At 36.2% G+C, this 72,089-nt stretch overlaps 5 protein-coding genes and 2 long non-coding RNA genes across 9 annotated transcripts in view; 6 read left to right on the top strand and 1 right to left on the bottom strand.

The window, feature by feature from the left end:
• Positions 1-611, bottom strand: part of LOC109174473 (peptidyl-prolyl cis-trans isomerase CYP19-3-like) — a 1,257-nt gene extending 646 nt beyond the window's left edge. Inside the window, exon 1 of the mRNA XM_019323710.1 lies at positions 522-611. Coding sequence (XP_019179255.1) covers positions 522-611 — 90 coding nt within the window. The remainder of the gene's footprint in view (positions 1-521) is intronic.
• A 1,062-nt stretch (positions 612-1,673) lies between these two features.
• Positions 1,674-5,233, top strand: LOC109174354. Its single transcript, XM_019323596.1, has 5 exons — positions 1,674-2,644; positions 3,647-3,699; positions 3,895-4,061; positions 4,147-4,298; positions 4,607-5,233. Exons 1-5 carry the CDS (start codon positions 1,894-1,896, stop codon positions 4,864-4,866), a joined length of 1,383 nt encoding a protein of 460 aa, XP_019179141.1. The 5' UTR covers positions 1,674-1,893; the 3' UTR covers positions 4,867-5,233.
• Positions 5,234-15,793: 10,560 nt separating this feature from the next.
• Positions 15,794-21,981, top strand: LOC109174570 (protein EARLY FLOWERING 3). Of its 2 annotated transcripts, XM_019323791.1 has the most exons (5): positions 15,794-16,505; positions 18,063-18,877; positions 20,595-20,646; positions 20,745-21,306; positions 21,343-21,981. In XM_019323791.1, exons 1-5 carry the CDS (start codon positions 16,293-16,295, stop codon positions 21,759-21,761), a joined length of 2,061 nt encoding a protein of 686 aa, XP_019179336.1. In that variant the 5' UTR covers positions 15,794-16,292; the 3' UTR covers positions 21,762-21,981. The 2 variants fall into 2 exon arrangements, with proteins under 2 accessions (XP_019179336.1, XP_019179335.1); XM_019323790.1 differs by having other exon boundaries at positions 20,745-21,980.
• Positions 21,982-31,043: 9,062 nt separating this feature from the next.
• On the top strand, positions 31,044-31,462 carry LOC109174572. Its single transcript, XR_002053113.1, has 3 exons — positions 31,044-31,135; positions 31,240-31,309; positions 31,420-31,462. It is a non-coding gene; the product is annotated as an uncharacterized LOC109174572 (long non-coding RNA).
• Positions 31,463-34,484: 3,022 nt separating this feature from the next.
• On the top strand, positions 34,485-35,136 carry LOC109174573. Its single transcript, XR_002053114.1, has 3 exons — positions 34,485-34,872; positions 34,963-35,034; positions 35,112-35,136. It is a non-coding gene; the product is annotated as an uncharacterized LOC109174573 (long non-coding RNA).
• A 3,821-nt stretch (positions 35,137-38,957) lies between these two features.
• LOC109174569 (target of Myb protein 1-like) lies at positions 38,958-68,396 on the top strand. 2 transcript variants are annotated; one of them, XM_019323788.1, is made up of 10 exons: positions 38,958-39,113; positions 44,126-44,204; positions 45,876-45,974; positions 46,054-46,167; positions 48,815-48,972; positions 64,172-64,253; positions 64,544-64,629; positions 65,669-65,860; positions 66,177-67,105; positions 67,196-68,396. In XM_019323788.1, the coding sequence occupies exons 1-10, from the start codon at positions 39,016-39,018 to the stop codon at positions 68,059-68,061; spliced, it is 2,703 nt and encodes a 900-aa protein (XP_019179333.1). In that variant the 5' UTR covers positions 38,958-39,015; the 3' UTR covers positions 68,062-68,396. The 2 variants fall into 2 exon arrangements, with proteins under 2 accessions (XP_019179333.1, XP_019179334.1); XM_019323789.1 differs by lacking the exons at positions 38,958-39,113; positions 44,126-44,204 and adding an exon at positions 44,532-44,914.
• Positions 59,595-61,405, top strand: LOC109174571 (uncharacterized mitochondrial protein AtMg00820-like). The gene is made up of 2 exons (XM_019323792.1): positions 59,595-60,021; positions 60,410-61,405. Exons 1-2 carry the CDS (start codon positions 59,647-59,649, stop codon positions 60,437-60,439), a joined length of 405 nt encoding a protein of 134 aa, XP_019179337.1. The 5' UTR covers positions 59,595-59,646; the 3' UTR covers positions 60,440-61,405.
• Positions 68,397-72,089: the final 3,693 nt, after the last annotated feature.

Raw genomic sequence — 72,089 nt, 5'->3', positions numbered from 1 at the left:
CACAGAATAGAAAACAGAGAATTGAAAACAAAAAATAGAAAACAGAGAATTGAAAACAGAGAATAGAAAACAGAGAATAATTTTCTGTTAGTAAACGGGCCCGTAGTGTTTTAGTTTTCAGAAGTTACCAAACAATTTATTTGACTTTTTGAGAGTTAAAAAGTCAAAATGAGATCTGTCAATAATAAAAAAAAGTCCTAATAAATAAAAAGTGAGGAAATTTCAATTTTGGTCCTACGATTATAGGTATCTTGTTAATTTTAATCCCTGACTTTTAAAAGTGTCAATTTAGTACCTTAATTATGTAATTTTTGTCAATTTTGACCACTCCGGCCAAATTGTCGGCTAAATTTCGCCGAAAAATTTTAATAGTTAAAATAATGAGGGTATTTTAGTCATTTTACTTATTTATTCTTTCTTCTTCGACGGTTCATCTCTTATCCCCAGCTTCCGGTGATACCGACGAATGTCGATTTTGCGGTGCCGTAGGAACCGTAAAGCAGGTAACTCCGTTTCCAGACCTGGCCTAGCCTGTGATAATACTGCTTCGACTTGAGAAACCCTTCCAAATCAGACTTCACCCTGTTCTTCAGATCCGAATCCATCACCATCGTATCAATCGTCGCCGGATGCGTGAACGACACTGACATCCACCTTCCATTCCTCTCTGATTTCCTCCCCACATTCACATACAGTCTTAATCCTTCTTCGGCTCGCGCTTTTCAAACTCATCTCCAAACTTTTGCCATTTTGTTCAATTACAGAGCTCGTAGAGAAAACCTTCCGGATTTGGAGGTTGCGTTAGCCGTTGTTGACATCCCAATGAGCTTCTTCATGGTGCTGCAAATAAAGGTGTTTGGCTGGTGCAAAAGCTCACCGGAGAAGCAAATCAAGGTTGTCGTCGATCATAATTTGTTGTTTGGTTGTGTTTATTTTTGTTGTTTGGTTTCTTGAACTGTATGCCACCGTCGCTCCGTCACTGCTGTTATTGGCTTTGGAAAGAAGAGAGGACCAACTCATCCGAAACAGGGGGAGATGAAGGACGGCGGCGGCAGCGGCTTCAAGAACGGAGGAAGAAACGATCGCCAGAAGCTGGGTATAAGAGATGGACCGTCGGAGAAGAAAGAATAAACAAGTAATATGACTAAAATACCCTCATTATTTTAACTATTAAAATTTTTCGACGAAATTTAGTCAGAGTGACCAAAATTGACAAAAATTAAATAATTAATGTATTAAATTGACACTTTAAAAAATCAGGGACTAAAATTAACAAAATCTCTATAGTCTTAAGACTAAAATTGAAATTTCATCATAACAAGGCAATTTTAACCAATAGAAAGTTAAAGGAACACATGTTAACTTAAACGTGACCAGGACTATGTGGTCTAATGGTACCCGGATTAGATTTTCATTTGGAAGATTATGAGTTCGAGCCTCAGTGATACTACTATGTAATAGAGCCAGTAGCTTCCAAAAAACACTTAAACGTGATAAAATTAATATTCTTAAATCACATTAACTCATTTAATAAACTATTGATTGAATATATTTTGCGAGACTGTTATTTATTTGTTCATTAACTCATTTAATAAACTATTGATTGAATATATTTTGCGAGACTGTTATTTATTTGTTTCACCGATGCCTTCAGGTTTAGGTTTAGGTTTAGGATACAGATGATGGACGCTGCCCCAAAGTCCAAATAAATACGGAGTAGATTACATACATTATAGAAGGAGCCAAAATTTGAGTTCAAAAACTGTCCGTTAAAGATCACCAAACTTTGCCTCTTCCCCAACCTGCACGCTGCCATTACCTAGGGTTTTGAGGTGACCGTTCACTTTCTTGCAAATACAAGACTCACATACCACTTATTGCACAGAAACCACCATGAATTTACCAACTAATAGCTACGAACCCATGCTGAGAGAGTCAATCAATCACTTCTTGGCTTCTTACCGGAACGGTTGCTCCAATTTCTCGGCGTTTGAGTCCATTTTCTTCCGATTGGTCCAGACAATGCCCGACCCACCTCTCGAAATCACCTGGTTCTACTCTGCCGTGACTTTTCACAGTTCAAGAAAATCAACTCTCCTAAACCCTCTTACCAAAGCCCTTGTTGCTAAAGACTTGCTTCAGTTGCTAATTTCGTGCTCAAAGTCGAGTTATGGGACCAAAAAGATAGCATTGCTCGCACCAGTTTTGTATGCATTATATGATGCAGTTTGTGAATTCTCTAACGATGGGCTCAGTTTCATGGGCGAAGTTGAGACTATAGTGGAAAAAATGGTTAATTACATCTGTATATGTTGTGATGATCTTGAAATTTATAATGAATGTGGTGATTTGGTAATTTGTTTCGAGGATTTGGTAGGAGTTTGGACTCTTGATCGGGTTGATAAGTGTAGTAATGTTGAGAATATGGCGGCGCTTTTTCCATTTCTGAATAATGGGCTTTGCCGTTGGGTTAATAATCAAAGATTCTCGATCAGAAATTTAGCCGGGATAGTTATGTTTCAGGTGTTCTTTTTGAGTTTGAGCTTGAAGTTTCAAGTGGGGTTTTCGCAAGGGGAGTTGCAACGTGATACACTAAATTGGGCAGTTCAGACTATGAAAAGGTTTCAAAACTCCTACTTTCTAGGTATGTTTATTCTTTTGATCTGTTTTCTGGGTATGATTTTGCTTGCCATTACTTCAAACTCTGTTATTTGGACTCAAATTTTCTATTGATTTGTTTCTTGCTAAAGAAAAACAAAATAAAGGTAAAAAAAAAATTGAATATGGAGTTGGTTCTGTTGATGTTTCTGATGGTGAATATTAATTCCTCATGCAAAACATGTTAGTAAATTCACAAAAAAGAGTTTTAGTGAAATAACTGCATTATCAGCTAGAACTACAGTTACAAATATGATAGTCTTTAAAACTCTTCTTTCCAGCCAGTTGACCTGAACTTTACACTAATAATCAAGTGATCGATTGTTGGGAAGACTAACAAAAGAAGCAGCAATGTTTTTCAAATATAACTTAGTACTTTTGAATGGAAATGCCATTACGGGATTTTAAGCAATATGGTTGATCAAAAGGTCCCTGTACTGTTGTAGCCTAATCAGTATAAGTGCAGAAACATATTTTAGAGTGTATCTTAAGATTTTCACTTGTGATATTGTTGAATGTACTGATTCTCATTTCTCTATTAAGTTTAGATGAAACATGATGCACAATAATATCTTTTTATTATATTCTCTTGGTACATTTGATGGGGGATGAGGGTGGTGGGATTCAAACCCTAGTCTGCAACCTGAAAAAGGGATTAACTTACCACTAATCTATTCCCTGAAACCCATGATGCACAATACTCTTTGTTGAATTGAAATAATGAAATAGAGTTTCAAATTGAACATTTCGATTCCCATGGCATTTCTTGTTAATCTGTAATTAGAATTATAGATGCCATTCTTAGTTGTATGGTTTCACTTGAAAGGGCATTTTCTTTTAGCTTCTTCCCATCGGTGGGGGGTGTGGGGTGTGGGGATATGTTCAAAGAAAGAGAAGTATCCTAATAGATACGCACATCTATGCATGCTGCTAAGCGGCTACTAGTAATATACACCAATGATTAATGTGTTCCTGTTCTGCCTACCAGATTTGCTTCTCAGGGTGTTGTTGGAGCCCAGTTTGCCAGTGACAACTATTTTGGTCAGTAAATACATTTCATTGTTTTTTCATTCTTGAAAATTTCAGGTGTAAATTGAAATTATACAATTTTTAATTTTCCTAAGTACCTATAGTTACCTGTCGTTTTGTTTTTGCCCTTGTAGGCAAATGTTCCATAGTTAAAACAAAACTTCCTTGACATGGTAGAATGGTTCTTTTCTTTTGTTATTGCTGCAGAAATTGGACAATGCAGTCCTTCTACAGAAAGTAGTTTACGATGCAGTGATACTTGTTGATTATTCGTTTCTGAATTCTGGAAGATGGAATCAAATACTTAACAACCATTTAAAAGATTTAGCTCTAGTATGGACACTTGTTGCTGATGTTGCAATACATTTTGCTAGGTATGCAAAAAGTCCATGCTGAATTTGATATTTATGATCATAATGTGCTAAACATAAATTCTTAGGAGTACTTCTTTTGTTGAAGGGACATGAGAGATGAATCAAGGGCCGAATCTTATGTTACTGCTTTCTCTGAATCTCATCTACCGCCTCAATTAATTAAATGGGTTACTGACCAAGTATACACAGAACAGAACTCAAGTTTACCAAAATTTCCCATGCCAAAAGCTCTTATCAGTGAGTGTCACAGATTACAGATTTCTACTTTTGATTTACTAAGCTTTCATGTATTTTATACCTTTAGAGTTTAGACACACGTTCTTTATCCCATTTATCTTGATGACAAAACTCAGGTTTCTCAGACTGCATAGCTCATTCTTTTCTAGCAAATTGTCAATAGAATGAAGTTCCAGTATCACATGCTTAATTTTTGCCAAAGAACAATTTCTCTGACTTCATTATAATTTGTATAATTTTGTATTTCTTTTACAAAACTTCAGGACATTTTTAACTATATATATTTCTACTTTTCTCCAATTTTATAGAGTGGTTATTACTCATTGAGGATAAAGGGCATCTAGTCTTCAGTGAGAATGAATTGAAGAGACATGCCAGAGCAGCAATTTGCAAGCCAATGATGGTGCATGGGAATCCAGAATGCAAATCGGACTCTGAATACTCTACAGAGAACCTTTGTGGTAAGGAGCCAAGGCAAAGCCAAGCCAGTGGGGATGAAGAGATGGTTGACCCGTTGGACAATTCATTTCCGGGTGCAACCTTTTGCCTTGAAATTAAGGACAACTAATGGGGGCAGAAAACACAAAAGAGAGGTGAGCGATGTAAGAGAAAGGCGGCTCAAGCTTGTCAAGTATAATGTCTATGAAACCTCAAATGGTGAGAGACTATTGCCTTTCTCTGATGAAGATATGGAAGTTATGGGATGATAAGATGCATACCATTAACCATTTTGTTGTGTATCCGAAGCACCAAAGTAAGTGCAAATCATAGCATTAGAAGGTTAATGTAGTTCTCTCTTAATTGGAGTATAGGTGCATATTTGTAAGCACTCAAAAATCAGGATGTAGAATGTATGTTTTAGAATAACTTGTACTTCAGTTCATGTAATAATAATAACACTACCTTTATCATTTTATCCCACTACTTTTATCAAATTCTATTTTAAGTAGTCTCACTAACTTTATTATTATCTACTATACTATACTAGTAATAATAGCCCAAGACAGTTAGGCCTATAATGGGTATAAAAAATGACGGTCAAATTTTTTAATCAAATGAATGGCTTAGATTGATCAGATTTTAATTTTTACTTTTATGTTAAATATTACCTTTTCTATTAGTTAACCATTAACTTACTCATTGATTTCAATAAAAAAGGTCTTAGGTTCGAACTTCATCCCAATCAAAGTTGGCATAATTAATACTTTATTTTACTTTATTAAATTAAAATAATAATTTAGTGGCTACAACAAAAAAAAAAAATACATATGTATTTCTTTAATTTAGAATTATGTGTTTACAATGTCTTCATTCAAAATATTATATATATATATATATATATATATATATATATATATATATATATATATATATATATATATATATATATATATATATATTCATTATCAATAAATTAAATAAGAGAAATAATTTCATGAGTTTATATTGTCTTTATTTTTCTCTAATATAAAAATTCTTTACATTTAATTGATTATATTCGCTACATTGTCCCTACAATGTCTTTACTAAAAAAAGAATTATTCATTATCAATAAATTAATTAAGATAAATAATTTTATTAGTTATATTGTCTTTATTTTTCTCTAATGTAAAAATTCTTTACATACAAATTCATCAATTGATTATATTCACTACATTGTCTATTTTTTTTTTGTGCACTATTTTAATTAAATATCAAAGTTATAATACAAAATAATGCTATATATTGATTTACCAAGTATTTTATTAATACCATGAAAAAATTTAAAAAACATAATTAATAAAGTCAGTCATATTAACTACTTGAGGGATTTGTTGACAAAGAGAGTATTCAAATCACACAACAAATTGAAGTGAGAACTGCCTCGCAATGTCCTTGTTTGACAATCAGCAGTTAGCGGTTTATATTAGCGGATTTGACCAGCAAATTATATCAATGGTTGGTAAAAAGATTTTTGAAAAAATTAACTGTTTAGATTAACATGTAAAATGACCTAAGGGTATACATATATTTAATAATAATAATAATAATAATAATAATAATAATAATAATAATAATAATAATAATAATAATTGCTTTAAAAATAAATAAATAAATAAATAAATAAATAAATAAATATATATATATATATATATATATATATATATATATATATATATATATATATATATAATTAAGCCAATCATATTAACTACTTGGGAATTTATTGACAAAAAGAGTATTCAAATCACACAACAAATTGAAGTGAGAAACTACCTCACAATGTCCTTGTTTGGCAATCAGTAGTAAACTCTTCGATATTAGTATATATTTAATATTTTATGCCCTAATTTTTATTTTCTCGCCCTTATGTCCCGTATTTGGTTTCAACCATACCTATACAATTATTTTATTGACAATTCTAATCAATCTTGACTATATTATCTTGCATTTGTAAACTTAGAATTACCTATTTAAATACGCAAATTCAACATTCAATTATCTATGCATGAACAATTTCAATATAATCTTGCCTTGATATACTTTAAAGTACTTATTTAAAAAAAAAAAAACATTGGGCATTATTCCAATCGCGCAATGCGCGTAAAAAACTAGTACTTAAATAAGATCCAGTGAGACCTTGGGGTTGATAGGATCCGACAGACATGTATCTCTTCAGATTAAAATTGTTTTATCATCTTCAACTCTCATCCCCTGGGTTTCAAACAAGCTGTAGCTCCAGATGAACGAAGAATTATTGCTACCTTTACTTGCTTTAAGGAACAATACTTTAGGATAGTATCTTGCCTTGTATACTCTTGCAACAAGGGAAGATGGATTCTGCATTAATCTCCAAACTTGTTTGCTCAACATAGTGATGTTAAACTCTTTCAACCTCCTGAAACGCATCCCACCATATTTTTTTTGGTATACTCAAGTTCTGCCAACTCCTCCACCTTATTCATTTTTCTCCTCTAATATTCCCACCCCACCAAAAAGTATTCATGGTAACCTCCACTTTCCACACCAACACACCCAGCAGCTTGAAAATGCTCATTGGAAAGGTAGGGATAACTTTTAGCACATTTTTTAAAAAGATATCTCCCTTCTGGACATAAATTTATGGGACCAGCTTTGTATTCTGCCTACTACTTTAGATTTAATAAAACCACTGATGCCCGTCTATTCCTCCCTACAAGTGAAGGCAACCCTAAGTATATCCCTGATTAGGGTCAGCCCTAGCCATGTTTGCCCAGAATCACTACATAGGCCCCCCAAATTGGAGGCCCTGTGTAGTGATCCTAGGCAAACATGGCCAGGGCGCTGATGCAATGCATGGTCAATTTGAGTCCAATTTGTGATGTTGCTAATTGCTTAAATCAGGACTAAAATTAGGCACAAAAAAAAGTGTATATATACTTCCTGTCTCCTCCTCCTCCAACAAATGTATTTGATACAAAGTCAGATTCCTACTCCTATTAGAATAATTTTTCGTATTACATTTTTTTAAAAATTTATTCCAATTATGCAATTCCCATTCTTCCCAAGCGGAAATTATGTATATAGTACCGCCAATACGCAAATTCATTATGCAGCATGCGGTATGCCTACACACTAAAATATCTTGGTAGTTACTCTCACCAAGTTTCAAAGTATAAATACTTTAGAGAGAAGGTAGTTATAGAGAGATAAATATAATTAATCAAAAGAACCTCTCTCTACAAGTTCTCACAAGAAATACTCTGGAAATTTTCTCAAGATATTCATCTACAATCTAGATTTCATTGATCTTGAAGTGAAGAAGCTCAAGTGATTTTATCACTTAAGGACCGTATTCCATATTATGTGTGGTGCAACGGTGAGATAATTAGTAAGTCAGATAAAAGCATTGAAGATCTTCGAGCTCCACATCAATCCAACTATAGTGACTTTCAGATAGGGTATTTACAGTATGGGTACATCACATACTAGTGAAATTGTTCTCTTACCGTCTATTTGATCATACGTTTACAATGGATTGGATTGACAGTTAGTAGTCCCCTAGACGTAGATGTGATCATTTGCATTGAACTGAGTAAACAAATTCCTGTGTATTGTTCTTCATTTACTTATCATTTGATTTTGTTATGGAATATATATTCGATATATAGAATCTCTATATCTTAGGCAGTCTTAGAGATTTAGGTAGGTAGAACATATGGAAACTTGTTTCCTTTTCGTAGTTTCTAGCTCCTATTTATAGAGATTTGTATTCTCTTTTCTATATGACAATTTAGGACAATATACGATAGCACATTAGAAACTCTCTCTCTTTACTTTCGTAACAGATTCGATTTCATTACATATTGATAATCTGAATTATTAACTGAATAACTAGTAAATGAACCAATAGCGTAATCTGAACACACAGTTTAGTTAATCTCTATATATATTAAAGCAAAATGATTGGCACAAAAATTTTCCCCCAAAAAATTTAGTGGCATTTTTGTAAAATCAAACTCATAATAATAATAATAATAATAATAATAATAATAATAATAATAATAATAATAATAATAATAATAATAATAATAATAATCTCTGTAATTAGCATGTGTATATATATAATATAAATAAATGTGTGTAACGTGGGAAAAATAATATATATTCCTTTATTATTTTGGAATCAAAATTTATTATGATTGGAAGTTACCAATCTCTTCCTATGCCTTATTAATGACTATTAAATTATTTCATAAAGATTAGTTTACTACCTATATAATTATGTAGATGAGAATTAAAAAAATTTGTCTTCCTTCTCTTTCCTCCATTGCCATGGACTTTTATACAATATAAAATTATATATTTTCGTCTTCTTCTTCGAGGTTGGAACTCTCATTTCAACAAGTGTTTTGTAAGTGTTATTCCTTTATTTTATTTTATTTAGTATGGGTAGAATACAAGTAGGGACCTTAACATTTTACGGGTGCTTATGTGTATCTTGTGTTGTTTTATTGTTGATGATGATGATGGTTGATAGAAGAGGAGGATTTGAACAATTGAGATTTAGAGAAATTTGGGAAAATAAGATTTTACGGTAAGTGGTTGTTTTCTTTTTACTTTACCCAAAATATTTTTCAAAGTGATGGATATGTTGGTTGATAATTATTTGATTGAATGTTTTGGCATATGAAATGACTCAATTGATTACTTAAAAATATTTTTATATTTAAAAAAAAAAATATTTATGAATTATACGGTTAATATGCATGTTTTGCTTAAAAAAATTATTATTGATTTCATTTAGATTGAAGAAATAAGTGTACAATTATATATAAATTGTATATATTTGTTTACAATATATATATATATATATATATATATATATATATATATATATATATATATATAATTATATATATATATATATATATATATATATATATATATATATATATATATATATATATATATATAGTTGTTTATTTACGTACATTGTGTATATCTCTATAAAAATTATTATTATTATTATTATTATTATTATTATTATTATTATTATTATTATTATATCTCAAGCCCATTGAAGGGCAGAATACACCGCCCTTCTACCATTAACGCATCCCGTGCAATGTGAAGAGAGAGTTCTCCCTGTTGATGGCACATGTGTCTTCTGCCCCGAGGTTGATGAAGATGCTTATCATATTGTAATAAGGAAATGCTGGAAGACTATGAAAGTCTGGGAGCGCCTGATTCCTATCTATAAACGCGTGCAATGGGAATGTGGTGACTTCGTGGGGTGGATCCTAGGCAACATTGCAATGAAGTCGGACTGAAGTGCGTTCTTTGCGACAATAACATATCTCGAGAAATTTGTTTCAATTGGGCAAAGGGCATGCAATGATTCAATTTTGTGTATTTTTTTACATTAAAGATTTACATTACTTTTTTATATTGTATTTTTGTAAATATGAAATTAATTACTATATACAAAAATAGTCTATTAAAAGGCAGAATATTTATTTATATAATAATTATTTTCATATGAACGTATGTAACTGTCAATTCCAGAATTACATATAGGTATAATATGATAATATTATATATATATATATATATATATATATATATATATATATATATATATATATATATATATATCGTACATCATATATAGTTATCTGGATCAGATTTATGAATGATATATATAATTGGGTAGAATAATTTAATTATATATATTAATTTAAAAATAACTTATTAAAAGGTTTGAAATGATATAATAAATTATTTTAAAATTATTTGGCAGATTGAAATGTCGCAAAGTTTCCCTACATTTAGTAATTTGTATTTGTAATTATGAAATTAATTACCATATATAAAAATAGTCTATTAAAGGGCATGATATTTATTTATTTATATAATAATAATAATATAATACTACTATAACGAATTAGCCTTACAAAACGAATTATTCACATACAGAAACTGACAAACGCGGAATCATGCATCCTATTAGCCTTAACGAATTATTATTACTATAATTAGTATGCACGTGTAATTCATGGTATTTAGTATGTAGGAATTATTATTCATTTGTTACTATGCACGAAAATCATACAATAGCTATTAGTATTGGTATTTAGTATTTCATAATTAAATTAAATCATCCTTAATTTGCACCCTTGATTACATAATTTGGAACGCAAACTATTCATTTATAATTCATTTGCACAAATTCATAGTTATAAATACCTCATTGGTCATGCTTCTCATTCATTTGTAATCCTCTTCCTATACTTTTCAATTTTCATACGCTAAACTTTTCAACTTTTCAATATGGCTCCCACCTTCAATCTACTTAACCAAATCACTGCTACCTCCACGAATTGTGCGATACAAGTTCGCCTAATCCGAATGTACGAGTCAACATTCAACAATAACACCTACAATTCTCAAACTTTGAAGTGTGTGTTTCATGTTTCTAAGGTATATTCGTCACTTTTAGTATAGATATATATAGATTATCTTTTAGTCTATATATATCTCTAATTTCAAATTTAGTTCGTTAAACTTAATTCATTTATCGAACAAAAATTACAGTAGCTTGCATATTATATATATATATATATATATATATATATATATATATATATATATATATATATATATATATATATATTCAACATAATTTTAGTATATAGAATATTAATACTTTCCATATTTTATTTCCATTAATCATTTACCATTGATAATTACAATGCTAAAAAACACACAATATTCATGATGATTTAATTGGTTTCGCTTGCATGGGTAGCTCAACTGGTCATAGAGGTGAAACTTTGGAAGAATGACCAGGGATCGAGTCTCACCAGTAGCAGTGTAAGAGCAATCTCTCAAAGTGAGGGGGGCTCCTTGTGCGCGGTGAGCACCGGTCTAGCCTTTATGGTTCATGTTCAGTTGAGTCACCATGATTTACATCCTCCCAAATGCTTTGTCGGGTCGGTGTGGGGGGGCCTTAGGGTTGGGGTTAACCTTTGGAAGAATGATTTAATTGGTTTCTATCTATTTTTAGTGTAACATTTATTTTTAAGCCAATCAAAATCTAGGCATATTTGTTTTCCCATAAAATGTTTATGTTTATGGAAATAATTATGGTTAGCCATTAATGACTCCTTTCTTAATGAGCCTTAACTTAAGATTGAAGTTACAAACAAAAGGGTGGCAGAAGACACTAAGAACATTCCATCACAAAACATAAAGGGTAAGCATTGCGATTACAGACCATGAGAAAGATTACATCTTCATGCACCATTCGGTCAGAGAGGAAACATTATCATCAAAACAAAGGTATTTCATTTTCATTTCAAAAACATAAATATAGTAGAACATATTTTTTAGTTATCATGTAGTCAATGATCTATGTCTTTTTATTAAACTGTTAGCACTAAAAACCACTAATCTTTTGGTGAAAATGGTGGTTCGCCTATGTTTTCTCTTTTGTATTAACCCAATATATAGTCGCCTGAAATGTTAGGAAACTGTAATAAGATTTAGAAAAATTACATCAACACCAACATGCACAACCATAAACAATATGTTCGGGGATAACCAGGCTGCTATGTCTACGTACATTCAACTAAAAAGTACTTAGAAAATTATAATAGATCTATACATCAACAACCAACATGGTATATACCACGAAATTTTCAATAATTTATAATTTTGTCACTCTTATTTTTCTACAGAGTATATTGTATGTTAAAGTAATTTCTTTATTGTTTCTATTTTCCATTTTATATTTCCGTTCCAACTTTTTATATATTACATCATCTCTTAAATTTTTCACACAATTACGCAATAAGATGAACAATATTCATCCCATGCATCGCATGAGTATCATACTAGTTGCAATTAAATCAATATATTTGAGGAACACTTGAACTCTCATTAGTCTTGAACTTGAATTTGTTGCTCCAAAAGTTATTCTAGACTCTAAGAAGTTTTACAAATATAAAACCTATGAACTAATACTTTGTTTGAAAAACTTTAACAACCAAGAGGAGATATTTTCTTTCATTTTGTATTTTGAAGAATATTTCATTAACATGCGATGTCTTTGAACTGTAATGTTATTTGTGTAGGCGATGACATATTTCACACAAGAACCTTCAAATCTTTGTTTAGTTCTTAAGGGTGTGCTCATTTTGGCCATGAAATACTATTCTTGATTTTGCAAGAGTTTCTAAAGAATTGAGCTCAATCAATTCTCCTTTGAAGCGGCCCACTTCTCTCTCACATAGAGTATCCCGCATACTCTCATGTCAATCGACACTTTGAATCATTAAAGCATTTAAGCATGCTAGTCTCATGCGGGAGTCACTGTTTAGGGAGGAGTGCTTAGGAGTTCAAGACCCCCATAGTGACAACACGTTTTGTTTCATAATTTAATTGTCCTATTGAACCTAGGTGCCAGTTAGGTTGATTATCCACTATAAAACTTTTATTACAAGGGTTTTAGTCTCATTCATCGTGTCAACTTTCCGTATGAACTCTTTGCTTAACCCTTTGGTTAGCAGTCGCTATGTTATTTTTTGATCTCACGTAATCAATATAGATAACAAGAGTTATGAGAAGTGGCTAGATTTACCATTGTACATGTTACTCGATACCCTACCGATTGTGGCTTGACAATTGCAATGCATACAAATTGGAGGTACAAGTTTGTCCCAACTAGAAATATCCTTGAGAAAATGGCATAGCTATTCATCATCTTCACAACACTTGTCCAAGATTATTAACTCTTATTCCATCATGGAGCTATTATAGTTTGTTTAGAGAATTTTCAAGAAAAGGTTTCGCCGGCTAATGTGAACACGTAGCAACTCGTGGCCTTGGAGTCCTTAATATCCGATATGCAATTAGTGCCGATATACCTTTTTAGTACAACTGGATATCTTTTGTAGTGTAGTCCAAGATCACAAGTATACCTTAGGTATCTCATAATCTTTATAATCGTCTTCTAGTGCACCGGGGTTACTATTATATCTACTAAGTTTGCTAACTACAAATGCAATACCTGGCTTAGTACAATTAATTAAATATATCAAACTTTCAATAATCTGAGTGTATTCTACTTGAGAAATTCGTTTTCTGAAATTTTGCCTTCAGTTGATAAATTATGTGCCTGTAATTAAATTGAATGCACATAATATGTTAATTACAGACACATAATATGTTAACTGCATATTATGTGCTTAAATTTAACATATTATGTGCCTATAATTAATATATTATGTGCCTGTAGTTAGTATATTATGTATACTCAATTTATCTACAAACACATAATTTCTTAACTGTAGATACATAATTTTCAAAAAAAAAATATTTATTTTGAAATAGGGACCACAATAAAATGTGAACTTGGTCAGTGGTATAATTTTCTCTAGAGCGCGTTTAGTACATAGGAAATTGAGGAAATTTCGAACTTTTCTGGGAATTTAAAAGGTGGAAAATTATTCCCACGTTTGGTGCAATCTTTGACTTAGAAAAATTTAGGTCAATGAGAATCACATTCCATGATATCAAGGAGTAGATCCCCCCTTAGGGTTGGCGTTCAGCCTTTTGGAAGAATGAAAGTAGATCCCACCTAAAGGCCAACTACCATGTAGTGTGATAGCATTCCGGTTACCATTCCAAATAGATGGTTATATGTTCGAACCTCGGTGGTGGGGGCTTAGATTCCTTGGGCTGAAAAGGTTTGAGAAAGTATAGAATAGAACAAAAAAAAATATTTATTTTGAAATAGGGACCACAATAAAATGTGAACTTGGTCAGTGGTATAATTTTCTCTAGAGCGCGTTTAGTACATAGCTAGGAAATTTCGAACTTTTTTGGGAATTTAAAAGGTGGAAAATTATTCTCACGTTTGGTGCAATCTTTGACTTAGAAAAATTTAGGTCAATGAAAATCACATTCCATGATATCAAGGAAAGTAGATCCCACCTAAAGGCCAAAGTACCATGTAGTGTGATAGCATTCCGTTACCATTCCTAATAGATGGTTATATGTTTGAACCTCAGTGGTGGGGGTTTAGATTCCTTGGGCTAAAAAGGTTTGAAAAAGTATAGAATAGAAGAGATGTGATGTGTGATGTGATTCTTTTTTTTCTAGCTTACTAAGAATTGCCAACTTAATTCAATTATATATTTATCATTATATAAGAAATTTGACACTCTCATCATTACACATTCTTTAGCAAAATATCCATATACATAATTAAAGTTTTCCCTATGTAATCTGATTTGTAATTACTGCATATATTATATTTGTATATGCATTAGATATATATCCCCTCTATATATATATATATATATATATATATATATATATATATAATTCTTTTTAGGTGTGTGTATTAATTCATGATTATTTGTAATTTGATTTGTTATGAATTGTAATTTACGATTTGATTCATTATACATTGTATTGTATATAACATATTGTTTGCTAATTTAAGTTTTATGTTTATATATAATAATAATATATCAGCGATTTTAAAAATTTTTTTGAAAAAATTTAAATAAACTAAATATATTAATTAATTTTTGAGATAATCTAATTGTTATATTTTCTTGGTAACACCAAACATGCTAATTAATTTTCACAATAAAATTATTTCCATTAAATATATTTTTTAAAAACATTTTTGTAAATTTAATTGATGTGAATGTCCTAAACACCCCTAAAAGTGATTTTCTTCCCCCCTCTCTCAAATGTGTCAAAAAGGTCATTGGCCTTACCATTATCCACTAATTTGATTAGCCAGGTAATCCACTAAAAACAAAATCTTATCTGTGTGTTGTAATTGAATAGTTAAAACAAAAAATCACCTAATCAGCAGCTTACTTCTGTTTTTGTGATTTAAAAAAGTGCAAAATATAGTCTAATTAAATACAGGACAGCATACCTTTTTGTAAATATAATATAATTTTAATTAATAAAAGCTAAAATAATAAACTATCTTCCTTTAGGAGTTTCTAGGTTCTCTTCTCCCCTCTGGTTCTATCCACATTTGGGTCCACAAACTAAGCACTTTTGCCGTATCCCTTTTCACATAGCTTCTTCTCTTTCGATCCTCTCCTTTTTTGCCCTTCAAGAATCGATAAACTTTTCCTCTTTCTTTTACAATCTCTCGAATCTGTTCTCGTTTCATTGTTTTGGTCTTTGTTTCCTCGGATATTCTTAGAAAAGAAAAGAACAGGAAAAAAAGTTGACTCTTAGGCTGTTGGAATCGATTTCGGGTTACTGGGTTTGAAGAGTCTCTTGCGTTTCTGAAATTGGGGGTTTGCCCGGATTTTGTGCAGAAGAATCGATTTATGTCGTTTCAGCCTGTGAATCCCAATTTCTAAGCTCAACTGAATCTGATTTACGCTGTTCTGCGAGTTGTGGATTTTTTATGTGCGGGTTGATTTTAAAGTGGGGATTTTAGCAAGTGGTTTGGCTCTCGATGTTTTGAGACTGGTTGAATCTAGAGAGAAGATGAAGAGAGGGAAAGGTGAGGAGAAAATAATGGGGCCAATGTTTCCAAGGCTTCATGTTAATGATACTGAAAAGGGAGGACCAAGAGCTCCTCCAAGGAACAAGATGGCTCTCTATGAGCAGCTCAGCATCCCCTCTCAGCGATTTGATCATGGAGTTTTGCCCCCTAACCCCAACAACGCTTCCAATTTGATCCCTCCCTCACCAAGCCAGGTAAACTGAGAGCTCTTGTCCCTCTTTTTGGTTTCATTTTCACGATATGTGCTATCTGATCCTTGGTATTTCCGGGAGAGAATGAATTTTGTTTGAAATTTAGTTCTTACTTTTTACTATTGTCTGTTCCATTGCTCTTGTGAGCTTAGTGAGTTGGTGAAATAGATTGTGAAGCTTTTGAGGTAAGATTTTATTTAATAGTGATACCACTTTTCAGAACTCATTAGACAATTTGGTCGTTCTGCTATTTTGAAACAGCAAAAACGTTAGCCTCAACTGATTCAGAGACCATGGATCCTTTTAATTTGTTTAGTTAGATCTAGGGAGAATGGTAATTCTATCAGCTCTGGGTCCTCTACAGAGAGAAAACTCTCTCACCTCTCTTTAGAGGCCAAAGAATTTTGGGAAAAATTTCCCTCCAGGTGTGTCTATGCCCCAGGGTGGCATTTTGCCCTCCCATCCCTTTCTTCTTTGTCCTTGTTCTTCTATTTGGAGGGGAGGATCCTTGGTCTCTTTGGGGTTTGTGACCTGGAAGAGTGTTGGGCAGTGATGGGGATGATGTTTTGGGCGTGGAGAGGGGCAGAGTTCTAGATCTGGAGGTGGTTGTGTTTGCAGTAAGAGGTGTGTTTGTAGAGGGTTTTCGGTGGTGGTGTTGGATATGGAGATTTCTTCTGATTTGGGTGTGTGGGAGGCATGGGTTGTTAAGGTTGTGGCTCAAGTTGGTGGCTTTTGAGTGTTGGAAGTATGGAGTGGTGGCTGAGGCGATAGTGTTTGGTGTTATTCTTGGTGGTGATGGAGATTTTCCGGCAACTCAGCTGTAGAAGTTGGGAGTTTTGTTGAAGTCTCGAAGATGGCGGTGCAGGATACTGAGGATAACCAAGCTAGGGTTTCTGATGTTATTTGGGCTGAAATTCTATATTCTTGGTTGTATTTCTTTGGTTGTAGAGGGTTTTTGGTTTATTTATTGTTTTGGGGTATCTTGTAATATTTTGACTAAATAATAACACTACATCATTTTGATAAAAAAAGAGTTAGATGTAAGGGTAGCCAACACCCTTGTGGTCGAGTTGACTTCCACGTCCTTGAACTAAGCTCTTAGGCTCAAGTCCCATCACATACACTCATACTTGCATGAGTGAGTGTTGTTCTTGGGCTTTCTATGCAGTGTTACTTGGTGAGCATTAGTCAACTATCTGGGTTGGGCTTGGTAGTAGTCTTGAGATAGGTGGATTCTTGAATAAGTGATTACTTGTAAGCTTGTTGTTGTAAACTATATAAATATATATTGTTATAACTTATTGTTTGGAGGGGTTTTGTACTAGTTAATTTGTAGCATTTCTATTTTCTAACAGTTCAACTACATGAAACATCAGATGGTTAAGAAAATGGAACCAATTAAGTTGCAATCTTACTCCTATGGGATACTTGTGTTTTTCTAGGTGGTATGTCTCTAGTTGGAACTTGGAATTATTTGTGTGCACAACTGACTATTTATATGAATTTATTTACTTGTCATGTGGATTTTTGTCCCCTCTGATGTAGAACCCCTTCCTGTAGGGTAATGGACATGAAAGACGTATGTTTCTTCCAATGCATCTGCCACCATCAACATATTCAGCTGAGAAGTTACATGCTCACAGTTCTGATTCAAATACTCCTCTGACCCAGTTTGAGTCCAGAAAGAAAACAGATGAAGATGATTTTAGAGTTCCTGTCTTTGTTAACTCCAATATAAGTCAAAGTATTGGGAAGTTCTATAAGAACTCAGAGAGGGAAAAAGTCTCTCCCTCAAGTCCAGCTTTTCTTGGGCGCTCTACTAAAGATGCAAAGCACACAAGGGGAGGAAATTTGAGACATCAGGAGAGCTCAAGACAGCTTCCTGCAACCAGAGAGCAGTCTGTTAAAGCTTCCTTGAGTTCTCGATCCACAGATAAGAAAGAACATTGTATAAAGCATACTGATACGGATTTTCCCTTGCATTCTGAACAGAGAGATGGCCCTGCAAATAATTCTGACCTGTCACATAAGAGTGGCATAAACCTACAACCAGAAAGCATAATTGATTCTAAAGTTGGTGACGCTAATGATGATGCTGTTGTGAGTGGGCCTATTAAGGGTGTGGAAATTGGAGATTCTTCTGTCCCAATCAATTGTTTTCAAACAGAAGGGCAGATTATTAATGTTGGTAATGATGTGGAGTCTCAGGAAAACCAGACATGTAGATCACCACAAACACAAAAAGTTGATAGAGGAGACAACTCATCTGAGACTTCCATGGTGGAATGTATATCTGGAATGGACATATCGCCCGATGATGTAGTTGGAATAATTGGCCAAAAACATTTTTGGAAAGCCAGAAGAGCTATTGTCAAGTAAGTTCATTCTTGGATTTTTGAGTCTCACTCTTTAGGCTTCATATGTTCTATTCTAATTCCCTGTGTTTCTATAGGATCAATATGTATTTTCTTTCATTTACTTGTGAGCTTAATATTATACAGTGCACATTTATGTTCTTGATTCCATTTTTTAATAATCATGATATAATTAGAAAATGATATTTTATACTTTTGTTTATCGCATGGTTTTTTTTTTGTTTTGTTTTGTTTTTGTTTTTGTTTTTTTCCTGCTTTGGACCTTTGGTACATGTGAGAGGGGTTGCAGGTTGGGGATTGAACCCGAGAGTCATAAGTCAATGCCGCTAGACCACAATGTCTTTGGCATGGTCTTTTGTATATATATTAGTTATGCTCACAGTTGTTATTATTATTATTATTATTATTATTATTATTATTATTATTATTATTATATAAGTGGTTTTCCTTTTTCAGCCAATTTAAGGTACTGAGAGTACTTGGAATTTAATATTTCCCCTCTAAACTATATTTATCCAATACTAAGTTAATAATATGTATGTTAGTATGTTTTGATGGTATTTCAGTGCTTTCTCTGGTTTTATGCTTTTTACTCGCATCATAGACAAGCTCAGACAATTCCAATGATCGTAAGTGCATTTTAAACTTTGCTATTTGAATGCTGATGAATAAGGTGTAATTTGGCATTAAAAACCTTCCACAGTTTCAGCTGATTTTGTGATTGTCTTTATTTGCTTATGCTTCTTGATGCATTTGTCTAAGTTGTTCATTTATAAACATTGTTTTCTCCCTCTAATTTAGGAGTTTCCTCATTAGACAAGTATCGTGTAATCCCTTGATAATTGACCATTGCTACAGAATTTTTCAATATCTGTTGAGCAAATCACTTTTATTCCTTAAGGCACCTTTCCTTTATTTTTTTGTCCCCCTTTTGCTGAAAATATCATCTTTGGAACATTAGCTGGAAAATAAACATTATTTTGTTCTAGAGTTGGAATATTTAGGCTGATGAGGATTCCAGAAGATCGTCACACTTTAGGATACTCTCTTCCTGTTCCTATGATTTATGACCAAACAAATTCTTGAAGGAAGCATATGGTGTTAATTCTAGGAATTGGGTATGGATTAATGTAGGGTAGATCTCTTGGTGCAGAGTCTGATGGTTCCCACAAAGTGGGCAATTATTGTTTGTCAGCAGCCCTTGAAGGCTTTCATTGGTGTATCACCTTCATATATGGCACTGTGGGGACCATGTCAGACTAAATGTTTTGGGTGCAAGGTGAGATGACTGGTACTAGATTGTTATGAATTCATTGTCAGTTTTGCCTAATGAACTAGGCATTTTTTTTTGTTCTATTGTTTTCTGGGTCTAAACTACAAAAGGCTTAGAACTTGTTGCTAGTTGTGTGGTCAGCATGACAACGCTGTAACCTTTTTGGATGATACTGGTGCTATCCAAAACTTACTTTCAAACATTTTGACAGAATTCCAAATGGTGTTGAGATGGTTTTAGACAATTCTTTAATTCATCTTTGTAGAAACAAGTAGTCATTGTAGATTATCCAAGCTGTCTTCTTTCAAATAAGATAATCTGAGCATTGGTGTTATATTTGTCTCCTTTATTACACAGTTTACTGCTTGAGGTTGGAAGCTAATTTCCATTTCCATATATACGACTGTTCCCCCCATATTTTGATTTTGATTCTCACTATTACAGTCAACAAAGAGTGTTTGCAGTTCAAGTGTTCGAGTTGCATAGATTAATAAAGGTAAATACCTTGTTCGAAACACTCTGGGCATTTGAATGGGATACATGATTTAATGCTTTGTCTTGTGTTGACAATATAGTTTATTAATTTTTTTACAGGTTCAGAAGCTCATTGCTGAGTCGCCAAATTTTCTACTTGAGGATACTGCTTATTTAGGCAAACCTTTGAAAGTATCTTCTGCAAAAAGATTGCTGCCCCCATTTGAGTATATTAAGGCACCTCAAAATGTTCCAAAGCACAAAAATGATTCTGAAAAGCCTCACCTAAGAATGGAATGCTCTGCTGAAAATACTGTGGGGAAAGCATCTCTTTCTTCTGTTCAAAATGCTACTCAAGCTCCTAGCTGTAAACCCTCACCAGGGAATCCACCATTACCGGTGGTAAGTAATGACTCTAACATGGGTCCTTGGTGTTTCCATCAGCCCTCAGGTCACCAATGGTTGATTCCCGTGATGACCCCCTCTGAAGGACTTGTATATAAACCGTACCCTGGACCTGGATTCATGAGTCCAGGCTGTGGACCACCACCAGTGTCCACTCCAGTGATGGGGAACTTTTTCGCTCCTCCTGCATATGGACTCCCAACTTCTCAATATCACTATCAAGGAATGGGTGATCCGTTTGCCCCTCCTATCGGTCATGGCTATTTCCCTCCATATGGTATGCCGGTAATGAACTCTGCTGTCTCAACATCAGCTGTTGAACAGATGAACTCATTTACTCGAACGGGTTCTCAAGCTCAGGTATCAGGTGGGGGGGTGAACTTAAATGTTCAACATCAGAACTCATGCAACATGCCAAGCCAGAAGAATGGGGATGCTGATGTTTCCGACGCTCACAGATTGCATGCTTGTAAAGATAATGAGATACAAGCTAGCTGTGCTAGTAGTCCAAGTGTAAGAGCACCGGGCGTGACAGTAAGTGGTCCCATGGAAGGAAGAAGTGTGCTTCCTCTATTTCCCACATCCCCAGTTGTCAACATCGTCGATGCCAGTCAGCCTCCTGATACTGGTCACCCTGCTAGGGTAATACGAGTTGTACCTCATAATGCTAGATCTGCATCTGAATCAGCTGCTCGGATCTTTCAATCTATACAAAAGGAGAGGAAGCAATGACTCTAGTGTAACACATAAATAGGTAAGCAGCTGGTGGTGGCGGCTTGGAGGAGTGTACGTACTTGACCATTTGCCCATCCAGCAAATTGGTCAGTTGTCTTAAACATTTTGGCTGCTATGTAGTAGTAACTGAATTTTGTGTAGCAGACAGTCCTAATGTAATGCATGCATAGATTTCACACTCAACTTTATTTAATTCATTGTAAGCCAATATTCTCTAGCAGGCGCGTTATACCCTTATCCTGGGTCGTCTACTCTTTACACCAATTGTCAACTTGTCATCCTCATGCTTATTGTGCCAAAGGTGAAAAATGATGAGCTAGGCTGCCACTTGATTGTTGATACCAACGTCAATCAACCAACCTCTTTTCTTTGGATCCAATTAGAAAGGGCCAACGATGGACCATTTGCTCCCTAATCACAAGAAGCACAAAAACTGGGTGTTTGGTAAATGGCTATTAGTTGATTGGGTTAGTAGGTTCGACTAGTTGATAGCATGATGCATAGAAGCACAAAAAGACAAAAGGGGTGTTTGGTAAATGACTGTTATCCGATTGTGTTAGTACGTTTGACTAGTTGATAACATTAGCTGATTGTAGAAAAATGTTTGGCAAATTAGTCGGCTGATCGAAAAAAGTTACTTTGAACTGTAAGTTATTACAAAAAGTTAATCAATCAAACACTCATATTGATTGTTTAACTAAATCTAACAACTAATAATTGTCAAATAAGGTAACATTAGTTGATAGGCTAATTATTTTACCAAACAAGGCCAAAGACACAATCATAGAGAGAAAGGCATCAAGCAAAAGAAGGGAACCATCAAGAAGATATGCCACCTGCAATATGTGGCCGGGATTCAACTTATGCTCTATAATACACCCATCTAGGCAACGTATAAGGACACTAGCCAAACCATTAAACACGGAACTTAAGGAAACAAATCTAAAAAGAAATTCACCATTATAATTACGAATGACAGTTGCAAACTCACAATTATTGAGTTCAACAGTTGCAAACTCACCATCATTGCACAAATCGTTTCGATACAAACGTTGGCACTAAGTGACAGATGAAATCCCCCCTAGCTATAGGCAGAAGTTCATACTGACCCAACAACTTACAATGTAGTAGTGTATCCACAACTCCCATAGAGTAATTAAGCATGGACAAGCGATTATTTAGAAATAAATTTGGTGATATGATTCTTTAAATTTTTTTAGAAACCCATCTTTAAAGAGTTGAGGGGTTAGAAAATTAATTTTTGTTGGTACATTAGAGGGGCTATGAGTTAGATTTATTATGGAGTATTTTTCTTTTACGTGAAATCATGTGCTGTGTATATCTCATATATTACTAGAAGATGATAGGTGCTAGAGTGTAGTGAGTGGGGTGGAATAACAACACTTGTCTCTGTGGTTCGAACTCAAACAGGATCTGGTAAGTCCGAGTGTGGGGGTGACACTTCCGCGATACGGTACAATTTTGTAAATGTACCGTTATGGTTGTCTATAAATCAGGGTTGCAAAAATCCCGCCTAGGCACCGAGTAATCGGTGCCTAGGCGCTAGGCGCCCCTACGCCGTGGCGACTTCCCCCTAGGCTCCCGCCTAGGAGACCGGCCGCCTAGGCACCCGCCTAGCGCCTAACTCGGCCGATTACGCCGAGTTAACTCGTCAATTTCTCGTCATATTTGCATGCATGCATGTATGTATGTATGTATGTATGTATGCACCTACACACGTGCACTGTTTTTCATTTTTCAGTTAGCCGCCTAGGCCGTTTAGGTGCTAGGCGCTACTCTACCGCCCGACTAGCGCCTAACGCCTATTGCAACCATGCTACAAATATGATGCTTGTAATCCTAGATGTTTTATATATTATCACAATTAATAAAATATCTTCTTCATATCTTCTTCATTCCCATGGATATAACCACGTACGTAAACTCTTATTCGTTTTCATTTCTATTCTTCATCATATCTCTTGATCCCCATTTTCTAAAAAAATTGGTAGCAGAGCATCGTTGGGAAGACTATGTTGATTGCGAAATTTGAAGTTTCGAAGTTCAATGGTACATAGATTTTTGGGCTATGGTAGTTGAGGGTTAAGGATATGTTGGCGTAGATAGTAAGCTCACCTAAATGACTTGAAAGGAGACAAAGTTGGCTAGTGTAAACGAGGAGGATTGGGAAATCTGAAGGAACACAGAAAGAATCGGTTATTCCATGAAGTCGTGTATCACATTATGTCCTTAAAACTCCTAAGAAATTTTGGGATAAATTGGAAGTTCAACTCATGTCGAAATATGTGATGAACTATATTTGAAGTAGAAACTCTATGGAATGAAGATGCAACAGGGTTTTGACGGTGCATCACATTAATATCTTTAGTCAAATAGTCTCATATATATCTGGCTTGGCTTGACGTCGACATTGGCGATGAAGATAAGGTGATAATTTTGATGTGTTTGTTACCTCCTTCTTTTGAAGATTTGGTGATAACTCTTACATATGGGAAAAACACTGTCAAATATAATGCGATTTTTGCAGTTATGTTAGCTCATAACCAACACAAACAAAATATAGGGGAAGGCTCTCATGGTGACAATCTATATGTTAAGGGGAATCAGGATCATGGAAGGAAGCAGAGGAAGGAGAATTTTGGAAAATGTGATTCTAGGTCAAAGAGATTGGACATATGAAAATGGATTGTCCCAAATTAAAGAAGCAATAAGAAACGCAGTACATGGTAATAGTTTAAATTGTAGTGAAGGTGATATTCGTGTGGTTAATTTCATCCAGTCAGTTGTCGAATACATGTATTTTTTATTTTGGTTGTTTTTTTTTTTTTTTTTAAATTTATTTATTTAATTTTTTTATATTTTTATATTTTTTTATTTTTATCACATATCACTTAACAGAGAGCGAGAGATTTACCACATACAAGTCATGAAATTTTGGTTCAGTTTTTTGGGTGATGATAGATGTCATAATATTGTTGTCACTTGTGAAAGCAAAATTAAGATGTATGATGGTGGTGGTACGACTTTATGTTATGTTAGACATATACTGGGTTGACAAAGAATCTAATTTCTCTTGGCACTTTGCATGAAAATGATTTTATTAATAAAGTTGAAGATGATAGGGAACCATTAAAATTTGTAAAGGTGTGCTGACTGTAATGAAAGATAGGACGACATCATGGAATATTTATAAACTATTACGGAGTACAATTGTATGTGGAGTTCATTCTATTCGGTCTTATCGTGATAGCACAAAGTTTTGGCATTTGCATCTTGGGCATCTTAGTGAGGTGGAAGGGAGCACAACGGTGGTGGTTGAAGGCAATTTATATCGTGCACCAGGGCGCACAATGCAATGTGCACCCTGGAGCAAAACGACGTCGTTTTGTTTTGCCCAAAATAACAGTTTTTTTTTTTTTTTTTTTTTTTTTTTTTTTTTTTTTTTTTTTTTTTTGCCATAAGGTTTCCATTTCTGCCGTTAACGTCTAAAAAAAAATTACTTGGTCATTATTAGTTTTCCTCTGTGATGTTCATCTTGGCTGTTTCTCTATCGAGCGCATCATTGGCATCGTCGCGATTTGACTTCTATTTCGCATCTATTGTTTTCCCAGACATAGATGAGGTGATTGCGCAGCAGGAGGGGGCAGTGGTAGACGAATGCAATGATTCGGTTGAATTGGAAGCTATAGAGGATGCTGCTCCAAGTTTTTTATTTTTGATTTTTTGATTGGTTTATATTTTCGTTGTTGATGCATATAATTGACTTCGTATGTGATAGTTGTTTCATATGATTGAATTCATATTGGAGGTGCATATTTTCAATTTAGTTTGATTGTGTTTGTATTGGAGGTGTGCATTTTCTGATGAGCTTCTGGCAATATATGTGTTTTTCAATCTAGGGTTGTTCTTATGTGTATTCTGATATAAGATTATGTACATTAAGACTTTTAGTTGGTATATACCTCAGCATACATAACAGATTTTCCTTATGCTTAGGATTATGTGTTTTCTAGGTAGAGATTATGTGTATTCTAGTATAAGATTCTGTACATTATGCATTTACATCTCATGTACATTATTCTGTGCCTGAGTGGTTAATCTAGGGTTACATATTACTTAGACTTAAGTTTATGTGTATTATATTGACAGTTTATGTGTATTCTGATATAAGATTATGAACATTAAGATGTTCAGTTGCTATATAACTCAGCATACATAACGGATGTTTCTTATGCATAGGATTATGTGTATTCCGAGTAGATATTATTTGTATTCTGGTATAGAATTATGTACATTCATCATAGGGGTACTTAAACTTTATGTGATTTGCAACTGACTAGAATTTGGTAGGGATGTCAGTGAGTTCGGTTGACGAAACATATGATATGTATAATGACTATGCTTTTAGATTAGGTTTTAGTGTGAGGAAGGGTAATCAAAGATATAGTAGTGCTACAAAACATTGAAGACGAAGACGTTTCACTGTTCGAAGGCTGGATTTAAACGAAATTTAGGAAAGGGTTGTTATTCTAAAGTTGATGGTCGAACAGGGTGCTCTGCACTTGTTCAATTTGATGTAGATGGGAATGGGACGTGGAGTGCTTCAAAACATGAGAATGTGCATAATCATGATTTGGTTTCACCGAGCAAGAGTTACCTTCTACGGTCACATAGAATGGTGTCTAGGAATCATCTTTCTTATCTAAAGGATATGAAGGAGAGTGGTGTTTCTGTGGCAGATGGTATAAGGTTTATTAAAACACAATCGGGGGGATCACCACTCGTTGGTTTTACAAGTAGGGATGCATACAACTCTTTATGTACTGATGGATTGAACAAATTGGATAGGATTGACTCAAACACATTTATTGAAATATTTAGACGAAGGCAGTCAAGTGAAAAAGATTTTTACTTTGATTTTGAAGTTGATTGTGTAGTTTTTTCTGGAGGGATGGACAAATGAGACAAGATTATGAATTGTTTGGAGATTTGTTAGTTCATGATAGAACATATCGTACTAACAAATATGATATGATTTGTGGTTTGTTTGTTGGCATGAATCACCATTACTTGAATGTCATGTTTGGATGCGAGTTTTTGATAAATGAGAAGATTGAGTCGTTTGTATGGTTGTTTAACTCATTTTTGAGATCTATGGATTACAAAAGACCACAAAGTATAATGACTGACCAATGCGCTGCTATGACTGCTGCTATTGTTCAAGTTTTTCCAAGTTCACGACATCGGCTATGTATATGGCACATTGGTGAGAATTCAAAGAAGCATATTAAAGGATTAAGAAATCAAAAAAGGTTTTTTAGATATATTAAATTTCTTGCTGAAATGTACTGATACAGAGGCAGAGTTTGAGTTTTACTGGACAAGGTATGGATACTGATCTATGCTTCATTAATTTTTATGTGTATTATGTTGATAGTTTATGTGTATTCTGATATAAGATTATGTACATTAAGATTTTTAGTTGGTATATACCTCAGCATACATAACAGATGTTCCTTATGCTTTAGGATTATGTGTTTTCTGGGTTGAGATTGTGTTTTCTAGTAGAATCTTATAACATAATACACATAAAGATAATTCTAAGAGAATAAAATCTATGTTTTGCTGAGGTATGGTATTGGATTTTATAATGTACATAATTTTATAGTAGGATACACATAAACTCTTATCATAATACACATAAACATAATTCTATGAAATATATTCCATGTTTTGCTGTGGTATGTAATTGAAAGTATTAACATACAGATTTTTATAATGGAGTACACATAAACTCTCAACATAATACACATAAACACAAGTTTATCATTAATACTCAAAATTCATTAAAAGAATACTCATACCTCTATACCGTCAAGAAGGTGGTTGGTCCAACAAATTGTGAATCTCTTTTATCCTTCCAACCTTGAGCAGTGTCAAGGAGATAGTTGATTGTGTAACCACACCAGTTGAGATCCTTGATTTTATTCACATCAAGTAGTGAATAGAGGATCTTATAGTTAACGCGCGTGTTCTGGAATGCCTCAATCGGTGTGGTTACCACAAAGATTACAAAGTCTCTCTTAAACATGTCTCCATGATCACCCCTTTCCACCATCTTGCTCAGCATTTCACTAGTTGTTGGTGTTCCCTTTGTTATTTCCCACCGAGCTCTCCATTAAGCAACTGTTTTATTGAACTCAGGAGTTGCATTTGCATTAGTAGCCTCAACAACAAGAATATTCCCTCTAGGTATACCAAGTGTAGATTGTACATCTTTTTCCTCTATAAAGAGCTCATCATCTTCAATATGGATTGAGCATCGACCAATATCCAAACTTTCTAGGAGGTACTTGATCAACTTAGCGTCACATGATGAGATCTTTATGTCGAGTAGATATCCAAACCCAATCTCCTTAACACCTTCATGCTGTTCTGGGCTTAAACTGTTGACGAGAGTGTAGATTTGCTTTGGTGTTTCCCTCAAGCCCAAGTACTTTAAATTCTTTGGCACATCATCCTGTGGTTCTTTCCTTTTCCTTGATCGTTTTGGTGCTGTTTTAGGCTGGTTAGGTTGTGCGTTATGTGTTGATTTGACCCTTTTTGCATGCTTTGGTACATTGTCCTCTGGTTCTTTCCCTTTCCTTGATCGTTTTGGTGTTGCTTTAGGTTGGTCAGGCTGGGCGTTATGTGTTGATTTTGGCCCCTTTTTTCAGCCCTTTAGATGCGATCATTCCTTGCTTTGCTTCTGTTTTCATTTTTCTCTGGCTCGTGATCTACATGGCGGAAGACTGAAGTAGATGCTGCATTTCTTTTTCTTGCATATATTTGTTGAAATTCCCTTAGGACTTGTTTGGTTCGCGGAAAATATTTTAAGGGAAGTGGAATTGAAATTCCATGGAAAAACAATTACTAGGAAGATGAATTTCATTGTTTGGTTGGTGGAAAAAGAATTACTGGGAATACTAATTTTATTGTTTGGTTAGATTTGGAATTGTAAGGAATAACGAGTATAAAGACCTATATGCCCCTACAAATTAATAAGAGTAATATAATTAAAAAAGAAAACAAGGGTAAAATTGGTAATCCATCTCACTTTTTCGTCCCATTTCCCATGGAAAACAAAATCCTTGGTCCAACCAATGATTTTGTTTTCCTCAAATTTGAGGTTTCCAATGGAAAATGAATTCCATGAACCAAACACCAGAAAACAACATTTTCCTCCACTTTAAGGAAATTTCCATGAACCAAACATCCCCTTAGTGTAGGATCACTTTCTGTGGAGCTTGACATTTCTGCAATAAAAGTATACAATTGAGCACTCAGATACTGTATGTAAATTAATAATGTACATAATTTTATAGTAGAATACACATAAACTATAAATATAATACACATAAATATAGGTCTAAGTAACATGTAACCTTAGATTAACCAATCAGGTACTGAATGAATGTACAGAGTTAAAATGCATAATGTACAGAATCTTACAATAGATTACACATAATATCTACACAGAATACACATAATCCTAAGCATACTAAAAATATTAACGTACATATTATGATATCAGAATATATTTAAACTATCAACATAATACTCATACCAGGACTATGTGGTCTAATCTATACTCAGAATACACATGCATAATTCTAAACATAAGGAGCATCTGTTATGTTTGATGAGGTGTATAGCAACTGAAATTCCTAATGTACATAATCTTATACTAGAATACAAATAATGTCTACCTAGAAAACACATAATCCTAAACATAAGGAACATCTGTTATGTTTGATGAGGTGTATAGTAGAATACACATAATATCTACTCAGAATGCACATAATTTGTATAAAAGAATTCACACAAACTCATAACATTGTATACATAATTTAGTAATATCATTTAGGTGCAGAGTTCATGTTAGTACTGTTATGTAATCCTAGCTTAACGGAAAATGCTTGTTAATGATGAATTTTCATCTAAATGTGCATAGATTTCATGATATATATGTTGAAATTATGTGTTATGTTACAAATTTCACAATATTTTGATCTTCAAACAAAAAAATGTTTGAACATTCATGAAAATGTGTTGTGTAGTGCGATGAACGATGAAAAGATTGGAGTTATTACTTTTTTTCTGGTTTGCTTTTGAACTTTTTCGCTCTTTTGGCGCGCGGGAGATTTTGGCTGTGCTTTTTGCTCTTTTGGATGATTGAAATGGTGTGTCTTGGGGAAGAAGAATAGCCCGTCGCTGCTTTATATTTTAATAAAAAAAATTGTAACGGGGATTGGACGGACGGAGCGGCGTCTGTCACATCCAATCTCCGTTATTAATAATGGAAACGACGACGTTTCGTTCCAGGGCGCACATAGTGCACGGTATAACGATTGGTGGTTGAAGCCATGGCCATTGTGAAAGGTCTCCAGGGCGCTTGGAACAAAGGGATTTGTGAGCTTGAAATCCAGACCGATGCGACTGAAGTTGTGAGGTAGATTTCCGACCATACCTCATTTAGGGGACCGACTCGTGAAATCATGCAAGAAGTTAGAGGCTAGCAAGCAAGGTTCAGGAAGCTGGAGTTCAGAACTATCCTCCATGAATAGAATGTTGCGGCAGATCTCCTTGCTTCCATTGGGGTTTATCAAGAGATTAACTGAAAGGAACATGCTGATCCTCCTCCGGGCTGGAACAAACTATCATCGAGGATAGGATGGGTGTTCCTTGCCTCCGCAGGGTGGCTAGTACATATACGAGCGGGAATTGTTGCTGATTCAAATGCTTATGACCAGAGCAAACGGATGCGGACTAGCGGTGATTATACACATACTGGGTACTCTAGCCCCTCTCCTTTTCACCCCCCTCTTGCACCAGCTTGGGGGCCACCTGCGTAAGAGTACTCCTTTCTCACAAAAAATTGCAGAATTATCTCCTGCAACTTAATTGAACTGCACTAAATTTAAGTCACATGGATGACTTGTTGTCAAACTTGTAATATGGACCTGATTAGTGATATAGCTCAGGTACATGACTCCACCACCTCAACCATATGATCCATATACTGGTTACCATGTTCCTCCTGTGCCAATGCCTGTTCCTGCTCCTATGCCTGCAGCACCAAACAACTATGTGCCTGTCCAGGTAATGTGTCATGCAATGGCTTTGTTTTTATGTTTTTGTTTCTGGAAGTTGTTGACGAATGAGCCATTTTTCTGGAGCTGTGTTTAATTGCTAATAATGATTGATTTACTCTTGTAGAATACAAAAGATAATCCTCTTTGCAATACCCTTTTCATTGGTAATCTTGGAGAGAACATAAATGAGGAAGAGTTGAGAGGCCTGTTCACTGCGTAGGGATTTTGCATCTTCATCTAATTGGTCTACATTATGTACAAATTTGTGCACAGCTGTTATTGAATGGATTTGTTTGTTTCACCCAAAAATTGTCTGACAGGCAACCTGGTTATAAGCAGATGAAGGTATTGAGACAGGAAAGGCATACTGTATGTTTCATTGAGTTTGAAGTAAGTTTATGACGGCTACACAAATGAAGTTTCTTTCAGATGCTTGCTCTATTAATCTGTATGCAGCTTCTGTTATCTATGTTGTTATTTGAAGTCACATCATTTTGCAGGATGTGCAGAGTGCCACCAATGTGCACCATACCTTGCAAGTGCTGTTATACCTAGTTCTGGTGCTGTTGGCATGCGGATTCAATATCCTTTCTCCATTTGAGACATCTTAGAACTTGAGTTTTAAGTGCTTTTTTTCAGACATTCACTATATTTCTTACCCATGGCTTTTGTTGGCAATTATCTCTGTTAATTTGATCTCTTTGTTATATTTGGTATCATGTCCACTCTTTAATTAAGCAAAATTCACACTGAGAATCAGGGCAGCTTTTTAGTTTCCTTTTTTCCTATCTAGATCTCTCTTCTTGCACTTGGTTTTTGGTCAAGAACTATCACACTTAAGGGGGTAAATTTGAAAGGCACACACTCTTAGTATATATACCTCTTCTTTTCCATTTTATTTTATTTTAAATTTTTTTGAAGGGTCAACCTGTAACTAAATTTTTAATATGTTTGTTTGATACATTTCAAAATTTTGATTATCCAAACAGGTAATATTTTTCATTTACTTTTGTGATATGTAGATTTTATTTTCAATCCCAAATTTTAGTCAAATTGACTGCCAAAAAAAAAGTGTCTTTGACACTTGAAAAGGGGAATGGATTCATTATAGGTATGCATCTCAAAATGCATGTTATATATAAGGCCTGTCACCAGTGGTTTAAGGATAAGGAGAAAAGTATAAGGCTATTTTGTAATGCCCTTCATGTAGCATTATGTCAATTATACATGTTCTTTACAAATGTTTTTTACATGGACGCCCGTGGTTTTCCTTAACATCAAGTTACGTATTCAAAGAATCCATTTGGAAAAAGGAAGGATTTCAATCACATTTCCCCTGCTGCAAATGGAACTCCACCACCTATGACCTACCAGTAGCTGGAAGGGGATGTATTCTGTTCTCTATGCTCTGACAAATACAAATCCTTACATGATAGGATGCATCATGGACAGCTGTTGCATGCATCCATGTAATCATCAAGTCATTAGCATTAACATCTCTTCTCATGTGAATGAATGCAAACTGTTGCATCATGAACATATTCTTGGACCATCCTATAGTTTACCCAGGGCATGCATTTGAAGCAGTGGCATGGCAAGAAAAGCTAACTTCATTGGTTCATGTTTTTGCAACATATTATATTAAGGATGCATGTAATTTTTAGTGTAGAAATTATGTGATTTGACTTTGCACTATGCCATATTTACCTAAGATGTCATGAATGCTTCCTTTGTTAGATGTATTGATGTCTTTCATACCATTTTTAGTTTATTTAGGCAACTAGCAAACATGCCATTCCACAAAGCTTGATCCTACAGCAATGTCATTAACATATCATGGTACTAATTGACTAGAAACCTATATCATGATCTTGTTTACCACTAGAGTTTTCATGCTATTTCTATCATGATTAATGAGAAAATTATCATTTACATCATGATCATGATTAGCTATTATCTAGATACCTACATTATGGTCATGATTACCAATGGAGATCATACATTTCTACCATCATAGGTTCATTATAGTTTGGTCCATTAACCCCCCATCAATTCAATCTTATAGGACACCCGTGTCCAGGTCTTCAAAGAATCTTCGAAAATCCAGTCCATGTTCATTTTTGCAGGGACTTTTTAAAAACTAATGCAACCTCCATCCGAGTCAGGGACGCAAAGTCTTCTATCAGGTATATTAAATTTCTCTAGATGATGGAATTTTGGTGGAATGTAGCATTTTGACTTGGAGCTCTTTAAAGCTTGTCTTTGGGAGTTTTTATTTTTTATTTTTTTGACTGAAGATTGCTCTGATCTCCTTTGGGGGCATAACTAAGATATACTCATATACTATGTTATATAGTTAATGCTTATTTTCCCCTTCAGTCATGTCTGACTAAGCAACTAATGCTTTCTGGTGGTGGAGTTATAGTAACTGATGTACAACTTTTTTTTTATACTAGTTAGTTATTCCTGGATATGGATACATACTGTTAGTGAAGAAACTGGGATATTATTTTTTTCCACAAGGAGGTAAACCAACTTAGGTTGCTGGCTCAAACAAAAAAGGCCAATAGGCCACTCCCGTTGGGATTCGAATTGTAACCTTGTGGTTACCTAGTCAACTGCTTAACCAACTTTGGCTGGAGTTGCCCACAGTATCCGTAATACGACGTCGTGGGCGCTTTACATATATAACGAAAATTTCCTTTTATAATTTTCGAGAAAATTCTCAAAATAGTCATTTGATTATGCCCATTTCTCGAATTGATCCTATAACTTTTAATTGAATTTAAATTGATACTCAAACTATTAGATTTTAAGTTAAATCGATTCCAAATGTGATGCTGTTAACTGTACCATGTATCCATCTCCATTTATTATTCAACAAACAAATGATGGCTTAACTGCTCATCTTTTATTGTACATGGAAGTCTCAAAATCCTGCCAAGAGTGTTACAATGGAGGAGGGCAATGCACAGAAGACAGCAAGAACGAATTTCACTATGCACAAGGTAACCACCTTAAAACTTTGCAGTCTTGATTATATTAATTAGCTAATAATATTCACATAGAAGATGCTTTTGATTAACTGCAAATCTGCAATGGCTATGGCTACCTCCTCACCGTTGATAAGAGATTAAAAACATGGCAGCTAGGCTGCATATAATCTTGTTTCACTTTTCTAGACATTAATCAAAATTTTGTTTTTTTTTAACACTACGATAAGAAGGAATTTTTCTTTAAAATTATATGTTCGCTTATTTACTCTTTACTATAACCACAGGGATCACCACCACATGGAACACCCGCACAGGAAATACAAGCAATCACAAGCTAATTCCAATCATAGGTTAGTTTTTTCATATATATATATATATATATATATATATATATATATATATATATATATATATATATATGTATGTATGTATGTATGTATGTATGTATGTATGTATGTATGTATGTATGTATGTATGTATGTATGTATGTATGTATGTATGTATGTATGTATGTATGTCTAAGGTTACCACATCTACCAGCAGCTAGCATTATCCTACTTTTCCTTTTAACGATTTCAGGATTGCATCGGGTCTAGTCCTTGGAGGGAACGCAAGGTTCCATTCGAGAGCAGATACAGTTGTTGACATAATTATTGACACTGCAGATGGGGCATCAAACACCATATACAACACGACTCAGGCAATGAAAGAAATGAGTGCAGATTTAGGAGCCACGGATTGAGGTCCTGAGGCCACGCGTTTCCTGACCTCCACATCCAAGAGCCTCGACAGTCGGGCTGCTGATATCGAGAGGCAGGCGAGGAAAAATAGGAGGGCAATAGAGAAGGGCTTAAGGATTGTGTACATAATAAGTACTGTTATCATTTCAGTTAATTTGGTTGCAGCCATCTGTCTGTCAGTGCTCGGAATTCTCAAGTTCAGAAGAACGCTTCGCTGGTAAGTGTACGATCACATCATGTTAACGTTGAAAGGCAGACAGTTGATATTCGAATGTGAACTTGAATCGTTTTAATGATCTGTTGGCAGGTTGATTATTCTTTGTTGGATACTTATTGTACTGTGCTGGTTGTTCTTTGGGATTTACTTCTTCATAGACAAGTATGTCCAATCTTAATCTCCAAAATGTATTGGTTTTAACATGAAAAACAGCTTATAATGTCTTGTGTTACCTGCAGGTTTGCATCAAACACATGCACAGCTAGACTACTGACTGACACCTAGACTACTGACTGACAAGGACCTCAAGAGGATTAAGCAGGAGATGGTGAGTGGACTTAGTTCCTAATTACTTTCTATTTTTGACTTTGTTAATTGACAAATGTGGTAGATGAGTACATGTAAGAAAAATTTCATGGGCTATGGTTTCTAGATACATAATTTATATGAACTAGTTGAGCTCTGAATAAACAGCTAAAAAAATCTGCACCTTTTATCTTTGATAAAATCAAATTATGAGTCAGGTGTTAAGCATTTGTCTCTAATTTTATTGTGTGCCAGTTGTTACATTATTATGGCATCAACAAGCTTTTAATGGATTCAACAAAGTGTAATGTACAGTTTCTTGCTGCTGAGAATCTGATTGGTTCGCGCAATTACTCTTCTAATGCTGAAGCTTTGAGCTTAGCTTTAATTTGTAATATGTTTGTAACCAGACTGTTATTACTATCTTATGAAAGTTGATTTCTTTATGCAACTATTACTATCTTATGAATACATTTTTTTACTACAATTACAGTACTCAGTAGTATAAATAAATACCTATTACTAATGGTTGTGTGAGAATTGCATGGTGCAAAATAAAATTATTTTTAAAATTATATTTTTTTTTATTTTTTAAAAAAGTATCCGCGACTATTCTTTTACAAAGAATGGTCGCAGAAAGTTGATTTAAGAAAATAAAAAAAACACGCGACTATTCCTATCCAAGAATGGTCGCGTATTACATTTGAATAAAAAAAATAAAAAAACAATACGCGACCATTCTTGGTCAAGAATGGTCGCGTATTACTGACAATGCGCAACCATTTAGAAATGGTCGCGTAAAGTCCATGGCTTTCTGCGAGCCTCTCATAGGCGACCATTGTACAATAGTTGCCTATTGTCTTTTACAATGGTTGCCTATCTGCAATTCTGTACTAGTGCTCACCCTTGATCTATAAAAAAAAATATGTAGGTGTTAAGTGCTAGAAGTTGGATTATTGTAAGTTTTGTGTGCTAGCTTGGAAATTCTTGATTATTGAGGAAACAAACAATTAATAGTTAGTTTCTCAATTGTAAGTCTTGTTATTCAGTCGTACACGCGCTATAACTTTATTGCATAAATCTTTAATTACTCTTTGACAATATTAGCAAACCTATTATAATTATGTCACTTTTTAAAATAAAATAATTTAAGTTTTACTGGCTCATCGATATCTCATTAATAAGACTTAATTTATTTTAATATGAAAATTTTTAGGACATGATTTTTATTTTTTCAATTACAAGTATCTACAACAAAACTCATGTTTACTATTACTTTTATTAAAAGTTGAAAATATTCATTTTGATTACGTTGAAAATAATCATTTTTATTTTATACAGTATTAATTAACTTTCATATTTAAAAATTATATGAAATATTTACTTATTTTAATTTTTATGTTGGATATTAATTTAATCGTGCAACGCGCGTATTATAACTAATGCTTGATCTAAAAGTTATTATTATTATTTTGTATAATCAAAGCTTCTCCGCTTACAAACTATATCCTAGACACCATGTACACTATTGTGTATTAGGGGTTTTGATTGAAAATAAAACTTTTTGACACTTGTACTGTGAACAAAAATAAGATGATTTTACATATTGAATTACACTAGGAAAAAATCTATTGGCACTTACGTTATTACACACAAATACAAAGAAGAAATGCAATTTCTAATTGCGTGTGGCCTATTTATAATACCACATGTAATTGGTAATTGGAACTTGCGTTTTTTATTTGATCAACACAAAAAACACAAATCATAATAAATTTTTTTTAGGGTTGTCCAAGATTTAAAATCATCTTATATTTGTAAATCGACAAGTGTGAAAAAGTTTTCGATCCATTTAAGTAAAAATCCTTATTGTGTATTAACTCTTAATTAATTAAATTAGTCATGTTGTCCCACCTATTTGTATTTCTGGTTTGTTAAGTCATTAATGAAGTTGTTATTTACTTAAAAAAAAAATTAATTAAATTAGTCATAAGTCACACTTTTACTGAGTTAATTCCAGCAATAGTCCTCCGACTATTGTGATTTTCCAAATTTAGTCTTTGACTTTTAATTTGAACGAAATAAACTCTTGACTATCAAAATTGTTCCACCATTAGTCCTTCCGTTAACCAACAGTTAAATAACCGTTAGTGAATGGTTAAAAAGGGCATTTCCTCACCCATCCAAACCCCTATAGCGCTGACTAGCAGTTGACGGCAAAAAAAAAAAAAAAATCAAATCTGGAATTCTTCTCTTTCGTCGATGAGACCCCATGTCGAAGATGAACCATTTGCTCTGGAAACTTCACATTAGCGATGGCGTAGCCGATAACCATCATCACCTGCACCACCGCCCACCACCGATTGTTCCGCCGCCATTTCGGGAATCGGACTCCGGCTTCGTCCTCCTCCGAAACAACGCCTTCTTCGTCTGCGACATTAATGCAGTGTCGGATTCGGCCCCGGATTTCAATTACTTTGAAGAGGAATTTCAGGTCCAATTGGCGTTGGCGATCAGCTTTTCGACCTGGATTCCCGTGAAGATCCGGAAAAGGCTCAGATTGCACAACAGATTAGCTTGGGATATTCACCTTCCAAGACCCTCGTCGAATTTCTGTCACAATTTTCATTCCATTTTCGCTTCATAGTTCATAACTTAACTATTTCGTTGAGGAATTTGTCTGAATTTTTGCATTCAGTGTAAAGAGTTTGAACAATTGTCTGATTATTGGCTCATAAGAGACTAACAGTGTAGAGTGACTATACTGCTTCTTCAATTATTTCAAATTACTAATTGAATTAGTAAATTTAATGCTTGAAGTTTTGCTAGGAGTTTGGTTTTTCTAATTTTGTATAATATATATATATATATTCATTTTGTTTGATCACTGATCAGTAATCCCTAAATGAAATTCCCCGATCTACCTTTGCTTCATGTGTCTTGAATCTTGATAGCTATAAGGGCTATTAGCATTTCCTTGTATATATCAAATAGATCCCCCCACCTCTCAGCCATTGGAAAATGTGAATTAACAAGTCTGAATGCATAGTATGGTGTGGATGCTTTATCTGAGGTTTGATTTTTCTTGCTCTTAACTGCTAGTCAGCGCTATGGGGGGTTTGTGTGGGTGAGCGTGAGGGAGGGCAATGGCGAGGGAGTGAGAGGGGGCAGATAAGTCGCGAAGGCGAGTTCTGAGTCTTATTTATGAATTGTATACATATGCTCAGGCCACATCAGGAAGAAGAGTTTTAGCATAGGAAATGACGCTTTTAGCCCTTCACTAACACCTATTCTAACGGTTGGTTAACAGAAGGATCAATGGTGAAACAAATATAATAGTCAAGGGTTTATTTCGTCTAAATTAAAAGACGAGGACCAAATTTGAAAAAAATTTGAAAAATCACAATAGTCGGAGGACTATTGCTGAAATTACAGTAGTTATGGTTATTTGATAGAAATGGAACGTAGTATTTTCCTAGAAGACAAATCACAAATAGGAGCATGCAAGTATTTGCATGGGCACAACGACGCGAACAAAATAATTCTAGCAATAATGTAATTATTTCATATTTCATAATCATCATAAAAAATAAAAAAATAAAAACAAAAAAAACTCGCAGCGATCACACATTCACACAGAAGAGAGAAAAAAGGGCGGGGAGGGAAAGACGGATTGAGGTCGATTCGATCTTTTCGGCTCCAGGAACAAATAGCGATTTGCTGTTTGTTTTTCTGTTGCAGTTTGGCTTTGTTTGTGTAATTTCTGTGATCTCACCGGCGGAGTTGAGCAGTGGTGAGAGCTATCACAGTGAGGCTGCGGGCGGCGGCAGTCCTGCAATGGTGAACCCCTTGGTGGACAGAGCGACTAGTGAGATGCTCATCGGCCCTGATTGGGCCGTGAACATTGGAATCTGCGACATTTGTAACAACTCCGGGTATGCACCCTTGCCCAGCTCTCCGACTCGAATTTCTGTGCTGTGTTCTCGCTTTCTATAATTTTTTAATTTCTTTTTTGCATTAATTTATTAGCTTCTGCAATAGTCAATCTGGAGGTTTAACAACGTTGATTTCGCCTTTAAACAATAAACATCAAACGTGAAATGCTATGTGGGAGAGAGTACTGCACTCTGTTTTTACCTCATTTCGATTGATTTTCTCGTTTATTTCAACTGATTGGTCAAGTTTTTTTGACATCACAATGACCATTCACTTCATCCAAATACAAATAAAATTCAATCAAAACGGACATAATGTTCATTTGAATGGACATCAACTTCAACTGAGCATGAAGATAAATTTTGAAAAATAAATCTGAACTAGAAGCTTACCTGAAAGAAATATGCAGTATAGGAGAAAAGAACATAGAGTTTAATAGAATTAACAATTAACAATAATGCATATTCTACCATGCTAGGTATTCTGGGGAGTACCTTATAGTTTGCCCTTACATGTAATTGAATAGTTTGTGTAATTGGAATTTTCGGACTAGTGGGATTTTGTTGAATGATTTTGAAAGAGAGCTGACCATTTGCTTTTTGAGTTGAATGTGATTTGTGGGTTGTAGGTTGGTATAAGTTAGTTACTTATTCAATGTACAACAATAGGAAGAGAAGCTTGGGTTAGAGAAGGAATTTCATAAAAAGATTGTCTTTATGATTAGTTTCTCTAAGCTATTATATCATTTTATTGGGTACATCACTGAATGTGTAAAGCAGGAAATCAGTCCTAATCTTGGATTACATTTTTTTAGGTATTACTATTCCGCTTTTCTGATATGATACTATGCAAATATGGAACATATAAATCTTGAGGAATTTTAGGAGTAATTATAGATTGTGAAAAAGTGTATCCAAAAGAAGAGTAGAAGACTGTGTAGTTGTGTATTACTGTGTTTGATGTACAAAAGATAAAGAGCCTATATATACAAGCTAAGGGAAGAACTAAGCCACTAATTTCAAAATTCAAACCCTAAGGTTGAGAGTAATTCTCTCAACCGTAACCCAACTTCTCTAACATAGATGTTAGGACTTATTGCTAAATATTCTATACTAGTTTAAGGCCCTCCTCTTTCCTATAAAGTGAGGTTGCTGTCTTTGAAAATCACTGCTGAATAAAAGTTATTTTGAATTCCTTTGCATCTTAAGCTCTTTGGTTTTTATGGTATTAGAGTAGGGCGTTCTCCAACCCCTGTAAACATGTTGGTCCTCAACTACCTTTTTTCTTCAGAATATCAGAAGTTGTTTCATATCTTGAAGTAGCTAGGATCAAGGTTATCTAGGCGTCTGGGCGGGCTAGGGCTCCCGCCTAGTTCCCTCGCCTCGCCTAAAATTGGCGAGGCGAGCCTGGGCGTCGCCGGGCGACGCCTAGTCGTCAAGGCGACGCCCTGGGACGCCTATGCCTGGTTCGGCCCGGTTTCTGCCCGGGTCGACCCGGGTTTATGTTAAAAAAAAAAAAATTTAATTGCTGAATTAAAACCCTACTAGACTTAGTCTTTATCACAAGACTCGTCTGAACTTCAAGTCCTCTTCAAAGCAACGGCTCTTTCGCTCTTCAGTCTTCACCACAAGTCCACAACTCCTACCTACTGCGACTCCGACCTGCTGCGACTCCGACCGGCTGCGACCTCCGGCCGACTGCAACCTCCGACCGGCGACCCTCCGACCAGCGACTCCGACCGGTAAGTTTGCTGCTTTGTTATTTATTTATTTTTTTTTCTTCTTCTTAGTGCAGTCGTGTGTGACTGTGAGTGTGTAAAACTAGTCTGTTATTTCTGTATATATTAGTATATTACATTATAATTTATATATATAAATATATAATATATTAAGCTTGGCAGTGTGGCAGTGTGCCACACTGACCATTGAATTTATTTATTTTGTTTTTCTACACACTTGGCAGTGTGTATGTTGTGTATATAATTATATATTCAGTATATATATTCAGTATTCACAGTGTGGTTATTTCATATTTTCATACTTAATACTTGGCACTTGGCAGTGTGGCAATGTGCCACACTGACCATTTTTTTTTTTTACTACATACTTGGCAGTTGGCAGTGTGCTATTGATGTGTTTCATATAGGTTGTTTATTTTTTATTTGTCAGGTTATGGAGGACGAAAATACTTATGATCCATCAAAGGATCCTAAAAGAAAAGCCAAGTCTAAAGACCCCGGTTGGAAGTATGGATTTTGGCCAGATTTAAGAAAAAAGAGTTGATCGAATGTACGTTGTGTGGAAGACAAATTAGCCAAGGCATTAAAAGATTGAAACAACACTTGGCTAAGGGGTATGGAGATGTTGTTGCATGCCCGAATACAACAACAGAGACTATGAAAGAAATGCGGGAGTATATCTTAAAAAATTCAAGGAACAAACAACTAAATTTGGATGACGATGATGGGGATAATGGTTCACAAGAAGTGTCAATGGAACCAACACAACCAAGACAACCATCATCTCACGACTCAATTACTCATCCAAGTTCGGGGACTAGTTCTAAAAAGAGGCAGTCGGCTTAATATCTTTGGTAGGAGGAAATTTTAACTCCATCTTATTAGATAAACAAAATGCCTACCCATGTTTTAATATTTGAAACCCGCTTAGATAGCATTCAAAATCATTTTCCCACCTTTCAGTTGACTATTGATTTACCTCTAAAAATTTTAGGATGCACTTCCTTTTCTATATTCCTTCTACTCTAAGATCAACAACCCAAAAGTTGAAATTTGTGTTTTTATAGGGTATGCTCCTAATAAGAAGGGATAAAGTCCTTTAATCCTATAACAAAAATAATCCATATCAGCATGGATTCTACTTAGGTCAATTCTAAGCTCGATTCTACTTCCTCTTCAATTGAACCCCTACGTTCATATATTCCTACATTATCACTCACTAATCATCCCAATGCAAAATATCTTTTGCATAAAAAACTATCCAACAACCACAGCTTTTCTTTCAGAAAAATTTGACCCATTTGCTCCTAGAACAAATCAAGAAGCACTATGTGACTTGAATTGGTGATATGTAGTCAAAGGAGAGATCAATGCTCTTGAAAGAAAATTAAAATGTTCAAGATTGTTAACTTAGCTAGAACAAAATGACTTATCTTTACTGTGAAATGTAGGGTGGATGGAAGTGTTTGGATACAAGGCTAGACTCATGGCCAAATAGTTCACTTATGGGTTAGATTATTATGAGACATTCACCCCTGTTTCTAAGATTAATTCAATTCAAATTTCTTCTCTCCTTACCTGTGACTTATAATTGGCCATTACATCAACTTGATTTAAAAAAATGCCTTTTTGAATGGAGATTTGGAATAAGAGGTTTTCATGGATCTTCACCTGGATTTGAAAATGTCATAGGCTGAACAAAGTATCCATACATAGAAAACCATTGTATGGTATAAAGCAGTCCTCAAGGGCTTGGTTTGAAAGGGTTATGAAAAGCTTCGGCTACTTCCAGAGTTAAGCAGATCATATAATGTTCTATATGTGAGAAAGATGAGAAGAATTTTGTTGTATTACCCATGTCTCAATGGAGAGACAACATACAAATATATATAGACTCAATATCAGGGACCTATTCTTAGATAGACACAACCCTACAAACAACCCTTTGTGTTTCAACACTATATATGAACACTCTAAATCTGATTAAGTTCAATTCAGATTGTGTATATTGATGATATAGTGTTGATAGGGGATGGTGATGAAGATTTTGGATGTTCGAATTTTGAAAAGTAAACTAGCAAGTGAATTTGAAATCAAAGATTTGTGAGCACTGAAGTACTTGCTTAAAATGGAATTTGCTAGATCTAAGGGTGGAATCTTTTTGAACCAGCAAAGGTATGCCTTGGACTTTCTTGATCAAACAAGAATTCTTGGTTGCTATATAGGTGAAACCCCTATTTACCCTAATTTAAAAATGCATCCAGCTGAAGAAAAGGATGTAAAAAAGAGGACGCAAAATCAGAGACTTGTTGGTAGGCTAATTTACTTATCACATGCTCAGCCAGACATAGCCTTTGCATTTAGTGTGGATGTGTGGTGCGTCTATTTTTGCACTCACCCAGGCCATAGCATTTTGAAGCTGCCTATCGGATTCTGAGATACCTAAATAGAATACCTGGTAAAAGGGTTACACTTTAAGAACTGTGGGCCACCTACAGATAGAAGCATGCATTGATTTGGACTGAGCTGGCAATATTGTAGATAGTTGATCAATGTCAGGATATTGCACCTTTGTAGGAGGAAACCTTGTCACTTGGAGGAGTAAGAAACATAATGTGGCGGCAAGGCGCAGTGTTAAAGCTAAATTTCTGGCTAATGCTCATGGAATTTGCAAAGTTATGTGGATAAGAAGACTGTTGGAAGAATTGATGGTTGTCTCACCCTCACCCATTAAAGTCTATAGACTACAGCAATAATAAGGCTGCTATAGCAAATTAGCAATTTCTCACAACCTGTGTCTTCATGCCAGAATTAAAAATTTTGAAGTTGACAAACATTTTGGTAATGAGGGGATTGATAGTCAAATAATCTTCATGTCATATTTTCCGACTACCAATCAAGTGGCTAATGTTGTAACAGAAAGATTGTAAAAAATCAATTTGATAGTGTTGCAAATAAGCTGGCAATGGAAGATATATCAAACCAGCTTGGGGGGGAGTGTAGAAAAACAGGAAATCAGGGATTAGATTCCTAATCTCATATTACATATTTTGAGATTAGAGTACTATGCAAGTATCTTAACTGTTAATCTTGTCTAATTTTAGGAGAAATTGTAGACATTAGGAGTTATTGTTAAAAATTGTGTTTTCTAGTTTAGGGCCATCTTATTTCCTATAAAGTGAGGTTGCTATCTCTGTAAATAAATCATTGCAGGATTGAATACCATTTGCCAGAGTTTGTTAGTATTGTTTTTTTTACTTACGCATTCACCAGGCAGGGAAAGGATATCCTTAAAGGCATTAAGAAGCGAATTGGCAGTAAGAATCCGAAAGTTCAACTTCTTGCCTTAACTGTAAGTTTTTATAGACTTCATATGCATTATAGTTGCCACATTCTATTTGAAAAAAATGTCTTTAACTCTGCATGATCGATGTTGTTTTGACTAGTTGTCATAGCTATAATAATATTACTGTTTACTTGTTTTTTCTTTTCTTTTCGATAATATTATTATTTACTTGCTTCTGAAATGCTTGTTTATTTTTGCTGTGTATATGTGTGGTTCCCACTTGGTTTCTTTCTAGTGTGTGTGTGTCCGTATGTACGTACATACATATGTAACTTGACTTCTCCCACTTTGGAAGGTGTATTTTTGGCTTATTGCTTTTCTCTCAGATAAACTACTTTCATGCATTTCTGTCTTTAAAGTCATTTGATAACTTTGGATTTTATTACTGAGAATGGCTTTGCAATTAAGTATTCTAAACTTTTGATAGTTAGGTGCTATTTTAAAGTGCATGGAGTAGTTTGTACTGATCTCCTTGTTGGTTGGATTAGTTTTATTTATTTATTTATTCATTCATTTATTTATCTTTTATTTTTATTATTTTTAACATAATCTAATAGGTTAATAAAACACTTATATGTAATGATATCAAATTAGTGGTGTACTTGAATAACTTTTGATGCCTTGTCTCATATAGAGTGGTTATGGAATTTCTGAGTGCTTTTTAATGCTTGGGCAATAAAAATGCAGAGCAGCTTGGGAAGATTTCCCTTCTGAAGGTGAGCCTACACTGATAAAGCTAAACCAGTCACAACTTTTGAAAGGGTTTAGATTCAACTAACCTAGTAGATCAGGAGGAACTGGAGAACTAAATTGCTAACCATAGATGTCTTCATCCTTGGGGTGAACTATGGAGAGTTGAAAACAATAAGTAAACCTCTGCAGTACACCACTCATATTAGGTTTTCTTTTTAATGGATTCTATTTCTTGATAACGCTAGGAGTATGACTTGGGATGCCTAGAATAATTTTTCAAGACCCTAGATTTAATCGATAGTTTAATTTAGAAAATTCTTGTTTGTGGATATATTATATATATAGTGGTAATGTGATTACTTATCATAAGATAAGGTGATAATGTAATAGCATCTAGACACTGATAGGCATGGTAAGATCATAGTCACTAATCTTTACTATGCATATAAAAGAAATGTAATTGCTACATGTATATATGGTGGTATTCCCTACAGTTTTGACACACAGATAAATGATGGTGCAGAGGACAAAAATTTGTGATATGATTGGTACTAGGGGAACTATGTCCCGTAATTGTAATTAGTTTTGTGGTTGATTACTTGATCAAGGCTGTGAACTCATGTTGAATGCTAAATTATGTTGGTATTGCCGTATTGGACAGACCTGAAGTTAGTTTGAACTGTACAATAGATTGAGCCCGAGGAATATATTCAATATTTACACATCCATTATAATTGTACACCTGCTTTTTCTCAGACCATGACTCCTTGCCCATTGTATTTCTGTTCTGCTGCATGTTTATTCCAATTGCATCCATTAAGAGGTTCTTTCATTATGAAGACTATACGTGCTAATAAGTTATATTGAGGATTGGAGTAGGACCTTAACAAAGACTGCAATCTCATGTTTGTAAGGTTCAAATTTGTGGCAAATTTATTGTGGATGACGTTACTTTATTGCTGTGTTTTGTATATCTTTTTCTAGCTTCTGGAGACAATTGTGAAGAATTGTGGTGACGTTGTTCATATGTATGTTGCCGAAAAAGATCTACTTCATGAAATGATGAAAGTTGTGAGGAAGAAGGTAATTAATTGCTCTCTTATTTCAATATTTTGACCCTTTTTATGAAAGAAATCAGTAACATAACATTTTGCTATTGTAGCCTGATTACCGTGTCAAAGAAAAGATATTGATATTAATAGATACATGGCAAGAAGCTTTTGGAGGGCCAAGGGCAAGATATCCACAATATTTTGCAGCATATCAGGAGTTGATGGTATGTTGCACCAGACACATATACATTACAGAACTTTCTTCTTTGCTTTATGAACTTTTGGCTATTATTTTTAATGTAAGAAGTAAACATTATCTGTTATTTATATCAACTGAAAAACCAGCTGAACATGCTGAGAGCAAAATTCAGTCACTTCATCAGTGCATTGTTAACATAAAAGTTTGGAAGAGTAAGTTATAGGTTGTTATTGCTGCAAAAGGCACTTCAAGCTGTGTAATGTACTTCCATTCAATCGTTTTCTAAATTTCAGACTTTAGTATGGTGGTGTTGGAAGTTACATTTCTGGCTAGACAGTTAAATTTTGGCTTCCAAGTGTGTGAAGAATTCTTTTCCATCGCACATGATCCATACTTGTTCTTTGTTTATTTCAAGGACCTGGCTTTTCTTCCTTTCACCACTGTAACTACTCCTTATTACTACTCATTTGAGTGGTAGACCATGGATAGAATTGAGAGGTCATTACCTTATATCTAATGGAAATGAATTACCCTAGTTATGACTTTATAACATGTTCCTTCCTAGATGTTTTAGATGCTGAAATGAATGTTCTCTTATAGGAGAATTTGCCAGAGTAGTCCAATTTAGAATTAATTCACCAAAATAGGCTCCTCGGGTCTGCCAAACAATTGCTAGTGAAGTTGCTTGATGTTTGGCAGACACATTAAGCCTATTTTGGTTAACATCTCAACATCAAACATATTTTAATATATTTTAAAATGCACATATTTTTTGTAAACTGCCCCCTTTAACAGTGATTTGGTTCAGCCAATCAGCCATAGATGTTGTCTGTTACGAAAGTGAAGAGAGAGTTTCTAATGTGTTGTTGTATATTGTCTTAAACTGTCATATAGAATAGAGAATACAAAGCCCTATAAATAGGAGCTAGAAGATTACGAATAGGAAACAAGTTTCTATATGTCCTACCTACCTAAAACCCTAAACTGCCTAATATATAGATATTCTATATATCAAATATATATTCCATAACACTCCCCCTCAAGTTGGAGCATATGTTTTAATAATGCCCAACTTGTTACACAAATGAGTGATAACCCAAAATAACTAAATAACAAATAACCAAGTCCATTTAGGACACTCCTTTGAAACAAAAGCTTCGAACGCCACCAATCCCACAAACAACGGGTGAACACAAAGTGACCAAACAAGCTTGAGATTGGATGCTCATACTCCCCCTCCAACGAAAGCTTCGAACGCCACGAATCCCATGAACAATGGGTGAACATAAAGGGACCGAACAAGCTTGAGATTGGATACTCCCCCTGAAATGAAAGTTGTGAACGCCACCAGTAATGCAACTCCGGGTGAACACAAAGTGGACTGAACAAGCTTAAACACACAAGGTAAAGAACACAAACTCCAAACTGGAGGACACAAATTCTTTACTAGCAAAAGGGAAGTATCTTGACTAACAAAAGGGAAGCATGCTCCAATCAACGAGCATAAAAAAGGAGAGACAACACCAAAACGAGATAGGACCAAAATAAGACAGAACCAACACACAAAATGAGACAACACCAAAACACAAAACGAGACAGCACTAAAATACGAAACGAGACACCATCAAAACGAGACAGCACTAAAATACACAACAGACTCCATCCTTCTAGAGGTCATGAACATAAAGACCCCTAGATGCAAGCCCCTCACCAATAACCCTCTTCGTCACAAGATTCCAAGGCAGCAACAGCAACACAATTATACCCAGCCATACCCAGCAAAACAAATCACAAAACCACACAAAAAAGGGAGCCTAAAGGGGTACGGAACAATCTGACTGGAAAGCAAAAGACAATGGTCCAAACTAAGTCCAGAACCAAGACAAACGGACCTAGGCGACCCAGGAATAAGCTTCGGAAAAATTTTCTAGTGGTCGGAAAGCCCTCATGTGCCAGAGCGTGGTGGCCGGTTGCGGCGGCGCGTGAGGCCCACGCGCTGCCCAGATCGGCACCGAAATCTGTAGGCACGGTCGCTGGTCGCTGGCGAAGCTTCCTAGATGGGTGGTGACGGCAGCGGAGCGAAAAAAAAAATCCCTTTATCGTAAAGGCTCAGATACCATGTTACGAAAGTGAAGAGAGAGTTTCTAATGTGCTGTCGTATATTGTCTCAAACTGTCATATAAAATAGAGAATACGAAGCCCTATAAATAGGAGCTAGAAGATTACTAATAGGAAACAAGTTTCCATATGTCCTACCTATCTAAAACCCTAAACTGCCTAATATATAGAGATTCTATATATCAAATATATATTCCATAACACTGTCATTATAGCCTATGGTGAAATCTTCTGGAAAATTGAATTGGAGATTCCATAATTTCATCTGTCATTTATAGTGTAAATCTAGAATTTGTGAGATTGGGTTATGATCTTTCAAATTTGTGAGTGCTTTTCTGTTTAAGAATTCTTCAGTAGACCAAGTTTTGAAGCTTTGGTTGACTTAAGTAGTCAATTTCCCCATTTATGATATCAGGTATTGAAATTACAAAATCAAAATGGTCAGGTGATTGAACTTTGTGTTGATGCCCGAAATAGACTGTTCTGTGTGGCCAAATTACCATACGGGATAATTTACACTAATGTACACTTAAATTTTTTGCTTGACTTTTCAGCGCAAGGGATATGTATTTCCTAAGAGATCTGAGAGATCACCTGTATTTACACCTCCACAATCACGTCCATTGCCATCCTATCCTCAAAACCCTTGCAAACATGAATCAAGAGAGAATGCAGCTGAGTCTTCAGCAGAAGCTGAGTTTCCAACACTGAGGTGAATCTTTTAATTATCATATTCTAATTGGAGGACAAGTAAAATAAGATCTGCTAGTGTTAGTAGATAAATTGAATTAATGCTTATGCTAGTAGTATCATAGATGGATAAATAGTGAGAACTAATGCTAATATAAGTTTTATTTTGTTTTGGTTAAATAATGAATTCATTAAGTAAAAAAGGTACCTGTTGAGTTTATAGCATGTGCCTTTTGCCTTTTTGCATGTGTTGTGAACCGGTTGATATAACCCATGTTGGTGATATAATCTAGGTTAGCCTATGGGTATAATGTGTGTACTCTTGTGTTATCAAGTGTATTTTTCAAGCTATGAATTAAATAAAATCTTCCCCAATTATTCAACATGGTATCAGTGTCACGTGGCCTGATTTCCTTCCAGCAAGCAGTAGTAAGCACTATTCACACATTGCCATCATTTTCCTTTTCCTCATTCATTAGTTTCTAAGTGTTACTGTTCAAACCCTAATTTCCTAAACATCTCGGCCTACAAAAATGTTGCTGCCCAATTTTTCGGCCAGCGGAAACCTGGACGCATGCTCTCATATGCTACCTTGCTCTCTGGTGTCACAAGCCTCCGTGAGCCAGTGCGTGTGACCATCTCCAGTGACCTTTTCCAGCAAAATTCTCTAGTTCCACTCGGACCTTCCTATTAAAGTTTCATCAATTTCTAAGAGTAATGGTTGAAGGTGTATGGTAAAATATTGTTCCACTTGTGTGACCCATCCAATTGGATCTGTCCCATCAATATTGGGGATTTCAACAGTTCTGGTTGTCACCTTGATGGGATCCACTGAGGGCAAAGGGGAAGAGGTAATGGCTGGAATGGATATTTCCATATGAGAGTTAACTATTGCATTGGTGATTGTGGTGGATGTGCTAGATTCAGCCAACCCTTTGCCTTTGACTGCAAGGGTGACCAGGTCGGAGAGTTTGGATTTGGCATCTTTCATGCTAGTCAATTGTCTGTCCACATCTGTGTGGGATTCTTCCTAACTCTGGGGCTTCCACTCTAGATTCCATTTGTATCATCCTGAAAAGAGGTCAGACCAATTGATGGTGGTGTAAAGAGGCAGGAGTTCAGCAAAAGAATTAAATTGGAATATAAATTGCGACAGAAAAGTAAACCCAGGAATCCAAAACTGGAATTCCCCAGCAAGTCAAAGACCTCCTCCTGACCTCCTCAGCTACTGGCTGATTATCAAAACAATTTTCCTGATGCCTCTCCCTACTGAAAGGGCCTAATATATAATCTACTACAAGGATATAAATAATTAAAACATTAATCAAGGATTTCAAATTGAATAAATTATTATTCTATCCCTGATTTTATGTCAATCATGTTGATTGATTATTTCCATCCATCGTGCTAATCAGTCATGCAGGTTGATTATTTCCTTCCCTTTCATTATGCTTTCCTATTTTAGCATGCATCATACTCCTACAGTACAAACATTGGAAAATGTTCAGAACAGGTCTGCTTACTTACCAAATCTCTTTGGAAGTCCGGTCAATACTAATTGCTAGTTAAATGGCTCTCAAAAGTCAAAATTATCAAAATTGGGCTTGGGCAGTTGAGTTATGGTTTATGGAATAAGGTGTTGTGGATAATTTAGTTAAGGAAGTTAATGAAATAAAATATGAAAAGGATATTTGGAGAAGGGGTGATGCTCAATTGTGTAGCCTGTTGTTGCGGTCTCTTTCAACTGATACTGTTTCCATGTTTTGTCCCTTTAAAACTTGTTCTTTTTGGAAATAAACAAAGTCATTGTATTCTAATGATATCTCCTGATTATATTCTGTTGTTAATGAAAACTTGAATATAAAAAAAATCAGAGATGTCAATGGAAAAGGTCTTAGGGAAAATTCGGGGATTCATGTCCATGATCCTTATAACGCAACCCTGCATCTAGAGACCTTTTTACATACTTCAAAATTCTAATGGCTGCATCCCAATGATTCTTGATGGATCTCAGCGCTGCTCTATGTTTACTTCCCAGTAGGTCACCCATCCTATAAGTCAAGTACGCTTAACTACGGAGTTCCTTGGTTCTTGTTGCCATATCCTTCTTAAAACCAATTGGTGTTAAGTAGGTAGACATTAACAATTTAACCACATCTCTGCCCAACAATCCCCTCCCAGCATCTACCGTAACCTTCTCTCACAGAGCCTAGTTGCGTAGTATGCTTGACTCGTTCCTTAACCTTCACGCCCATTAATCCCCCGGGACTGGACTTGGCTACTGTCTCGCCATCGATTCAAACCCGTGACCTCGACTCTGAGAGCCTAGTTGCGCAGTATGCTTGACTCGGTCTTTAACTTTCACACCCATTAATCCCCTCTCGCAACTGGATTTGGCCCGACCTTCTCCCATCCCTTCCGGGACTGGACTTGGCTACTGTCTCGCCATCGATTCAAACACGTGACCTCGACTCTAATATCAATTGATGGATCTCAGCGGCTCAGCGCTGCACTATGCTTACTTTCCAGTAGCCAATAGGTCACCCATCTTGTAAGTCACGCTTAACCACAGAGTTCTTGGTTATTTGGTTGTCATATCCTTTTTAAAACCAATTGGTGATAAGTAGGTGGACATTAACCATGACTGAATTCAATAAGCTCATGCTTGTTGGGAGATCACTAGTGGACAACTTGCCTAGCAAGATTGTTGAATATTAGGAAACCTTTATTGAATATTAGGAAACTCATAGTAGGGTGGACTTAGTTTCCTATTCCTATTAGGGTAATTTAGTATCTAGTTTAGTATATATAGAGTCCTATAGAGGTATAGAGGACACACCCGGAGATACAATCCATTGTAATCTTTCAATATAATATATTCTTCCTATTATCTTTGTCTTTGGTTCTCACATATTTTGCTTCCGCCTAATTGGCGGGCGGTGGCTATTCTCCACCCGCCAGGCCTGTCAATCCTCAATTTCAACATGGTATCAGAGCCTAAGTTTTTTAAGCTATCTTCTTTCTAAAAATTTCTAAAAACACCATTTTTCCGGCAATACGCAACTGCCCATCTCGTTCCGATGCTCTTCTGGCTGTTGTTCGAAGAAACTAACACCACAGCCTTACTCGGAACCTCGTCGCGAGTCTTCGCCGTAAAACCCATCACCATCCGTCGCCGCACGCACCACCACCGTCGCGGGAGATCATCTGTTTCCGGCCAGATCTCCTCTTCTCCGGTGATTTTGTGATCTCACATCCTACACGGATGGATTTTTCCCCCTTTTGCGACCTTAACTAGAAAATTTGGTCTCCTTCCTCCACCGCCGTCGTCGTCACCCGCCGACGACCTTGCGGCGCGTGAGACTACCTCCAGTGATATTTTCCGGCGATATTTTCCAGATCTCTCTGTCAGTCCTCTGCGACTCCATCTATGTGCCTGTGATGTATTTTTCTGATGAAGATTTTCCAGATTGTTGTTTTGCCCTTCTTTCAACTTTTTGGTGAAATTTGGAGGCTTTTTTGGGTTTGTTGCCGAACTTCTCCCCATGGTGTTTGTGTTTTGGTATAATCGTGCTTGTTTCTTTTTCTCCGGTATTCCTTATCCCATGGGTGTTCAGTTTCAACACTACTATAAAGGCCTTTGATTATTTTCCATGTTTCAAGTAAGGGGGAGTGTGACTATCTATAATCAAACGGTGTTCTATTTTACTTATTTTACTTTGTTTTCCTAGTTATCTTCATCTCGTTACTTCGGGTTTATCTTTATTACTATGGATTCTACTACACCCTTTGCTATTCTTTGCTCCCTTTTCGCCTCTACCGCTCTTAATGAAGGCTTTGTTGGCATGTCCTAGAGTGTTTATGTTGTGTTATCGGGAGGTTGTTCATGTTCAACTCTATCCTTGTTGTGTTCATCTTCATTCCCGAGGTTCATGTTCAATTCCGTCCTCGGTGTGTTCATTCCCAAGATCGTGTTCAGCTTCGTCCTTGGTGTCTTCGTCTTTATTCCCAAGGATTGTGTTCAGCTCCGTTCTTGGTACCTTCGTCTTCATTCCCAAGGAAGAGTCAGGCATAGCGCAATCTCTTTTGAAGTCATCCATCCTAAAGTGCTTATGTTGCTGTGATGGTGTTCGTGTTAATCTTTACGCTTGGTGCCTTCAAACCCAAGGATGTTCATGACAAGCTTCGCCCCTGGTGCCTTCATTCCCAAGGGTTGTGTATAGCGTTGTCCCTCCGAAGCCATCCAACACTGTTATCATCTAGTTGCATTTAATTTTCATTTGTAATTTTGAGTGAGGTAGAGTGCTTGTTTTAATCCAAGCTTGGAACTTCCAGAAGTTCCAAGCTTGCGGGGGAGTGTTGAATATTAGGAAACTCATAGTAGGGTGGACTTAGTTTCCTATTCCTATTAGGGTAATTTAGTATCTAGTTTAGTATATATAGGGTCCTATAGAGGTATAGAGGACACACACGGAGATACAATCTATTGTAATCTTTCAGTATAATATAATATAATCTTCCTATTATCTTTGTCTTTGGTTCTCACATATTTTGCTTCCGCCTAATTGGCGGGTGGGGGCTATTCTCCACCCACCAGGCCTGTCAATCCTCAATTTCAACAAAGACAAATTCTCAATTGTTTTTTCTCATGCGAGACTTGGCTCTAATACCATGTTTAAAAATGAAAGGATTTTATTGATTGAAAAAGCTTAAACAAGGATTACAACCAGGCCACAATATATTGGCACACAAAAGACGCAAGAGTAAAAGCAAATAAATGAAGAAGGTTGCCCAAGGTGACTAAGGACTATCACAAGGAACCTAGAACCCTTAAACAAAGATACGATGCCCAAGACATAGTAAATTGACAGACATAATACTTCAAGAGGTATTCCCTGTCTTTGCAATTTTTGTAATAGTGCAGGGTATGCACATAAATGTTGGAATTTTATGGCAAACCAATCATAGCAAATGTTGCTCAAAACAAAACAGAAGACTCAGGTTCTCACATCATATCAAAGGTCGAGTGTAATGAATTTCTTCGCCTTAAGGGTACAAAAGCTTCCATCCTGAAAATTCTCTATCTGCTCTTAGTGCTAAAGTTTTCATTATCTCTGAAAATCCTGTAGCTACTCTTACTCTGCATGCAAATTTTGTTTGGACCTTTGACTCTGGAGCGACAAGTGCATTAGAAGATGATTGGCATATGAATGTGTTATGGAATATAGATATAGTATTTGGAATCTTTATAGATTAAGCAGTCTTAGGAATTTAGGTAGGTAAGACATATGGAAACTTGTTTCCTTTTTCGTAGTCTTATAGCTCCTATTTATAGGGCTTTGTATTCTCTTTTCTATATGACAATATACAACAGCATATTTATAAATCCTCTCTTTACTTTCGTAACATGGTATCTGAGCCTTTACGATAATTTTTTTTTTCTTTTATTTTCGCTTTGTTGTTGTCACGTTCTGACTAGTGCGTGAGGCTCCTCCAACGATTGGAAAACGTTTTGGTCAACCTGTTCCTAGGTCGCCTAAGTTTGTTTGTCTCAGTTTTGGACTTAATTTGGACCATTGCCTTCTACTTTACGGTCAGTTTGTCTCGTTACCCCTTCAGGCTCCCTTTTTGTGTGGTTCCGTGATTTGTTTGTGATTAGTTTTTGGTGGGTATGGGTGAGTATAAATGTGTTGCTACTGCCTCGGAATCTTATGACGAAGAGGGTGATTGGTGAGGGGCTTGCGTTGGGGGCCTCTACGTTCTTGACCTCTAGAAGGATGGAGTCTGCTGCGTGTTTTGGTGCTGTCTCGTTTTGGTGCCAGTTGTCCGTAGTATTAGTGGTGTTCAAGCTTCGTTTCAGGGGGAGTATCCAATCCCAAGCTAGTTCGGTCCGCTTTGTGTTCACCCGGAGTTGCGGTATTGGTGGCGTCCAAGCTTATTGTTAGAGAAATATGGTGTTAGTTGAGAGGATCTCTCTTAGCCTTAGTTTTAGGTATTTGAAATCTATGGCTAGGATTAGTTCTTGTCTAATATAAATAGTTCTATACTTCCTTGTACATTGAAACACAGAACATATAGAAATATATATACAAGTTAGTTCATTGTTTAACATGGTATCATAGCGAGATTGAGGTGACCGGGTAGTGGGTGTTGGTCGGAAAGAGGAGGCGATGCCGGCTGGAGAGGCGGAGCAGCCACCGGAGTCCTCACGCGCCGCCACGTGCCGGTGCAGTCCGAGGGTTCCGACGCCACGCGCCGGTGCAGTCCTAGGGTTCCGACGCCACGCGCCGGCGCGTGGGCAGTTCTCTGGCGTCTTCTCCAGTCGCGGCCGGTACCGCTGGGCTCGTCTCTGAACACCCAACGCGTCTGCAGTGGTGGTGTACTCCGGTGTTGCGAAGGGCTACTGCGTTTTGGACTGCTGCGTTTTCAGGTTGGTCTGTTTTGTTTATTATGGCTGAGGAGAGTGAGCAGAGGATGGAGGGCTGCGTTGAGTGGTTCAGTGAGGGGTTTGGGTTCATAACCCCCGATGACGGCAGCGAGGATTTGTTTGTTCACCAGTCTGGTGTCAGCCGAGAAAGAGAGACAACCGAGAGAGATGGTAGGGGAGGTCCACAAAGCTGGGTGGTCCGAGGTCCACGAAGTTGGGTGGTCCGAGGTCCACGAAGTTGGGTGGTCCGAGGTCCACGAAGCTAGGTGGTTCGAGGTCCATGAAGCTGGGTGGTCTGAGGTCCACGAAGCTGAGAAATAATTAGGCAGTAGTTTGCCGTAGTTTTCTTTTGTTTATCGTGTTCGTATTAATAAGTCTTGACCTTTGTATTTTGTTTATCATAGTTTGTCGCTCTAAATTAATTTGATATGGGAGCATTTCTAGGGTCTGAGTTGAGTCAAGTGCATCTTGTTCAGTGTGCGTAAACAGGGGTGCTGCAGGAGTGGGCAGCACAGGTGCCAGGAGTGGGGCGGATCTGGCATATGCCGCGGGGGAGGCCGACGGCTGAAGAATGATTCGGAGTGAATCAGTTTACGTGCATGCACCAGGGAAACGCTGTAGTGTTAGGCAGCATTGATAAGGGTGCATGGTGAGAGGGACAGGTGCATTGTGGTCTAGCAGCGCTAAGGGTTTGTGGAGTGAGAGGCAGGTACGCTGTGGTGTTAGGCAGCGATGATAAGGGTGTGGGGAGTGAGAGGCAGGTGCGGCGCTGTGGTGATTGGACTAGCTTTTGTTGGCTCCGTAGAAGCATTGTTGATGCGACAAGGTGCGTTGTGGACTGGTTTGGCACAACATGGTTCGAAGGTTGTTCGAGTGGTTCAAGACTTGGGCTTATGAGTCTAGGTGTGGAGTCCTATGGTTCATGTGATACATATGTAACAAGTTGGATGCTCCAACTTGAGGGGGAGTGTTAGAGAAATATGGTGTTAGTTGAGAGGATCTCTCTTAGCCTTAGTTTTAGGTATTTGAAATCTATGGCTAGGATTAGTTCTTGTCTAATATAAATAGTTCTATACTTCCTTGTACATTGAAACACAGAACATATAGAAATATATACAAGTTAGTTCATTGTTTAACACTTATGTTGCAAGGGGAGTGTCCAATCCCAAGCTTGTTCGATCCGCTTTGTGTTCACCCGTTGTTTGTGGTATTGGTAGCGTTCGAAGCTTTCATTGCAGGGGAGTATCCAATCTCAAGCTTGTTCGGTCACTTTTGTTGAAACACAAAAGTTGTGTCGGTAGAAATATAGCTGTTGAAGTTGTGTCGGGTTGTGTCTATTAGGATTGTGTCTCTTGGTCTGTATATATTTATCTATTGTCTCCTCATTGAGACAAGCAAGTAATAAAAACTTCTTCTACATCTTTCTCAACATGGTATCAAGAGCCAAAAGTCAAAATTTGAAATTTTTATTCCGGTGAACAGTACATATGCTACTGTTCATTAGAAACTAATTTTTCAAATTACTTGCTATTGGTGAGATATTTTATCAAATTAGTACTACAGCCGCCTTACCCATCCTCCGGCGACCATTACCCATTAATTCCGGTCGCAGGAATCTCCTCCACGCGCCACCGCGTCGCCGGCGCTCCGACACCACGCGCCGGCGCGTGAGGCCATCTCCGGCGGCCTTTTCCGGCGATATTCTCCAGATCGTATCGTCGGCTCTCTTCCTCTCCTTCCGTGCAATCAGATTTATTTTTGGTCACGATGTCTTCCGACGAAAATTCTGATAATTCGGGTACTATTTCTCCTGCCAATAATTTACCTACTTCTTCGAGCTCTGTTTATGTGCCTAATCTGTCTGGAAACCCGGTAATCACTTCTGAAAGATTATGTGGTTCTCAAAATTACCACTCTTGGTCGGATGCCGTAGAATTATGGTTTATGGGCCAAGGTGTTGTTGACCACTTGCAAAAAGAAGTGGATATGATACCGGAAAAAGAAAAGACAGTTTGGCAAAGGTTAGATGCTCAACTTTGTAGTCTCCTTTGGCAGTCTCTTTCTCCACAATTGTTGCCTTTATTCCGGCCCTTTAAGACATGTGTCGGGGTGTGGAGTCAAGCTCAATCTCTGTACACTAATGATGTCTCTCAATTCTATAATGTTGTTGACAATTTGGTTAACTTGAAGAAAGATGGTATTGATATGGAAACTTTTCTTGGCAAAGCCCAAAGTTTGATTGCTGAGTTTGGTACACTCATGCCTATTGGTGGTACACCCGCAGAGCAACTTACCCAACGAGAGAAATTCTTTGTCATACTTCTCTTAACCAAATTAGGTCCAGAATTTGAAAGCATCCAGAATCAAGTTCTTGGAAGCAACATTGTCCCGGGGACCACCGAGTTGTTCAAACGGCTCTTGCAGGTCACCTCCATTCCAGGTACTCACACATCCACTACCGAACAATCTGCTCTAGTCACACAAGGAGGTCGTGGACGAACTAACAATCGTGGTGGACAGAAAAACACTAGAGTGTGTGATTATTGTAATAGAACTGGGCACACACGAGATCAGTGTTGGAAACTTCATGGGAGACCGATACGTACGCAGGCAAGTGTTGCTCAATCTCAACCTGGGGAACCAAATTCTCGTACCATTTCCGCTGCTGAGTATGAAGAGTTTATTCGATTTAAAGCCACTCCCAAAGCTTCTGGGTTAACTCCTGCAGCCTACACTGATGGAACTCATACTGCCCTTGTATCACAATCTGGCCTGAGTGGACCATGGGTTATCGATTCAGGTGCCTCTGAGCATATCTCTGGTAACTCATCTTTATTTTCTCATTTCACCAAGTCTAAGTCCCTTCCATCTATTGTTTTCGGTAATGGGTCCAAGAGTACGGCTACTGCAATTGGAAAGGCTTCCCCCCTTCCTACTTTGCCTCTCTCTTCAATTCTTTATATACCTAACTGTCCTTTCAATTTAATTTCTGTTCATCAACTTACAAAATCTTTGGACTGTACGGTCACTTTTTCTTCTAATTCTGTCATTATGCAGGACCGTCGTTCGGGGAAGATGATTGGCTCGGGGTATGAATCAGAAGGACTTTATCGATTATCTACCCCAAACCCTTCTACAGTTTGCACTGCTACCATTCCTCCTTCCCTTGCCCATGACCGACTAGGACATCCTAGCCTTAAAAAATTACGGCGACTTGTCCCTAGTTTGTCTCACTTATCTACCCTAGAGTGTGAAGCCTGTCAGCTTGGCAAACATTCTAGAACATCGTTTCCTAATCGTGTTAATAAAAGAACTGCTTTCCCTTTTTCCTTAGTTCATACTGATGTTTGGGGACCTTTTCGTTATAATTCAATTCTTGGTTTTAAATATTTTGTTACCTTCACTGATGATTTTTCTCGTTGTACATGGGTCTTTTTAATGCAAAACCGTTCTGAAGTACTTAATGTTCTTCAAAAATTTGTTAATGAGATAAAAAATCAGTTTGGGGTGTCTATTAAAACTTTACGAAGTGATAATGCTGGAGAATACTTTACAACTCCTTTATCTAACTTTCTTGATTCAGCGGGCATCCTCCATGAGTCATCTTGTCCCGATACTCCACAACAAAATGGGGTATCTGAACGTAAAAATCGGCATCTCGTTGAAACTGCCCGCACCATGATTCTCCACTATAAAGTCCCTCCAGAATTCTGGGCAGATGCTATCCTTCATTCCTGTTATTTAATAAATCGTATGCCTTCATCTGTTTTACATGGTAAGATACCTTATAATATTTTATTTCCCGATAAGCCCCTTCATACTCTTCCTTTAAAAATTTTTGGGTGCACCTGTTTTGTCCGGGACACTACCCCAGGGCGTGATAAATTTTCTCCAAAATACTTAAAATGCATGTTTGTTGGGTACTCTAGGTTGCAAAAGGGTTTCAGATGTTATTCCCCTGATAAGCATCGATTTTATGTATCTTCTGATGTTACTTTCTTTGAATCAACACCTTTCTTTTCGTCTAGTTTACCGACCTCCATCTCTCATTTTCCTGATGTTCTTCCTGTTCCTACTTTTCAAGGAGGGACCGAGGTACATTTACCTCAAGATCCGTCATCACCTAGAAATCCTAGTCCCTCACCTACTGAACCTCCTTTACAAAACAACGGTGTTACCCCCTTTCCTTACACTTATCATCGCCGCTCTCGACCACCCGCGACCGTTCAAATCGATGAAATCCCAACTGATTCATCTCTCGAGCTATCTATGCCCTCGAACCCGGTTCCGGCAACAAGCTCTCCTATTGCAAGTCGTGTAGGTAACAGGTCATCACGAAATCCCTTTCCCATATACAACTTTATTTCATATGATCGTCTCTCACCTTCATATAATGCTTTTATCACATGTTTATCTTCTGTTTCTGCCCCTAAATCTGTTAAAGAAGCCCTTTCCCACCCTGGTTGGCGTCAGGCTATGGTTGATGAAATGGCTGCTCTTCATTCATCGGGAACTTGGGAGTTAGTTCCATTACCCGAAGGTAAAACAACTGTTGGTTGCCGATGGATCTATACTGTGAAAGTTGGGCCCAATGGACAGGTTGATAGACTTAAAGCTCGACTGGTAGCTAAAGGATATACACAGGTTTTTGGGATTGATTACACTGACACCTTTTCACCAGTAGCTAAAATTGCTTCGGTCAGAATCTTTCTTTCTATGGCTGCCGTTCATCATTGGCCCTTGCATCAGTTAGATATTAAAAATGCCTTTCTGCATGGAGATTTAGAGGAAGATGTCTACATGGAGCAACCTCCTGGGTTTGTTGCTCAGGGGGAGAGTAACTTGGTTTGTAAGCTCAAACGTTCTCTCTATGGTCTAAAACAATCTCCTCGTGCCTGGTTTGGACGGTTCAGCATAGTAGTACAAAATTTTGGTTTAAATCGAAGCAAAGTTGACTATTCCGTCTTTTATAGACATCAACATGGTAAGAGCATTTATCTTGTTGTATATGTTGATGATATTGTCATTACAGGAGATGATGTTGAAGGAATACAATTGTTGAAACAACATCTATTCCAACATTTTGAAACAAAAGATCTGGGGAAGTTAAAATACTTTTTGGGAATTGAAGTAGCACAATCCAAGCAAGGAATTTGCATATCACAAAGAAAGTATGCATTGGATATACTAGAAGACACAGGTATGATGAATTGCAAACCTCTTGACACTCCTATGGATCCAAATACCAAACTCCTACCAGACCAGGGGGAGCTTATCCAAGATCCGGGAAAATATAGACGATTGGTTGGAAGATTACTTTATTTAACTGTAACTCGACCTGATATCTCTTTTGCGGTAAGTGTTGTTAGTCAGTTCTTGGCATCTCCACGTGAAAGTCATTGGGAAGCTGCCATTCGGATTTTACGATATATTAAAAAATCTCCAGGCACTGGTTTGTTATGCAAAGACCATGGAAACCTTGAAATTATTGGGTACACAGATGCAGATTGGGCAGGTGCATGGGATAGAAAATCAACATCTGGATATTGTATCTTTCTTGGTGGCAACTTAATCTCTTGGAAAAGTAAAAAGCAAAATGTTGTTGCTCGATCAAGTGTAGAAGCCGAATATTGATCTATGGCCGTTGGAACATGTGAACTTGTGTGGTTGAAAAACCTCCTTACCGAACTGCAGATTTGTACAAAGGAGTCCATGAAGCTCATTTGTGATAACCAAGCAGCTTTGCATATTGCATCAAATCCAGTTTTTCATGAAAGGACGAAACACATTGAAATTGATTGCCATTTTGTTCGAGACAAAGTTACTTCTGGAGATATTACTACATCTTTTATAGGCTCAAATAATCAATTAGCTGATATATTTACTAAAGCTTTAAGAAGTCATAGGATTGAATACATTTGTAACAAGCTTGGTGCATATGATATACATGCTCCAGCTTGAGGGGGAGTGTTGAAACACAAAAGTTGTGTCTGTAGAAATATAGCTGTTGAAGTTGTGTAGGGTTGTGTCTATTAGGATTGTGTCTCTTAGTCTGTATATATTTATCTATTGTCTCCTCATTGAGACAAGCAAGTAATAAAAACTTCTTCTACATCTTTCTCAACAACTTTGTGTTCACCCGTTGTTCGTGGGATTGGTGGCGTTCAAAGCTTTCGTTGCAATGGGAGTGTCCAATCTCAAGCTGGTTCAGTCACTTTTTGTTCACCCGTTGTTCGTGGGATTGGTGGCGTTCAGCTTTCGTTTCAAGGGAATATCCTGAATGGATTTAGTTATTTGTTATTTAGTTATTTTGGGTTATCACTTATTTGTGTAACAAGTTGGGCATGATTAAAATTTATGCTCCAACTTGAGGGGGAGTGTTATGGAATAAAGATATAGTATTTGGAATCTCTATAGATTAGGCAGTCTTAGGAATTTAGGTAGGTAAGACATATGGAAACTTGTTTCCTTTTCGTAGTCTTCTAGCTCCTATTTATAGGGCTTTGTATTCTCTTTTTTTATAAGAGAGTTTGAGATAATATACGACAGCATATTTAGAAATCCTCTCTTTACTTTCGTAACAGAATGTTTAGGGTGAGCACTAAGATGTGTGGAAAAACTCTTAAGTTTCAAGTGTAGTTTAAGTCAAAGTTTCAAAGTTCATCCAAAGTTCAAGTTTCACATTTCAAATTTCAAAGTTTAAGTTCTAAGTCCTTCAAAGCTCAAGGTTCAAGTTAAAAGTCAAGTAATGTAAAGTCACAAGTCTAATGGGAATTGAGGGATCTTTGTGTCAAGTTTGGAGCCTATGAAGCTCCAGCTTGAGGGGGGTGTTAAAACTATTAAGAATCCCACATTAAAAAATAAGAGAGAAACAATATGGGTTTGTAAGGCTATCAGGTTAGACTAGCTAGTTGATTGGATTCAATCTTTTAGTGCGGTTTGACCCATGTGCATTACAACCTAGTTGGTTGACCTTGGCCCAACCATAGATTCTAATATGATACCGGAGCTTGTTCGGTACACTTTGTGTTCACCTAGTTGTCTGTCAATGGTATTAGTGGCGTCCAAGCTTCAATTTAAGGGGGAAGGTCCAATCCAAGCTTGTTCGGTCCACTTTGAGTTCACCTGCTTGTCTGTGGTATTGTTGGCGTCCAAAGCTTTAATTTCAAGGGAGGGTCCAATCCAATTGCAAGTAGTCAACTGGTTAGATTCAAAATGACCCGGTTGTCTACTTAAGGGAGTTATAAGAGTCCCACATTGAAAAATAAGAGAGAAACATATGAGTTTATAAGGCCATGGGTTAGAGTAGGACAGTAGGTAGTTGATCGGATTCAATCTTTTAGTTTGGCTTGGGCCCATGTGCATTACAGCCCAGTTGAGTGACTTCAGTCCAACGTTAGATTCTAGCAAGTTTATACATGTGCCTTTTGGTTTTATGCATGTGTTTAATGTGTGTCCTTTGATATTTCCTAAGTGTGTGAACTGGTTGATATAATCTGTTAGTGATATAATCTAGGTTAGCCTATGGGTATATATGTGTGTACTCTTGTGTTATCAAGTGTAATTTTCTAGCTATGGCTTAAATAAAATCTTCCCAGTTATTCAACAGTGCCAATATGGTGCACACAAATAATTTCTGTATGGAATATCAATGGTTCATAAGAAATGTTGTAATGCACATATTAGAATGAAGATGAATGTGAAATAATCTCTTCAAAACGTTAGAGTTAACCTGTAGGGTTCACTGAGATGCCCTCATTTCTCTCACAGTATTCTTTTAAATTGAGGGATCATGATACATGCAATCTATTCATCTTGGTGATGATGAATAAAAAGGAAAACACTTATATGGGTGGTATGGTGTAGGTAGATCTAAATATGTTTTATTCTGTAATTGTTATGTAGAAATGAAATTTCCTACATTCTGTAAGTTTTTGATACACAACCTTACCCAATAAAAAAACCAGATGGAAACGTGAATTATTCTTTTTTCATTTTGGTCTCATAAATAGACTAACTAGTGGTCTTTACATATTTTCTTGATCACTAATTTTATTTAAAATTTAAATTTTTAGTAAGTTAGGATTTTATGAAAAGAGACTTGCTGACAGACTGACAGTGACCCTTCTCTAAAGCTTCAACTCGGGAGTTCATACGTGTCATAACTGGTGGCAGGTTGGACCAACTTGTTGGAGTAAAGAGCAGATGAAAAAAGAAGCAATGCAGAATTGATAGGATTAAAATGAATAGAGACAAACAAGGATACTGTAAAGTATCCTCCAGCAAGAATGGATCCTTGCCCAGCTACAATAGCTATTATTTTCTAATGGATATTTGATGCCTTCAACACTAGGGGAGGCTCCTTATTTATAATCCAATATAATGTAGAAATTAAGTAAATAGCATAAAATGTGTAATTTGTCTTTTCCTGATTTTATATTTCAATCCCATGAGTTATGCTCGCTCCATTTGTGACCTGCAAATCTGATGCTTGATTGATTGGTTAGTTTCCATTTTCATTTGTGTCTTGATTTAGTAACTTATCACTAAGACACTTAGAATGGGAGGGAGGATATAGAATTATTGAGCATATTTGGCTCTTAGTAGTTATTGTTATCACTTCAATATTATTGGTTAATATTAAATATATATATCCCTTGCTTTTAATGTTAATGTGTATAATCTGAACTGGTATGGTATTACCATGTAAATGTATCTGTTTTTGTTGCTAGGTTTTATGATGTTGACAGTAACGATCTCTTTTATTTCTTATACTTTCAATTTCTGTTGCTAGCTTGACAGAGATCCAGAATGCACGTGCTATTATGCATGTCCTAGCAGAAATGCTTAATGCAATAGATCCTGAAAACAAAGAGGTATTATCCCTAATTCCCTATTAACATTATTGTACTTGAATGAGTCTTTGGTTCAGCAGCACTAGCACTGGTTCAATAAGGTCTACTATTTAAACCTGATTTGATACAGATATTAATATTGTTGAGTTATTGTCGTGAGAGTTGACCATATACTATAAAACCCTTTGTTGGGAGCTGAGCATCTTTTCTTGAACTTATTTAATTTAAGAGCTCTTGTTCTTAAATATTTTTTATGTTCAAAGTTTCTCCCTATTTATGCTGTTTGAGCATCTTCGCATTTGGATTGACAGGCTCTCAAGCAAGATGTTATTGTTGATTTGGTGGACCAATGCAATACATACAAGAAAAGGGTGGTACACCTTGTAAACTCAACTGCGTAAGGCCCTGTCTACTTCAACTACTGTTTACAAATTGCATTCTTTTTCTTTATCTTTGGAATTGTTGCTAAAATTTTTAATTCATGTTCTTTGTTTTTGTTCTCCTTTTAACATGGAAACAAGAATGTCTCATCAAAGCACAGTGATATGTGATGTTTACCAAGAGCTTTATGCCTTTTGTGATATTAGCAAAGATGGAATTTAGCATTTACTTGCCTCTCAAGTGGTTTAGATTTTAGATTTGTTTTTCATGTTTTGCATCACTATAAGGAGAGCAGTGGGGTCGTTTGGTTCACGGAATGTCAGATTACCTTAGGGAATGTTAGATTGCTGGGAATGTTAGATTACTGGAAATGTTAGATTCCTGTGTTTGGTTAAAATTGGGGTATGTAATATAATCATGTTTGGTTTAGGGTTATCTTTTATACACACTATAATATCCTTAAGATAACCAAGGTTATCTTACATTACCTAAGATTTTGAAGGGAATCACATTCCCTTCAAAATCCTATGTGGAGGGAATGTGACATTCCTTGGGAATGTTAGATTCCCTAAGACAATATGAACCAAACACCGGAATGTGAGCTTTGGAATGTCACATTCCCTTGGTTTTGTTATATAACCTGAACCAAACGCCCCCTTAATAAACATAAAATTCACACTTCAAGCATGGTAAAGCATCTCCATAAAAATCAAATGACAGGTAAACCTGCAATTTAGATGCACTTGTGAGGGTTTTGGGTAAAAGAACTCAAATTGGTATGTATTCTTTTGCTTTTATTATTCTAAAAATTTGTAAATATATTTTAATGACTCTTTACCCATCATACCTCAGGAAAAATTTCCCTTTATAAGAAGTTGAGACTCACTACTGTGGTTGTTCATATTTATACGAACTTCTCAGAAAAATAAATTTTAGCTAGCTCCACATCGTTTTCCTTTGCTGAACATGGCAAATTTATTCCTTTTTTGTTGTTGTTGTTCAAATGTTCCTTTAAGTGCTAATTCCCAAGTATAATCTGCGTTTACATGATGCAGGGATGAATCACTACTAAGCCAAGGACTAACATTGAATGATGACTTGCAACGTGTCCTTGCCAAACATGAAGCAATTTCTTCCAGGGCTTCATCTGTTCAAGCACAGAAACCAAAATTTGAAGCTGCTCAAATGATTCAATATGTTGATACTCCTCTTGTTAACAAAGGAGACAGCAAGCAGACAGATAAAGGGTACATAAAGTTTGTTTTGCCTTTGCCTTATAGGTTGGATAATTATTGGATTTGCCTTATTTTTGGCAAACAGAATGTCTTGCATTATGATTCGAATATTGACTTACACTTTTATGCACTTCTATGTTGTTGTTATTATTTATTATTATTATTATTATTATTATTATTATTATTATTATTATTATTATTATTATTATTATTATTACTTTTTAATTTTCTCTCTAGTTTTTTTGCAATAATGTGGATTTTCTGTTCATTGCTTCTAAGATATAAATGATCTTTCTTTATTTATTTTTAACATTTATTTCTTTCACAGTTCTGCATCAGGCACTAATTCGGGGACTCAGTTACCACTGCCTGCTCCTCTATCAGCTAAAAATGACCAATCAACAACAACAAAAACTGGTCCTAAGATAGATCTTTTGAGTGGAGATGACTTGAGTTCATTGCCAGCAGAGAATTCACTAGCAATTGTTCCAGTTGGAGAACCTCAGCCTGCAAGCCCGGCTTTTAAGCAGAATGGCCTTGCTCTTATTGACATGTCTTCACCAACCAGTAATCCTCAGTCTACATATCCAGGGTGCCAAAAATACCCTTTGCCTCAACAATTTCCACTGCAGCAGAATCGTCAGTCCCCAGAATCATCTTTATACCCTAATAGAAATGCTTCTGGAACAATGTCACCCCAATACGAACAGTCTCCATACCCTCAAGGCTCTAATGCCTTATACCCTAATAGAAATGCTTCTGGAACAATGTCACCCCAATACGAACAGTCTCCATACTCTCAAGGCTCTAATGCCTTATACCCTAATAGAAATGCTTCTGGAACAATGTCACCCCAATACGAACAGTCTCCATACTCTCAAGGCTCTAATGCCTTATACCCTAATAGAAATGCTTCTGGAACAATGTCACCCCAATACGAACAGTCTCCATACTCTCAAGGCTCTAATGCCTTATACCCTAATAGAAATGCTTCTGGAACAATGTCACCCCAATACGAACAGTCTCCATACCCTCAAGGCTCTAATGCCTTATACCCTAATAGAAATGCTTCTGGAACAATGTCACCCCAATACGAACAGTCTCCATACCCTCAAGGCTCTAATGCCTTATACCCTAATAGAAATGCTTCTGGAACAATGTCACCCCAATACGAACGGTCTCCATACCCTCAAGGCTCTAATGCCCTTTGGAATGGCCATATAACTCAGCAAGAGCAGCCAGCTTCTCCAGCTTATGGTGGACTTCTGATTTTTTATTTTTAATCCTTTATTTATTTATTTTTTAATTTCCCAAGTTTTGAGAACAGTTACTTGAATCTCTTGGCAGGTTCTCAAGACAATGGTGCATTTCCAGCTCCTCCTTGGGAAGCTGAGACAATAGATAGCAACTCAATGTGCGGTAGTCCATGTATGTTTCAAAACAATCAGGTTTTGGGAGGCAGTCCGAATTCTCTATCGATGCAAAGTAATCAGTTCAGTGGTAGTCCACATGCTTTACAAATGCAAAATAATCAGCTGGGTGGTAGTCCACATGCTCTACAGATGCAAAATAATCAGCTGGGAGTTAGTCCGCATGCAGTATTAGTGCTGACAAATAGCCAGCGGGGAGGTAGTCCTCACACACTACCAGTGCAAAATAATCTGCTGGGAGGTAATCCTCATGCTCTAACAATGCAAAATAATCAGCTGGTTGCAATGAACCATCCGCAATTTCCTGGTGCTGTATTTGCTAACGGTTCCCAGCTGTTAGGCAATGAGCAAGTTGGTGGTATATATGGTCCCGGTGGCAATTTTACTGTTAACCAGGCAATACAAAACAGCCAGTTGGTAGGATTGAATCCACAACATCATCAATCAATGGGTTTGTTTTCCCAACAAATGCCATCTCCACAGATGGTGTACATGTATTCCCAAACATATACCAATCAACTATCTGGGTATGGATGTGGTTTGGGGCAGCAACAAAATCCTCAGCTCCTTGACCAAAGAATGTCTGGGCTAAATATTCAAGATGATGGTATCCTAAAAGGCCCTCCGTATCTGGCTTCCACGCCCTCCTCATATGTGCATGTGCCTGTGCCAATGGGGAAGTCCACAAAGCCAGAAGACAAACTTTTTGGCGACCTTGTTGACGTTTCCAAATTTAAATCATCAAAACCAGGTCCTGCCAGAGCTGGGAGCATCTGCCCTTGACCATTTTGGCCAAGCTTCCATTTTTCCAAAAGTTTTGTATGCTCCTCTCATCTGTGTTCTTCTTATTCAGTCCTTAGGTGGAAATAATGTAGTATGTGAAGAGTGGATGGATCCTCTCCTCTCTCTTGATTATAGTATATTCAATTGGAAGTTGAGTTTTTGCTCTTTTTTGTTTTTTGAAACACTCATTGTTAGTTCTTTACAAGGTAATATCTGTTTTATACTTTCTCAATATTTTTTAACCCAAAAATCAATGCCCCACCACCAGAATCAGATCCTGTGACCACCTATTTAGAATGGTAACAAAGGTGCCATCTCACTACATAGTAGTTGGACATCTGCTTTTGATTATAGAAGATGGAAAAAGATTGGGACATTATTACCATATGTATTTTTACCCCATTGACTGTATGTATTATCTAAACAAATTCTTAATTAGGCACATTTTGTGTCAACTGAAAAATACTTCATCTGCATATCACTCATTCAGTACTCATACTGTACTGTCTGTAAAAATAATTGAACTCCAAACTTATATGAAAACAGCGAAATCATTCCATAAACAAATTAAATCCAGTCACATTGTATTTGGTTCAGCTTCATGATCAGCTGATGAGATTATTTAGTCCTGCCCAAAAAAAGGTTCAAGCAGCTGGGCTATAAAAACACCAATATATAAAAACAGCACTACAGGTGCATGCATAACTGCATTATATTATTCATTCCTCAGCTCCTCCATCATATCACTTAGAATCCTTTTTATTACCTTGACTACTAGAAGCTTGATTTTTGTGTTGAATCCCCCCACAGGTACCACAAGTAGTAGTGTTGTTTGCATCAGTAGTCATGTGTGGTGGTCTGCTTGTTCCAAGTTGCAACATCAGGCTTGTTGATTGCTGTTGTTGAGGCTTCCAAGACGACAATGGAGCTGTACGTGAAACCAAAAACTATATATATTATTATTCCATTTTTAGTGAATTATGTTACTATGTTGAAAGTTTGATTTTTGAATGGGCATGATTTAATTGTGTTTGTGAGAATTGAAGCTGCAGGTAGGTCTTAATCTAATCAATGCAAGCTAGTTTGAAAGAATCGAAGTAGTTTGCTATTGGAAGTTGGGACTTACCAGCAAATAATGAAGTCACAGGTGGTTGCAGTGTTGAGCTTTCACCAAGATTAGAAATAATCCCAGTTGGGAACTCCCTGTAATGCTGATGAGGGTGAAAGGTGAGATTGAAACCCACAGCAGATGGCGGCTGGGGGATGCTGAAAAATTTAGGTGTGGGTAAAATAAATTCACTCCCACGAGGATCCCGATTATTGATGCCTGCAGTCATATAAGGGCTTGGTGATCCTGCAGGGAGCCCAGTGGGTGTGTTGATGTGGCTTGATGATCCAGTGTGAATTGGGAACCCGGTGGCGGTGGCAATGTTTCTTCTGGGTTGATTAGGTTGAAAATTAGTTCTTGGAGCTGATGACTGGTTTCCATATGAAGCATAGACCCCCTGAATATCTGGTTTTCGGGTTCGAGTCATGAGTTCCAATCTTAGCATTTTTATGTCCTCATCCGACTCTGTATCATCATCAGAAAAATCCTGTAGCTAGCATGCATATATAAATTAAATTAAAGCATATGAATCACGTCAGTAAATGCATTAATTAAGAAAAAGAACAGATAGAAGAATTGAAGAAGGTAGGTGGTACCGCATTGTTATTCAGAATAGGGGCTTTCCCTAATCTGATGATTGGAGTTGCAGAAGGATTGTTATGCAAAGTAGGGGCTTCGCCTAATCTGATGATTGGAGTTGAGGAGTCATCATGTGATCTTATTCTTAATGATTGATGAGCAGCATTTACATTTGCTTCTGTAATAACAATGCCCTTATTACTCCGAGGAGGAGGAGGAGGAACTGCATGGACATTATTATCATCTGTGTAGAATTTGTTCACACCAGTACTACTCCCAACATTTTGTGCAGCATCAGTGCAATGTGGTAATATAGTAAGTGCAGCTGCTTCACCATATTTGTCTAGGTTGGTTGCCATTCTGAAAGGGCTTGTGTTAGTTTCCCTTGGAATTCTACCACTACTACGTTCAATTGTCTTTCCATTCCTAAGTTTCATGATTTCATTCCCTGCAGTGACGACGGTGTTGTTGTTTTTGTTGTTGTTGTGTGCAGATAAACTCTTCCTAGGCCTACCCCTACGCCGAGGCATGTTCAAAGGCGGCGTGCAGGTTTCGTCGTTTTGTAATTGTGCACAAGGATTAGTAACAGCAACAATAGCAGTAGCAGTAGCAGCAACAGCAATACCATCCAAGTTTGCGTTGGCAAGCTGGCTTTTCTCACAAGATACAACTCCGTTATTTTCATGGCTGCAGCTTGTACCAATATTCCTGCCCGTCTCATCACCATTAATATTTGCAGCAATAGTAGTAGTAGTCGTCGTAATGGTGGTTTGTTGATTATTGGCTTCTCCGCTTCTCCTAAATGACTCCTCCTCCTTCTGCTCCCCGCACTCTTTACAGCCCCACCACCTATATTTCGGAACCACCTTAAGCCCAGCACGGAATAATTCCAGCCCTCCTGCTGCTCTTCTACTACTACTACTACTAGTAGTGTAGTCTTCCCACTTTTTCCTCCTCATCTTATTAGCATATTTCCTGCATATACCAGGTTAAATTGAAAGTTTAGGACGACAGTGTCACTATACTGGAAGGACCCAACTACTATTAACTCTAATAATATATATATGGATGAAAGGCTTACCGAATAGAAAAAGCATGACAACTACACTTATGTTTTTCAGCCGCCATTTTGTAATCCTGTTAAACTTTTCCGGTCTTGTGATGACTGCATAGACAATGAGTATGATGAGTCATTGAGTGTTTATGCATATTATTATTAGAGCACAAAAATCTAAAGTAATAACACAGACCAAGTATTACTTTATAGTAAAAATGATTTTATTTTACATTTGAAAATTTTTAAGTGTGACACGCAGGTATATAATGTAAAGTATATATATTAGTTTCGATTTTAAAAAAATTAAATGGCATGAAGTGTATAATTTAATTTTGGAGAAACCTAGGGATTCCATCACCAACATATAACAAATGATAGAATGTTCCAATAAATAGCAGAAATAAAAATAAAGGTTTTTCCCTAAAATCATATAACACGCACGCCTAGTGCTCTAGACATGCACGTGTTGTGTTAACCTCAGTTCCTTACTATTATTTTCACTTATTTCCTATTTCCTCTATGATCATTTCCAAAATCAATCATAGAAAATCCAAAGATTTTATTCCTACACAACTTTAATTTAAAATGTTAGATTTAGAAATGTATGTATACATTTTATTATTGTTTTGTTAAGATTTAGAGATCATTTATCTTTTCATTTGAATCTTAAATCATGTGTTTGTGAGAAATAGAGAAAAATTAACAAATTTACAATAACTATTACATTTAAGCAGTCAACAAATATAATGAAAATTAAAGAGAAAGACTCATGCAAGTGTTTTATGTATCGATAGATTCAATGATCAGAGAAACAAATATAGAAAAAAGAAATAATCTTACAACGTCTCACATAAATGGCGATGATATTCTTCTAAGGTTTAGATCGATGTCTCAAACTCTACTGTTTATACCACAATTTTGTCTTCAATGGCGGCCTAGGGTTTAGATCGACATCTCAAACTCTACTTTTTATACAACCCTTTCGTTCTTCGATGGCGGCTGCTCCTGTCCTTCAATGTATCATTTTTAGGGTTTCTCTAAATTTTATCCAATACTAACGATTAAATATATGTGTATGAAAATTCTAAATAATCGTGAAATCAATTTATATTTAAGTGCGTAGTAGTACGTCAGCTAAGTTAATTTTGTAATGGGATAAGGGTCAAATACGCCTTTCAACTATAGACCAAAAATGCAATTAAGCACCTAAAATCATAATTTAGCCAATAACTTTAAACTTGTGCAATTAGATCAATTCAGCACACATATGAATATACATATACA

Source organism: Ipomoea nil, unplaced genomic scaffold (genome assembly GCF_001879475.1).
Source record: "Ipomoea nil cultivar Tokyo-kokei standard unplaced genomic scaffold, Asagao_1.1 scaffold0642, whole genome shotgun sequence".
NCBI lineage: Eukaryota > Viridiplantae > Streptophyta > Magnoliopsida > Solanales > Convolvulaceae > Ipomoea > Ipomoea nil.
This window is presented reverse-complemented; position numbering and strand designations above follow the sequence as displayed.

Coding starts and splice junctions, on each gene's coding strand:
- LOC109174571 (XM_019323792.1), top strand. CDS start 59,647: ATGCCCTCGAACCCGGTTCCGGCAACAAGCTCTCCTATTGCAAGTCGT. Junction 60,022..60,409: donor TAGCTAAAGGATATACACAG/GTTTTTGGGATT, acceptor TTGTCATTACAG/GAGATGATGTTGAAGGAATA.
- LOC109174354 (XM_019323596.1), top strand. CDS start 1,894: ATGAATTTACCAACTAATAGCTACGAACCCATGCTGAGAGAGTCAATC. Junction 4,062..4,146: donor GTTGCAATACATTTTGCTAG/GTATGCAAAAAG, acceptor CTTTTGTTGAAG/GGACATGAGAGATGAATCAA. Junction 4,299..4,606: donor CATGCCAAAAGCTCTTATCA/GTGAGTGTCACA, acceptor CCAATTTTATAG/AGTGGTTATTACTCATTGAG.
- LOC109174570 (XM_019323790.1), top strand. CDS start 16,293: ATGAAGAGAGGGAAAGGTGAGGAGAAAATAATGGGGCCAATGTTTCCA. Junction 16,506..18,062: donor TCCCTCCCTCACCAAGCCAG/GTAAACTGAGAG, acceptor CCCTTCCTGTAG/GGTAATGGACATGAAAGACG. Junction 20,647..20,744: donor AGTTGCATAGATTAATAAAG/GTAAATACCTTG, acceptor ATTTTTTTACAG/GTTCAGAAGCTCATTGCTGA.
- LOC109174569 (XM_019323788.1), top strand. CDS start 39,016: ATGGTGAACCCCTTGGTGGACAGAGCGACTAGTGAGATGCTCATCGGC. Junction 46,168..48,814: donor CAGCATATCAGGAGTTGATG/GTATGTTGCACC, acceptor TTGACTTTTCAG/CGCAAGGGATATGTATTTCC. Junction 67,106..67,195: donor GCCAGCTTCTCCAGCTTATG/GTGGACTTCTGA, acceptor ATCTCTTGGCAG/GTTCTCAAGACAATGGTGCA.